The sequence below is a fragment of the Simochromis diagramma genome, unplaced genomic scaffold (genome assembly GCF_900408965.1).
Source record: "Simochromis diagramma unplaced genomic scaffold, fSimDia1.1 OVJJ01000553.1, whole genome shotgun sequence".
NCBI classification, from domain to species: domain Eukaryota; kingdom Metazoa; phylum Chordata; class Actinopteri; order Cichliformes; family Cichlidae; genus Simochromis; species Simochromis diagramma.
In genome coordinates, this window is record NW_024387095.1 from 2,838,487 (window position 1) to 2,910,575 (window position 72,089).

Consider the following 72,089-nt stretch of genomic DNA (forward strand, 5'->3'; position numbering starts at 1 on the left):
TTTGATGCTCAATCATGTGTGATGCAAATTACCTTTTCAACTTGTGGCCTGAGGGACTTTTGAAATTTATATGAAGTTGGAAGGAAAAAAAGTTTCCAAAGAATGCGCACGTGGCACTAATTCAATTTTCTGCTCTTAACATAGAAGGAGAGATCATTCGGAAGAAGAGCAAAAACATCAGCATGTAAACTATTTTTGGCAGTTAGACTCTAACGAAAAACAAATTCCCAAAGCACTTGGTGAAGGTACAAGATTTGCTTCCTGCTCAACATACAGCTTCCAGGCCACATTAAAATAGCTTGATAGAAACAACTTTTTACCCTCTGACATTTGCTTATTTTCAAATGTAAAAATACATTCTATAAAATAAGTTATACAAGACTTGTTAAAGTTTTCTTTCCTTTCTGTCAGGTTAATTCAGTACAATTTTTTTCTTTGACAGCACACACAACTGGAACACTATCTTTGCTGTCATGATGCTTCACAGCTACTTATGTAATTAGCAAATCCTTAAAGATAAGATTTTTTTAGGTCAGTAGACAAGTTTATTCCATGTAGACTTACTCCGCTTAGGTGCTCCTCAGGTACAAGCCTATTATCATCTTCCAGGGACTCACTTATTGTGTGTCGCTGCACAAAATAAGTTGTGCTTCTTTGGATTTAGGTACATTTATCTACTCAAGTTTCCTCTGGACTCATATGGACTTGAATTTCTTTATCTTTCTCTCAGATTTATTATAGGAGTTGTTGGTTTTAAAGGATAATTCTGAAAATATGATACCCAAGAAATTTGTATATCACCACACCAGTGTGCATGTTGTATAGCAGGTCTCATTAAGCCTCACTTCAGAAAGTAAAATGCTTTCAAGTGTCATGTTTTTGATCTGCAGTCATCTTCTAAGCTACGTTATTAGACTTTGTAGGGACCCTTTACAGTTACTGCTATTATACTAGTACTGTACTAGTACTGTATACTAGTGGTGTTAACAAGGGGTTGTTTTGGTGCTGATGAAGGTATCCAAAAGTAGTATGGGCATTTTTAGTAAGTAAATGAATCAAATGAGAAAATAACAGCATATTCTTGTAATTACAAACTGTGTTATTCCGACTACAACAGTATTTTGATTTTTTTTTCTATGGGTCAGTTCATCAGCACCAAATACAACCAAGGAGTGAGGACAAAAGCATGAGTGTGGTCAAACAGTTCGACTTAATGACCCTAATCATGTGACAATGTGATGGAAATTTGTGATGTGGGTCTGCAGTGTTGAAACTTAATTCTCCCAAAGATGGCCTCTTTAGACATTGAGGTTTCAATTTGGGATCTTAGATACAGTAAAAATGAAGAGTTGATCCATTTTACCTCCTGATTAATTTATTCATTCTCATTGAGTTACATTTAATCTCCTCCAAAAAGCAAAGTGTCAGCGTTGGTATGAGCTGACCTACTTCATCAGCTAGTCATTCAGTTTGTCTCCACAATGACACTGGTGAGAGTAAACCAACAACAGTAAAGGCACTGGTCATAAATTCCCAGCAAAAAATTAAACACTTAAAAGCTTTCTGTAAAGCTTAGAGGGGATGGTCATCGGTCACTATAAGCAATTGCTATCACATTGCATGCAAGTCATGTAAGCCATTAGGTAATTACTGGTGCATCTTTAGGTAATATATTTCAATTTTAAAGTATTTAGTCACCACTGGTTATTCTGCTTATTATTATTCGAATCGAAACAGGTTTCCCCCTGTAGTCATGCATACGATTTCCTGAAGACTTATTACATTAAAATATTCAAATATACTGATTCACATATACTGTATCTATTAGAGCTTTCCAAAACAAAGGCCTCAGTCAGTCACGTTACAATCTTTTATTCCATTTATTGCGTTTAATGCGTATAAACATACATATTTTTTCCTGACATTAGTAATAGAAGAAAATTGTGCTGTCTGGGGGGAAAACGTGGTCAAGGGGCAAACAAATGCTCCTTCGTTGGCATTCAAAAAGTCTGCTGATTATGTCACGCTAATACAAATACGAAGCAAAAACCTCAGTGCACCTTAAAAGTTTGTCAGTAAGAAAAATGCCATCTGCCAATACTTACACCAACGATTGCTGCGAGTAAGAGCGAAAACGACAAGGTTACATAGACATGACAATTGTGAATGGTAGCAGAAATAATCAGATTCATAACATCACTACAAGACATAATAATCCAACTACTGCAGTCCCATATTAAACATAACTACTTCTGGTTCTTGTAAATAATAATAAAAAATTCATTAAAGCTTATGGATGTTATACACATTCCATTACAAAAAATAATTGAATAAACAGACAGAAAAAAACACCACCCTATTCTACAGTCAGTATTTTGCAAACCCCAAAGCACAGCAGACAATAGGAACAGCATTAATTAGACTATTTAATTTCATACTCTCATCCCCATATGGGTATAGCAGCTGCTGCTGCTATCCAGCCAGTGCACTTTTATTGATTATAGCACTGATACATATCTGTATTCCCCAGAAACCGAAGGCAATTACTCTGTGTAAACCACATCCAGCTGTATGCCTTTCACTTGTAAATGGTTCAGTCCAACATGCAGTCAAGCTGTAGGGCCCATGTCTGATATTTCCCCAAAGATTCCTGTTGTATTTTTTCTCTATTCCACACTTAGAAAACATCCCTGAGGAAAAAACCTGGTGGAAACCGATAGGGAACATATGAATATGGATTACCAACATGATAAAATATGGAAGAAAAGCACAACATAATTTACTATTTTCATATTCAGCATATTAATAACTGTATGCCCTGGAGTGTGGAAGGAAAAAAGCTTATTGGTATTAGAATGAGACAAAATGCATGTGCTGAGTTCTGCTTTGTACTGTGTGATTGTCAAGGAGACGATGTTACAGAGCACCACGACCCATCTATTTATCTGTGGTCTAAAGGAGTAAGTTCAAGTCATTTGCACATCAAACACCTGAATAATATATTCAGTTTTCAGTGAGGACATTCCCTTCTCCAGGTCAGGGATGTCTAGGATTGATTATAGTTCAATTTAGATTTCCACTACAGCAACATAAACAACTTCTCAACCCTTCGCATGCTGATGCTTACTCGAGACCGCTTTTCGTCACTTTAACACACCGGCTACCACGTTAGCATCAGTGTTCATCATATACCAGAACACAGCATGTACTAATTCACATCCCCCACCTGTAACCTTGTACACAGTGTGATGCCATCTAATAAGTGTGAAAAGCCAGCATGAATGAGGTCACAATTTTTCCCTGTCTAAGGTTGAAAATCTGCAGCTTGTCTCTGAACCTTTAAACTATGATATTAGAACTCGTGATCTTCTTAAAAAACTGATGATGGGTGTTAAACTGGGGACCTGAGTTCAACATATGTGGATATTTAAAGACGCAGGAGGGGATCTAAGGAAAGATGTGCCCTTCTTATTAGTCTGGAGGGTCATGTCGGTCTGTCAGTGGACAGTGCAGACTCAAAACCTTGTACAGGTACTGTATATCTAAGAAGCCCAGTAACCTTGGACTGAAAAGTAAAAAAAAACCCAGAGTGAAATGAATGTCACAAATATTTTTTAGACATTTGTAGGCAGAGGAAGCTTTTGAAAGTGATGATGATCTCATTTGTGAAGATAAACTTCAAACTGTGTGTCAATCATGAATGCTTATTCCTGCATTTGTGTGTGGATTGGAGCGTGCATTTTTGAGTAATCAAAACTATGCACAAACCATCGTGCTTATTTGTAAAGCACCGTTTATGATTGGGGATCATATCGTACACACTTGCGACCTTTCTGATACTATTTTCACTCCATCAACCATGAATCACAGTTCTCTAACCTTAGCTTTCTCTTATCTTGAGCATAATGTAGCAATGCTGGGCTTACTCCAGTAAGCAGTTAGTTTTAACCTTTTTTTAAATAGGGTAGTACAAATGAAATAACACAAAGGGCATCACGTAAATACAACAGATTTAGTCTTTTATGCTAGCTTTCATTTGTTGTCCATGGCAAAATCTCAGTGAAAATATTTCAGAAAAGACGTAGGCACAATCCTCTTGAAGGTTTTCAATGTGCTATCTGATGGTTTATTAAATTAAAAAATATTTTCATATATCGAATTAATCAAAGCATTTGATATTTTAAATGAACTCCTGCAGTGTGAACATCCTGTTACATTATTGATCTCTCTCTATGAACCTTTACAGCTAGCTCTGGCTGACCCTGCTAAGCCTCCAATTGACACTGCTCTGGAAACTGGTTTAATTATTCAGTCTTCTTTTGACCCCAGTCTGAAAATCAGAGCCAAGGGGATTGATTAAGTACATGTTAGATACACAGACTGGCCTTAGGGGTGTTTATGCTGGACTATTAGCATGGATTGGCCAGGAAGGTTCAGGAATCAAAGGAAACACATAACCTGTGTTTATATTTTGGTAGATAAAAAGCTCTGAGTGAGTGGATCTGTGTCTCTAGGGTGTTCTCATTTGCACCAACCTGACTGATGGTCATGACTCGGGTTTAGTTCCTATTTAACCGTCAGCAATTAGAAGTACAGTTTAACAAGGCTACTTGCATTGATTGGGAAATATATGATGAACATGTAGCAAATAGGTTCAGTTAATAAGAGCAGAGGAGAGCGAGAGGACAAAACAAAATGAGGAAGAGGTTAAAATAATCAATGCTCCGAAGAGTCACAGCCCCCAGGTTCATATGCTCTCATGGGTCTCAATGCTCCTTCACATGTGCCCACATGTGTGAAACTTTGTGATAAACCAGTCACACTGCGCCACCATGTGGCACAAGTGAGAAATATCACTATCCATCAAATTCTTGTTACCTGTCTAGCCTATAAGTAATGAGTTTTTGTTGTTTATTGTTCAATATTTTCTGTAGCTAAAAGGCAGCAAACAAAGTGAAAAAAAAACCAAAATATAAACTTAGTATACCTCACACAGATTCCACATGATAATACACAAAGGGTCATTTTATCTGTTTGATTTTTCCTAAATATAATAATATAGCTGAAGTGTTCTCATAGTAAGGGGGATGTTAAGGGGATGTGTTGCTTTTGCTTGACGTCCTCCTAGTTGTTTTCTACTATACAGCAGAAAGCAATTTGAAAATGGATGACAGGACGTAAATCATCTTTTCAGATGCTCCTGACATGGGGGCAAAGCCATATAATTGTATACACCACAGAGAGAGTACACTCTTCATATTTCCTTTCCAGTTGTCTTCAAAATATTATAGTCTTTTTTTTCCCTAGTACATTTTGAAATACAATAACTGTTTCAAAAGGAGTAGTTTTCTTGTTTGGTGTTTGTGTTACCTTAAATTTCCACTGTGTTACTAATTAAAAAAAACTCTTTGTCACATTTTGCCAGTTCTTATTTACTCTAAAAATATTTGTGTTCTCCTTTAGGAGCTGCTGCCGCTGTTGTTATGGGCCACATGTCTCTGGAGTGGTCTGTGTGGGGAGAAGTGGTCCTAGGGGGTTTCTCGTTCCTCATCACTGGGGCAGTATTCCTGATGGATCTAACTGACAACATCTGGATCAGCTACACATGCTCCCTTTCAAAATAGTTTATATGGCTCTAACCACTATCTGCATATAGGATTACATTACGTATTTATGTCAGCAGCCAAATATGTTTACCAACTCGCAATGTTCTGTGCAAAGCGTTCCTTCTAAGCCTTTATGGGTCTATAATGAATGGAGGCATTTTTGATAGCCAAAAAAGGCCTAACTGTGTTTATTATTTGTCAGAGTGGAGCTGATAAAATAACTACTATATTACTACTTTATAGAACTACCTATATTGTAAGATGTATGTTTTTCCCCAGTTTTAAGGTAGCTGGGATGCTAAAGCTCCAGCACTGCACGATGGTACATGGACATGAACAAAACGCTCACTGCTATTGTCTTCAACAGCAAGCACCTGCAGCTCCCCAACACGTCTCAGGTGCTACAATATATGCACATAGATTAAGGTCAGGATTTGACTTTTGTTTTAATATTCCAAGTTTAGTATGTTTGTTTTGCTCTCATTTATTTGACTATATATGTTATAAAATTGTAGTAAAAGACAGATTTATTTATACATTATCAAAAGCTAACTGAGAAAATCAGTTTTATTATTTAGAGGTCGCCTCCATCTCACTCTATCCTCATCATTCTCCTCTCTCACACCAGCTCTCTGCAATTCCTCCTTCACTGCATCCATGAATCTTCTCTGCGGTCTTCCTTTTTCCCTGCTGCACTGCAGCTTCATATTTACCATCCTAAATGGATGTCATGCCATAAAAATATTCGATCTTATCCAGCTTACCACAACATAATATTACTTTAGAACTCCAAAGGTGCAACAGCTGCGTTCTGAGAACACATTTTCTGTACTTTATGTTCCCCTGAACTGCATCAAAGAAGGCAAATTTAATAAGAAACCTGTAGTAAAAAAATTAACTCTGGTGTCCTCTAGTGCCGATTGCTGAGTGGAGGCAGCTGTGTCCTGCTTCACAGAAACAAAGGACACACCCACTCAAAGCAAAGTAGGTTTGCAAATGGCAGATATATTACGTTTTAATGCTTGAAATTATACTAATGCTCACCAAATGTTATTACTTTTGTTATTAACACTGATCAGTGAGCATGCATAATTATGCATCATTTTTCCACTAATATTCTAAAGTGTTTCTTTTAACCCCTTCTGTGTTTTTCCTAAAAGACTTAGGGGCTCTTTACATCAACTTTATGACAGTCCTCCAAGTAAACTTTGCAAAGGCATTATTACTTTTTTAGAAATCAATCTTGTTTCTCTCTCCAAGTGACATATGCAAGTTTTTTACCTTTATTAGTTTGTTAGTGATCTGCTTTTTTTGAAAGCACCTGCCCAGTAAAAAGGCTGGATACTGCCTACCACTGTGCTTTACGTTTTATTACTGGCTGTGCATGTTACTGTTCTCTGTATGCTGCTGCTAAATGGCCACCTCTGTATATTCACAGACTTTCCCATTTGTTGGTTTTTATCTATAAATCTCCTTGTGTTGATTCCCTCTCATCTGTGTGATTATATGCGTAAAAGCCACCACTAATATAGCCTTAACTCTCACAAAGTGATACGAACGATTGTCCTGAGAATCAGAACAGAAGGAACTGAAATTTTCATGGTTACTATGGGGGACATTGAAAAAAACTTTTTATTTTGTGAAATACATTTTTCACTTTTTTGTTTCAAATCACAATTTTGCAGTCCACGCGCAGACAGTTGACTACTTAAGTCACCCCCAGAGGAGGCCATACCTCCTGTTAACTGTCGTTTACATACAATAATCTATGAAATCTATTTAAAACTGAGATCTGCATTTCTTTGTTTGACAAGAATATTGTGAAGTATTAAATTATGAAACTGAAAAACACTCGAACTATATTCTAGCATAATTCTGTTAGCATTTAATTGATTAGTCATCACTTGGCTATTATTTAACAAAACCAGTGGTTTTTGAAACTGTATGTATGTTAAGTTAGCTTCACTTTAAATGACAAACTGAGGAATATAAAGAAAGGAAAAGCTAAAATGCCTAGCAGTAAAGAAAAAATAAATATTTGCATAAAATATCCCCAGATCAAAAATAATACTTGAAGGGCATCCAGTGAAGGCCTCATCCTCAGTGCAAACAATTCTCACATCCTTGTTCAGTTCCTTGTCTTTGCTTCCCATTTTATTTTTATTTTTTACTATTCTCCTGTTTGCAGTCAGGGGTTTACACTGCGCTCCACCAGCATGCCACAGATCACCTCCAACTAACCTGTCTGCTCTTAACTGTGATGAGTCGCTGTGATACAAGAAGACTGAGAATTTGTATAACTGTCACCACTAGCAATCTCTGTACATCAATACTGGTCTATTAAGTAATGGCTGTGGTTCAGTCTGTCGTCAGTAGGAGTAAACTAATCGATTCATCACACAAGATGGCTTAAACAGTGAAAGTGCAGTGGATTGAAAAGGCCACTGGAGAGCAGCAGAACCCTTTGTGGCAGAATATGGCAATTCAATCACAGACTACTCTTCACTTTTACCATTAAAGCAGCACTTTGAATTAATCAGATTTTAGAAATGACTGGATTGAGCAATTGAAAATGTATTTCTTGTATAAAAAGCCTACATGGAAAATAGAAAATATTGTTGTGAAGACAACAAACGGTGTGTAAATTAAAATAAAGACATATGAATATGTTTACAGTGTAATGAGCAAATACACAGATAAGCTAATAAATAAAATAAACCAATTTGTCAGGTGAATATTTCTTAAATAGAGACTTTGTAAGAAAAGAATTTACAACTTTCCAGTTAAAGCAACTTTTCCCGCTAATTAATAATGAATGAAAAACACTTATTTGCCTAGCTATTAATTTTCCTTTTCAATGCATGCACATTATTGTGTGGGATTTCTTGGAATAATGAAGTGACAGTGAAAGATCTGCTTCATAGCCTCGCTAACATGAGCTCCCTGATGCATAATGCACAGTGACTATTCCTGGACTTTCTAGAAAGTACTTTTCTGCACTGCTAAGGAGCCAACTCCTGGTTTTTGTTTGCACCATCTCAGTTCCTTAGTACCTCCGAGCTGGCTGTTAATCAAAAAGAAAGAAAGTATATTTCTAGCAGTGTGCTGTTGCCAGGTAACAGGTCCAATTGCTTTGGAGACTTTAAAGCCTCTTTCAAAAAATCTGCTTCCACTACTGCTGTTTGTTTGTGTGTGTTATTACTGCTTGCTTATTAAATATGTGCATACTTGCACATGTGTTATTTTCAGGAACCACATTCAAAGAACTAGAACTTTATTTGTTCCGTTTTCTTCATCATCCTTGTTTAAAAAGAGACCTCGTTAAAGTCAGCTGTCCTCTGCTGGGTTTCTCGGCAGGCAGTGTACAAACTAATTTTTGCCTTTATTCATAAACCCCATAGAGAAGTCAGGATCATGGAAAATATGGAAATGACCATTCACAAGTGGTCAGATGATTTATGTATGCTCACGTCTGACCTACAATTCATAATTATGTCAGTAAACTAATCAAGGTTCCAAGATGGATAACAGAGCAGTGATTACTTGGAATGAGCTGGCATATTATACGTGTCACACACTCTAATTTATAACATCTTGACAATGGCATGTCCCATGGTTTTGCTCGTCATTGTAATTAGGAGCCTTATTCTGTGTATGTATGGTAAAGTGGCTTTCACATTTGCCACTCAAAATAAGGGCTGGAAAATTAATACCTAATTGTTATTTTCCCAATATTATTAGGTTTACTTAAGCTTGTTTTATGTCGTCATTAAAGTCAGCTTACCAAGAGCCAGTGATCTAAATGATTAGAGAAAGGGCTTTTTTCTATGTAAATGACATTGAGGCACTGGTATGAGTGTGGCCCTCGCTAAATTTCGGTTTCTGTGTGTCTCGAATGTTTCTTATATATAATCCTCTGTCTAACTCACCAGCTGGTCAAACATGTCTGTAGGAGAGGTGACGGGAGAATCATGCAAAGGAAGGGATAAAAACATAGGATGTAAGTGAGTTTATGTGGATGTTACAACTAAAAATCGAATATTTGGGTCTGATGGCTGTTTTCAGAACTCATATTCCACATCTAAGGGAAAACTGGAACCTTTAACTGGAAACAACAAACATCTGAGACTGTAACGCAATGATGACGATTTTTGTGTTTGTTTGTTTTGTTTTGTTGCATTTTGGAGCTCTTATAATTACAGTTTTCTCTTTGCATTTATCTAGCTTTATTTGTGTTGTAACGGTCCACTGACGCTGACCTTTTTTAAAATTTAAATTAAAAAACATCAGATGAATATACAAATATCTACCATTGCTTGATTGTAATGGTAGAGGAAATGTTAATGTGACAGTGTGTGGTCGGCGGTGTCTCTGGGTAAGCCATGTGATAGACTGACGATCTGTCCCATCTTCACCCTTCATCACCTGGGTGGGTGAATGGATGGATGGATACTGGCACTGATCTCTTTAACAATAGTTATTTAGTTATTTATTATGTCTCAGTAGGCTGAGACGTGCCATTAAGTCACAATGAACAATACCAGACTCTGAAATTGAAGAAGCTGAAGAAAATTCAGCCATAACTAATTTTTGTACTCAATTTGTGCAGTTGTGCATTTCCTGCTATGATGGGTCAAAATGTCTTCTGGTGGAGTTACAGTCTGAAACAAATAAAAAACACACATACACAAAACCACTGCCACTGCTGTACTGTTTTTTTTGTATTTGATTAACTTGCAGATTATTTTCACAGTTAATCTGTCTAGAATGCAGTGTATACGCTCTAATGACAGATGTGTTAAAAACTCATATTAAATCACCATCAATCTGTAGGAGAATGATTGGAAGGGAAAAAAGCAAAGACAAGTGCCTGAAACAACTCATTATCTGAAGCACACTACAATACATGTAAACGTCACTGGAGGCAATGAGATGCACGGGCATGCATGGCTTCCAGTGGCGGAGTCAGTTTTGGTGACGTGTACTTCTATACACGTCATACTGAGTGTGCAATTTTTGAGATGACCGATCTAAACCCAATTGAGCATGCATTTGATAAAAGGTCAAACTAAAGGCAGAATGACCAACACACAACAACGACAGAAGACAGCTGCAAAAAATAGCATCATAAAGGAAACCCATTCACTGCTGCGCTCAACAGGTAATTTGAGAGCCTTCATCATTAGAATTAAAAACAAAACAAACAGCTCATTTGCTGACCCCTGCTGAAGGCTGTCACAATAAGAGAAAATGTAGTTTTAACCCTTGTTTTCTCTATATTTTTTTGAAGCTCAGCAGTTATACTTTTATTGGCACAACAAAAGTAAAAAAAAAAATTGAAACCTACACTCTGCACCAGAGCCAGAGTCCTACAGGCTCCTGGCAGCCATCAGCATTGCTTTTTCTTTCTGGAGAATTCAGAAAGAAAGTGCAGAGAATATTCTGCTCTCCATCCCACGCACAACTGTTACATGGCCAACATTTTTGGGCATTCAGCTGTAAAATCTGGAACTATTACAGCAGCTCACATTTTTCAAAAACTGGTGGCTTTATTTTACTTATCTGTTGACTACTGAGCCACACATAGAGCAAAAGGGCATTCTAAAAGGTCAACTTCCTTTTCTTTCAGCTTACAGATATATGAGTGGTGATTATTAATGACAGCCATTTGCATTTCCTAAAACTGTGAGTCAGCACTAACTCTACAGGTATGGTGCCTATCAATAATAAGAAGAATTGCCCAACTTTCATTTCTCTTTTTTTACTTAAACATTCAAAGAAAAAAAAAAAGATGTACTAGATCTGGTGCATCTTGGAGGCAATCTCTGCACGTGAGCAATGCTTGATAATGTTATTTTCTACTCAAACTGTTGAAATAGAAAAAGTCACTGCGCTAGATGAAGCAGACTACTCCAATGTGCTGGCAGAGAATACACTGGTTACATCACAACCACACTAACTGTAACAAAGAGGAAGAGGATATATCTTGTTATTGCACATATCTACTCTTACCAACTGGCTACTAAGAGACGTGTTATACAAGAAACCTTCTAGTCTTCTCTGCTTTGATCAGCAGTTCACAAACACTGCACATGGACACTCTTGTGTTCCTCAATACTGCTTCAAGCATGTCTTTGACACTTTGTCGCTCTCCGTACCAGATAATGTGAGGGCATAATGCCCTGGCTAACACAGTAAGAGCTAGTTTGGAACTCCATCCTTGCAATATCATGCAACAGGTGTGTGGGTTAACACAAATGATACTGTATGATGATAATGTATTTAAAAAAAACTTTTCCATTGGAGTGTTTGAAATGGATAAAAGTAATATAATGAAGTGTAGACACTAACCATTGTTGGTCACCAATCCACATAATCTGTTTCACAAATAGGTCATGATAGCAAAGTTACACCCTAACTGTATTAATATAGGCCACAACTATTCAGCTTTTGTTCTGCCTCAACACTGTAACATTAATGACATGATTAAACTGTGGCACGTGGCATGGTGGCCTACATTGTCATTGTCTCTGGCCAATAAATATGATGACATCAGATAGTTTCTATGACCCTTTATGAAGCCATTTGGAAAAACCGTAGTGAACCACTCCTTTGTCACACTCATATGCTGATGACGATATCTGGTCATCAGGTAATTTCTGTTGAAGATTTCTGGGTATTAGCTACAATAAACAGCTCCCAGAAAATGTGCATTACAGAAACCCTTTTGTAACCATAACCATTAAATGCTATGACACTGTTTTCTTACCAAATAATTAGGCCAAAGTGTGGAATTCAATTTTATTAGACATATACACAGAAAGGCCTCTTCAGACCCACTTCTTCTGCTTGGCTTTTGACACAGTTTAAGTTGTTAATTAATTAATTTATTTTTTTTATGCTTTTTTTTGTGTTGTGATTTTAATTCTATTGATTTTAATATAATATACTCATTTTTGATCCTATGTCGCAAACATTGGTCAGTGGTTTCTGTTTTTTAGTCATTTATGAATGACATTGGATATACATTGCTAATGAGATAACTCTTGATTAAATAATACCAAGGTTTATATGTTCACCATTTGGAGAGAGAGCTCGGGAAATTCCAGATGATGTGTGTAACGAAACAAAAATACAACATGAGTGAAGGGCAGAAAGATGAGCAAAGAACCAATAAAATAAAATGGGATCATTGAAAAGACATTGAAAAGAGAGTGACTAACAGCATCTCTATATTTAGATGCGGGGACAATAATTTTGTATTGTACAGGTTTAGTAGGGGTAACATAAAATCCCTGAACGAATCTATAAACCTCCCCCTTATGTGTGTTTTTTTTTTTTTACTGCGTATGACAGAATAATGAAGATGTAGGGCATAAACACCACAAATAGATGAAAGGGATATGACACCAGAATTAGAATCCAGTAAATCTTCCACATAGTGCTCTGTCTCATAGTGGAGCCTTAACAGTCCAGAGATGACAACAATAATATACTTTTTCAGGTCACAGCCTTTCTTTATGAAACTGCTATTGGTACTTTTCCCCCTTACAAAACTACAGTATAACTAGAAAAACAAAGAGCAACATCATGACTATTCTTGTAAAATGATAAAACATCTCTGGTATTGTAGATGAAAAATAATCAAGCTCCAACAAAGCAGAAACTGATTCAACATTATTGTAACCTTAAAATTTATACATGTTCATACAGGGTGAGGAAATTTCCAGGGTTAATAATAGCACTCCACAATTTAGCCTGACTTCTGAACTTAAAGCCCTTCAGAGAAGAATAATGAACAACTGAGTGAATCGTGCTTTGAATCAGCTTCTACTCTTCAGTCCAGAGAGAGCAAAAGTTGCTTCAATGATGCATAAAGCCAGGTCCTAACTATTTGGACAATAAGAGTTTTTGTAGCTAGCCTTGTGCATCCTTAGAGTGGATTTTAAATTAAACAATCAAGATGTAACTGAAGTGCAGTTTAATGTATTGCATTAATTCATTTGACATTACACAGTTTTTTTGTTTAATATATTCCTAAAAGTATTCAAAGATTCTACCATTATCTTAAATATAAGACTTGCTTTTAATACATGAAATAAAATAATTTGCAGTCAATGCCTTCAGTAACTGAAGATGGCGCTCTGCTGGGTTGAGACCAGGTGACCGAGTTGGTCATTAAATAATATATCATCATATTTTGTGCCTTATGCTTTTGCAGTTTCTCAAAGCTATTGTCCATTTGCACTGTGAAGTGCCTGGCAATCAGTTTTGTAGCATTTGGCTCAATCTGAGTGTAGCTGTGTACATTTCATAGTTCATCGTCTGTGAAGGTTCTCAGTCATCCAGGTCATCGTAGTCAAAGGAGCTTGCAAAGAAAAGCGTCTGGACTTCTTTAAGTTACTTGAAGACGTTTCATCTCTCATCCGAGAAGCTTCTTCAGTTCTAAGGTCAAATGGTGGAGAGTCCCAGATATAAACCTAGTGGGAGTACCCCCCCACAGAGGGACAAAAGGACCCCCTGATGATCCTCTAATCGCCTGAGCCAAGGTGTGAAACTGGGTGTGGGTCCCAATCAGCCAGAGTTTCGGGTGAGTTCATTGTGAAACCTGGCCCCACCTTATCATGCGAATTCCTGAGATCAGATGGCCCAGGATGTGAGTGGGCGTTAAGGCGTCTGGGAAGGGATCTCAAAACTGGATTATAGATGGCAGACAGTTGGTGTCGTAAACCACCGCCTCTGTTCAAAGATGGTCGCTCACAGTGGACATAGATGGCTTCTTTCACTCCTCTTTCAAACCATCTGTCCTCTCTGTCCAAAATGTGAACATTGGCATCCTTGAAAGAGTGTCCTTTATCCTTAAGATGCAGATGGACTGCTGAGTCTTGTCCTGTGGAGGTGGCTCTTCTATGTTGTGCCATGCGCTTGTGAAGTGGCTGTTTGGTCTCTCCAATGTAGAGGTCTGGGCATTCCTCGCTGCACTGTACAGCATACACCACATTGTTAAGTCTGTGTTTTGGCGTTTTGTCTTTCGCGTGAACCAGTTTTTGTCTGAGCGTGTTGCTGGGTCTGAAATGCACCGGGATGTCATGCTTGGAGAAAACCCTCCTGAGTTTTTCTGATACACCGGCTACATAGGGGATGACAATGTTGTTGCGTCTGTCCTTCTTATCCTCCCTCGCTGGTGTCTGATCTTCTTTTCTGTGCCTCTTTGCTGACTTTAGGAACGCCCATTTAGGATAGCCGCACGTTTTGAGTGCTTCCTTTACATGTGTGTGTTCCTTCTTTTTTCCTTCAGGCTTAGAGGGAACATGTTCTGCCCGGTGGTGTAGGGTCCTAATTACTCCAAGTTTGTGTTCCAGCGGGTGATGGGAGTCAAAGAGGAGGTACTGGTCCGTGTGTGTGGGCTTCCAGTAAACTTCGATGTTGAGGTTGCCATTCTCTTCAATGTGCACAGCGCAGTCCAGGAAAGGCAAACAGTTGTCCTTTGTGTCTTCCCTGGTGAACTTGATGTTTTTATCCACAGCGTTAATGTGCGCAGTGAAGGATTCCACTTCTTGTGTCTTGATTTTGACCCAGGTGTCGTCTACATATCTGTACCAGTGGCTGGGTACTCTTCCTTTGAAAGAGCCAAGAGCCTTCCTTTCCACTTCCTCCATGTAGAGGTTGGCTACAATAGGTGACACGGGGGAGCCCATGGCACAGCCATCTTTTTGTCTGTAAAAGCCTTCGTTGTATTTGAAATATGTTGTGGTGAGGCAGAGGTCTAACAGTGTGCAGATCTGATCGGGTGTGAAGTTGGTCCTGTCTTCCAAGGAGCTGTCTTCTTGTAGTCGTTTTCTGACAGTTTCCACTGCCTCTGTGCTGGGTATGCAAGTGAAGAGAGAGACTACATCAAAGGACACCATGGTTTCATCTGGATCCAGGGTAAGTTTCTGGACCTTGTCAGTGAAGTCGGTGGAGTTCTTGATGTGGTGTGGGGTGTATTGTGAGGTTGGACGGAGGGACTTTGGCACTGGAGAGGGTGGCTGAGACTTTCATCCTGATTTGCTCTACTTCTGTCTGTGATAATTTATTAATCCGTATGGCAGATTCTGTGGCTGTGATGAGGTCCACTATGGGCAACTGTTGTGGAGAAATGGCAAAATTAAGTCCTTTGGCTAATACTCTCTTTTCAGGTTCAGTGAGATTCCTGTCTGAAAAGTTCTTAACCCATTTCTCCTGACTGTCTTCAGGTGTGTTTTCTTCTTTGGGTTGTGTTGGTTCAGAATGAGGAGTGTGTGTTTTTGAAAGCAAGTTGTGAAATTTCCTGCGTTGTCTTTCTTTTCCTTTAGAGTGTTGGGCCCTCTGAGCCTTGTCCACAAACTTGTAAGCCTCTTCTAAGATTGGAGAGGGTAGAAGGGTTTCCAATTCCTGCAGAGTCTGGCGGATCTTGATCTGGAGGGCATCTATAGTGAAATGGTCCCTCCGTGCAACCTCACAATACAGGAAAAGAAGGCCATCGCTTCCCTGAGCAAAGATCACAACATCACTGTTTTACCAGCTGATAAGGGAAGATGCACTGTGGTCCTAAACACTACAGATTACCATACAAAGATCACTTCTCTCCTCAGTGACAACAATACCTACGAAGCCTTAAAGCGAGACCCCACAAGCAGCTACAAAAAGAAAGTTATAGTTTGCCTTCAAGACTTTGAAAAGGACAAAATCATTGACCGCCTTACATATCACCGCCTTTACCCAGGGGATGCCATACCCTGCATTTACGGACTTCCTAAAGTCCACAAGGAAGCTGTCCCACTCAGACCCATAGTCAGTAGCATAAACTCAGCCACTTATAACATTGCAAAGCACCTTGCTACCATCCTTGCTCCTCTCGTGGGGAACACCCCACACCACATCAAGAACTCCACCGACTTCACTGACAAGGTCCAGAAACTTACCCTGGATCCAGATGAAACCATGGTGTCCTTTGATGTAGTCTCTCTCTTCACTTGCATACCCAGCACAGAGGCAGTGGAAACTGTCAGAAAACGACTACAAGAAGACAGCTCCTTGGAGGACAGGACCAACTTCACACCCGATCAGATCTGCACACTGTTAGACCTCTGCCTCACCACAACATATTTCAAATACAACGAAGGCTTTTACAGACAAAAAGATGGCTGTGCCATGGGCTCCCCCGTGTCACCTATTGGATAAAAACATCAAGTTCACCAGGGAAGACACAAAGGACAACTGTTTGCCTTTCCTGGACTGCGCTGTGCACATTGAAGAGAATGGCAACCTCAACATCGAAGTTTACTGGAAGCCCACACACACGGACCAGTACCTCCTCTTTGACTCCCATCACCCGCTGGAACACAAACTTGGAGTAATTAGGACCCTACACCACCGGGCAGAACATGTTCCCTCTAAGCCTGAAGGAAAAAAGAAGGAACACACACATGTAAAGGAAGCACTCAAAACGTGCGGCTATCCTAAATAGGCGTTCTTAAAGTCAGCAAAGAGGCACAGAAAAGAAGATCAGACACCAGCGAGGGAGGATAAGAAGGACAGACGCAACAACATTGTCATCCCCTATGTAGCCGGTGTATCAGAGAAACTCAGGAGAGTTTTCTCCAAGCATGACATCCCGGTGCATTTCAGACCCAGCAACACGCTCAGACAAAAACTGGTTCACCCGAAAGACAAAACGCCAAAACACAGACTTAACAATGTGGTGTATGCTGTACAGTGCAGCGAGGAATGCCCAGACCTCTACATTGGAGAGACCAAACAGCCACTTCACAAGCTGTTATGGCATGCATAGGTTCTTTCTCTTCAGCACCCTCTGCTGGTCATAATGGGAATTCTCACCTGCTTTTATTTTGGTGGGGTTTTTCTGTGTTCCTGTGGGTAGAGGAAACAGGAAGCTGGTCGCTTGTTAGCCTGCAGGATAGGTTGTTGCTCTTTAAAACGTTTCTGCCTTGGAGAGTTATTGCTTGTGAGTATTAATGTACAACATGATTACAAGTTTATTTGGTGCATTTCTATTACAGAGATTTGTTTAGAAACCAGTTGTTTCATCTGCTATGTTTATCTTTGAGGAAGCTAAACTCGCTAAGTTGTATTGTGATCAATACTGAGTCGCTGTTGATTACACCTACTATATAACATTATAGTTCATATCCTAGAAGTGTGTGTAAAGAGGAAAAGACATCTTGTGACATTTACTTTGTGTTTGTTTTTAGTTTTACGGGAAGAAAAGGATGTCAATCATTGAACTACTGACGAAGTAAAAAGCCTTGAACTTACTTCCGCCTCCAATGTTCATTGAAACCGTTAGCTGTCTGTCAAGTTGGGCAAAGGGACACACAATAAGGACAGAACACAAGCGCATGGCACAACATAGAAGAGCCACCTCCACAGGACAAGACTCAGCTGTCCATCTGCATCTTAAGGATAAAGGACACTCTTTCGAGGATGCCAATGTTCACATTTTGGACAGAGAGGACAGATGGTTTGAAAGAGGAGTGAAAGAAGCCATCTATGTCCACTGTGAGCGACCATCTTTGAACAGAGGCGGTGGTTTGCGACACCAACTGTCTGCCATCTATAATCCAGTTTTGAGATCCCTTCCCAGACGCCTTAACGCCCACTCACATCCTGGGCCATCTGATCTCAGGAATTCGCATGATAAGGTGGGGCCAGGTTTCACAATGAACTCACCCGAAACTCTGGCTGATTGGGACCCACACCCAGTTTCACACCTTGGCTCAGGCGATTAGAGGATCATCAGGGGGTCCTTTTGTCCCTCTGTGGGGGGATACTCCCACTAGGTTTATATCTGGGACTCTCCACCATTTGACCTTAGAACTGAAGAAGCTTCTCGGATGAGAGGTGAAACGTCTTCAAGTAACTTAAAGAAGTCCAGACGCTTTTCTTTGCAAGCTCCTTTGACTTCATAGTTCATCCTGCTACTTTTATCAGCAGGAACATCATCAGTAAACACTTGCAGCCCAGTTCCACTGGCAGCCATGCATAACCATGCCAAAAAATACCAACTAGGGGTGAGAATTGAGAACTGATTCTTGTAGAAAACAGGTCCCCATTCCGTTCCTTGGAATTCTTCGTCTGCTTGCCTATTGAACCCACTTATTGGTTACATTTGCTTTTATGGTACAATCAGTGAATTTCAGTTGTTGTGTGTCAGAAGAGGAAAGTAGGGGGACACTCTACAGTGTGGATATAGACACTTTTATTTTTATTCCACAAAAGGATGAGAATGTGTTCTTCAAGTGCAAACTGCACTGGAAATGCTAAATTCTTATCAGTTCCTAACACTATCACCCACAATGTTACATAATGTCTATCAGCTGTTCTTTCCTGTCTCCGTACTTTTCTCTTCCCCTCATTCAAGTTACAAGTTACAATTTAATCTTGGCTTCATTTGTCCAAAGAACTGTTTGGGTTTTTTCTCTGAGGACTGCTCAGGCTATTTTGTGGGGGGGACAGCTTGGATCTTCCAGATGTTGGAAAAGTGGTTTCACATCCAAATATTTAGTAATTTCATGCAATTGCTTGAACTGATGATCTTGAATCTGCATCTGAAAATGTCTATATTAGATCTTCACCGAGTTCCTTGGACTTTTTCATTGTTCTGAGTATCGATCAATCCAATGGGGGATGTCAAATCAATTCCTTTTTTATACTGGCAAAGAGAAACTACCATCTGTAATCAATCATGATTACTAACATGAAGTTAATAGGTCTTGTCCTTGTCAAATTAAGGGACCTTGTAGACTCCTCAGCAGCACTTATGAAAAGACAATCATCATTAACTATCTTTCCACCCTAGCAAAAGAACAGTTCAAAGAAATCACTAAAAGCCTAAAAATTATAATGACATTGTTGCCCATGATGAGCATATGTAAACTTCTGACCACCCGTATAATGACAGCCTGGCAAAAGGTGAACACTCTTAGCACTCTAAACAAATATCAAAAGAGCTCAAAAAAGATTCAAAAACAAAAAAGATCCAAACAAGTAGTGCAAATTGAGAATAAAATTCAAATTTAGAAGTGTAATTTTTTGTTAACCTGCATTAACTCTGCACCCTGGCACTGTTTTTTTTTCTCTTGAGCCATGTTCCCCCTTTCCATCATGCCATGAGGCTTAAACCAAATTAAGCACATGCATTAAAACAGCACTTTTTAGATAGACAGAAAAATGCAGAATGCTACTAAAACAGCAGGCCCAGCATGCACTTGGTAATTACCTGTTTTTGTGTGCCCTTTCCCTCTCGCAGTACATGCTGGGTCTTTGGTGCTCAGCGTTTTTCTCTCTTAGCCTCTGGTGCCACAACTGGGAATCACAGAATTTATACACTACTCAGGTGGCCCCACACAAGAAAGGAGTGCAAGGTAGTGATGCACCAGCAATGTCAGATATAGCTGCAGACTTGAGGATTAGAAATGAAATGTAAGTACTATAAAAAGACATAAATGCATATTGGAAACCCATGAATTGGCATACACCTATACAACACTACTCATCCAGATAATTGGACATAAGCTCAAGAATGTAATTGCAAGGATTGCTCTCCTTGAAACAGAGTTCTGTTAGCCAACATCAAGAAAGCTGAAGGTTTAGACTAAGATATCCCAACAAATAATAATGATCATATAAGAAATACTTTAGTTCTTTTGTTCTGTTCAGCCTTCAAATCTCAATCACTGACATCTGAGTTGTGTAAAATGTCAGACAGAGCTGGGGGTGTGTGCGTGTCAGGAAACGTGAAACACACATCACTTGATGAGGTAAAGATTTTTGCTTCCAGGAGAGGATTTCCGATGAGTCACCCAGAGATACAGTAAGAGACAAAGGCGACTGGGAAACCTGTGATGTAAACAGCATCATGAAAGTCGCACCTGGCCAACTATGTGTGTGGGTGAACATTCTTTATACACCCTCTCTATGTGGCCAGCCTTCTTCTAAATGAAAAGGTCTTTGAATTGCTCAAATTATTCTCTGCTCTGTGTAATGTGTGTAATTGCTAGATGACATTAGCACACAGAGGGAAAAAATGGACTGTGTAAACCATTGTTGTGTGTGAGCACAATTTCCTGTTTTGGGCGCATAGACAAAGATGTGTGCTTTTTGCACTCCCTTTTATCACAATACATAATTGGTGACTCACAAGGTAAATTTGTCCTGTTCATCAAGTTCAAGTTGAAAAGGAGACTTAACCCTTTAGAGCCGGTCGGAACGGGCACGCTCTGTTTTGCGTAACTATTTTTAAATCCCGGTAGCTCTGCAACCATATAAGCTAGCGCAATAATTTTTTTTTTGCATATGAAACCGGAGGAGTTGTACTTACATCTTATGCCATCAGCTTGTTCTAGGTCACAGTTTCCTTCCACATATAGCTTTGCAAAAACTGCATAAAAAGCACTTGCAGCAACAAGTAGTGTTTTAGTGCTCTTGCTTTTTAGAAATTCCTCAGTCAAAACATGGTATTTCGTCTTTAGATAACACGTAGCGAGCTAACTTCCTGCTGACTTCAACTTTTGCTAGACTTTGTAAATCCTCTTTCTCATGCATGTCTGAATGTTAACCTTTATTGCAAAGCAGCCACGTTAATCATTTTGCTGAACATGAAGGAATTTTGACTATTTTTAACTCTCAATGATCCAAGAGTTGTTTGAGTTTGGGAACTGAAGAAAGGTTCGGACCTAGGGCAAAGCATAGGGAACTTTTTTTTATTAGCTATCCAAACACATGTACCCCTATAAACCCTGTAAAAGTCAGTTTTAACTTGTATTTCTGTAGGTTAGCGTTCAGAGACTATCGGCTTGTGTTACACGCTCTTTTATGGCTGCCACCATGTTGTTTTTTTGGAGCCAGGAGTTACAATATTTGGACAAGACTGCTAAGTTAACAGCTGAGGCTAGCTAGCTTTATTAGCCTAAAGTCTTAAAATGCCACAGTTTCACTCACCGAAACTGAATCTCACATGTCCCTAATAAATCACACAGCAAGGCATATTATGTTATCTGCCAAATGACTCCATGAAAAACTATCTAAAAAAGCAAAAACACCATTAAAAAATCTAGTTCTGGCAGCCAGCTATCAGATAGAGCTTTGTGCATCAGTACACCTGTACACCTCAAAGCAGCCACACTCCCAGCATGATTATGCACTACTTCTACAACAATTTTAAACATCCTTTGTACACCTTAATTCTTAATATGTAGTGTACGAGAGTCACTTTGCTCTGAAGCGAAAAAGCAGTTTCAGTTGGAATTAATCTTCTTTAACTGATGCCAACACAGCAAGAAAGTGAGCAGTTTAACTTCACTCTCTTGGAGGGGGTTAGTGCATCAGTATGCTTCACACAAAGTACTTGTCAAATTGCAAAACGTTGCCTGAAACCTCCAGTGCAAAATGTTTTTAACTGGCTTGTAGATTTACTTTCGCAAAAGAATAGTGGTGTAAATTACTCAAGCTGCTAAATCTTTTTACACTTTACCACTGTAACACCGTTTACCCATGTGTGAGTGCACATCCAAAGCTGGAGAAAACGAGACGGGAGGAAACTCAGAGCATGTGCACGTAGGCAGTGCTGTTTAACTGCTTTGTGTGTGTGTGTGTGTGTGTGTGCGTCCATGTGCATATGCGTGCATGTGTGTGATTTTATATAACACTTAGTTGCCTATTCAGCAGCAAGAATTATTGGTTCTCAGCCAGACTGCCTCCTTCACACTCTCAGTTCCTTGCAGATCTTATCTTTCTCTTCACGTTGCAGTAAGACAAATAATTTTCACTTTCACTCCCATCTATGTGCCCTAAGCTTGTCATGTGCCGTTTTCCATATGCTTTTGGCTTACAAACAAATGAAAGTGCAATCCCACTTCTTCCACACATTGTCTTTATGTTTTATCCAAAATTGCACATACGCATAGATAAATAAAAGCTACTGCAAGATAACTGGGCTTTCGTTGACTACCAAATCATGTTATCATCATTGTTCCAGTTTTCCTGAGTGTACACTAGGTTTTGGGTTACGTAATCTTTATTTATTTATTTTAGTTCGTTCGGATGCACAGCATCTAGTGATTCAGAGGACGGACATTAAAGTGATTGTCTTTTACGCTGATCATGTAAATCAGCATCAAAATGCTTTATTAATCACAGAGGCTTAGTCAAGTATTAAACGCTAGATTAAAATGGTTGAATTTCATATGCAGTTTCCTGGCAAGAAAAAGTGAGAGAAAACTGTAAGAAAATTACAAAAAAAAAAATTAAATGATTGAATGATAATTCTGTTATCGCCCTAATGTCCTAAAATATCTCACAATCAAACCAATTTCAACAGTTCTTAGAGTGTTAATTTCAAACAAATAGTTTTAGTTTCCTCTTGAGAATTTTGGGTAGTCAACCTTAGGCATCAGTAGCCACCCACAGCTGTATTCCTGCGTTACATTTACGTTCCCATCTTTTCAAACGCAACCTCACTGACATCACCGAACAGCACCTCTCCTCTCCACAGATGTGTTCTGGGCTGTCCTTGGAGATTTCCCCATGAAAACAAAGCTCTCCTCCCCTACGACTCTCTCTCTGTTTCCAGCCCCACTCTCTGCCTCCATCCATCTCAGCTGCTCTCTCCCCCCCACCTCACAATTTCACACCAATGAGCATGCCGCATGTAGCTCCCACTCACTGGCATCAGAAACACTAGATATCTTCAGTGCTGAGCAGTACAGTTTCACACAAATACACAACAGCATTGGCTAGACGGAGGCTGCGTTCAGCCAAAAGGCACGTTGGGGATAGGCAGTGATAAAAAAGAGGGGGAGAAAGAGTCCAGCTGCTCTCTCACACCGGACTCAAGGTAAAGGATCCATATTAATTTATTGGGTGACAGAGTGTTATGTAATTCTGTTGTAGACACCGAGCTCCAGGCATTATATAGGTCTTTGTTATTCTTGATGGTTCACAGCACGGATTATTATGTGTAGCTTTGAATGGAGGCTTACTAGTAAATCAGGGAAAACACTGTTGACTAAGTGATATGACGTCTTTGGGGCTAATATTGGAAACACTAATGAAACTATTATGGGAGAGTAATTGAAGTTTTGAACATCAGTGTCATGCAGCTAATTTTAAGGAGTGTTTGTGTACACTGCCAGTCTAAATGTCTTCCTAAGTGTTTTCTTATTTTCACATGCTTTCAATTCCGTTTCCTGTAAGCACTCCTGAAAATCAGTTCACACCCTCCCACTTTCCCTCCCTTGATTCTGGTAGCTCTGAGGGCTTTTCAGTCCAGTAAATGTCACTCAGCACTGCTATCAATAACGGAGAAGGGTTTTGAAGTCTACACAAGTGGCATCTGAGGGTGAGGTTGCATCCCGAACCTTCCTAAACTCCTTTTAATCAGCCATTGATTTTATTAACAAAGGGTCAATTCCCCCTAAAATATGGAATGACTTTTTTTTTTTTTTTATTTCTATCACTTTCCTCTGTGAACCTTTAGCCATTTTTACTTGTACTTGACAAGGAAACCCTATTTTCTGAGAGTCATACTGATAATCTTTTTTAATAGTAGGATCTCTACATTGGAAGGGAGGCTTCACATCCTGTCAGTGGTGGTTCTAGACTCTGGATGGGCAAAGTAAAAAAAAAAAAAAAAAAAAGAACATTAACCCCCAGTAGAAATGCATTTAGTCATTTCAATCAAAAAATGTGCAAAATGTCACTGAAAAATTGCAAACACATGCAGTTTGTTGGGAATGGGGCAAACAATTTAACGTTATTTTAACGAGATTAACGCTGACAGCACTAGTAAAGTTTCGATTAGTCAGTTTTAACGATGCTACCGTGAGTGTTTTTTGGGCAGTAGTAATAGTAGTAAAGGTACACTGTGTAAAATCTCACCAAAAGATGTCAGTGTATTGCAAATTGCAGTCAACTGAATTCTGTTATCTTATTGCTCCTAACTAAAGTGCATTATCCTTGTGGCCGGTGTAGGACAATCAACTCTGCCTCCAGTTTTTCTGTAGTGGGTGTAGGCCACTATGTTTGCAATGTATCAGTATGTTTGCAGTGTCAATATGTTGGGTGGGGAAGGAGATTCTGTTACCCTTAGTTAGTGAAACTTTGTTGTTAATGTTCTTGAAGGAACACTTAACTAATAATTTACATACTACGTGAAAATGTAATGAAACTGTTTATCAGAGGGAAAAACTGATTTTTAGCACACTGGCTAAAATTAGCTAACACGTTAGCTTATAACCAGTTGCTGTTGTTGTTCTGTTTTGTTTTGTGTTTTTTGTCCTTGTCAGCTGTTCAGTGACAGGTGGGTCACATGTCTAATCTGCTGACAATACCTAATTTTGACAGTAATAATAAATGAGTACGTTTATGCATGTTTTTATGTGTTAGAGTCCTGAATTCAGTTCAGGATATGAAGTTTCAGATGAGAAGGAAGAGGATAATGCTTTATGTAGATCCTCTGGCTTCACGTTTTTGCTTCTTTGTTTCATCATTTGAGAAGAGGTTCCAATTCATCATAGGTATGAGCCTTCATATCCTGAGTCAGAAAGTGCAGGCATGAATTAAAATTTGCCTTCATGCCACACAAATGCCTATAAGAACTACTGTCCAGTCTGTTGTTATTTGGATACAATGTGATTAGACAGAGTTCCAGTGCCCATCACTGTATTGCAGTCACTGTATTCAAGATGGGCGGGGCAACATGTTGGCTTCCACAAATGCCTGCTCTTAGGTATTTTTAATGGATTATTTTCAAGTGTATGAGGATGAAGAAGTTTTTTGGGAAGATGTTATTACACACTAATCAATGTATTCGTATTTGTACAACACTGTTGTGTCGATAGAGCATATGCCAGAATTGTGTCCCTGTGCACCAGTGATTTAAGGTGAGCATTATGCAATGTACCCAGTTCAATTCCAGTGAGGGACTTCTGTCACGTTTCATTCTCTTTGCTCTCTGTCCTCATGTTCTGTGCCTGTCCCAGCTGCCAGTTGTCACAAAAAAAGAAGGAAAAAAAGGCCTAATCCCTTGGCATTACATTTCCCATAAAAGATTATTTGACTTAACACATTAGTTTTATGTTATTGTATGATTGTCTGACATTGCCTCTACAAATAAAGTACAATCACCATAATGCATTTTGCAGAACATGTTAACAGTTCTGTTGTACTGTAATCTTTTTTTTATAAGATTGAAGAAAATCACATATTTTTTAAAATTAGCATTGTCACCACAAGTGCACCACTGTAGCGCAGCAATGGAAGTCAGCGTATTCTTGTTACATTTGTATGAAACACAGTTTTAAATCCTGCTGAAATGAAATGCTTTTAGTAGACACAATATGAGGCCTAGGAGTGAATCAGAATTTCTGCAATTCAAAATAAGTCTCTGTAACAAACTGATTACAAAAATGACTGAAGGGGGGCTGAGAAAAAGAGACACGCTTACAGCCTGTAGTAGTGAGCAGTTAACCGAACAAAGCGTTTTGACACTTAGGCCAATGAACCCAGGTAAAGCAAGACAAAACACAAAACACTAGACTAGCCTACTGTGAGAAAAAAGACACAGGGGAAAAAAAACAGAAGAAAAAAAAAAACTCATTCAGTCTAGTCACATCTCATCATTTTCAGATTTAGCCCACAGGAGATGACAAGCTCTAATTTTATCACTAAGCAAAATGTTCTCTACAAGCTAATGCAAGTCATTGCCGTGCCCTTATCAAACATGCATGTGCTTTTAATAGTTCTGTGCAGCCAGTGACAAGCAGATTTACTTGAGTGTAATCTGACATAGCTCTGAGATAAATACTTGGCCAACGACTGGGCAGCCTTGTTCGCCCTCCCTTTACACCCGAGGTGAGTGACAGTGGTAAGGGCTCCCGGTGGTCACTTGAGAACTGTGGGAGGTGAAAGCAAAGATGTGTAACACATTATTAAAGCACAGAATGTAAGGATTTCAAGAGGCATACCCAGGTTATCAGAGTCAGTGTGAATACCTAAAATTTCAAGATCAGCAATGCTTTGACAGAAAACTAATCATCAGCTGTTGCTGGGGTCGACTTTGGTATAAAAAAGCATGAAAGTGTCTGTGTGTCTGTATGTGTGTAATATTGTATATGTAATGCAAAATATTTATTAGCTGTACTTATAAAGCAAAACATTGCCAAAGAAAAGTATCACCAAACTCTGCAGTTGGTTTATTAATGTAGCTGATTAAGTTTATTGTTAATCATAAGGTTGATTTACCATGAGCTTAATCAACTTAACGAACCCATAATAAGCACTTAGGTGGACAAAACCATTAGTGCCGCTTTAACTATTCGCATTATCCCTGATAGCCAATGTACACCAGTCAAAATGCTTTTGCTACAGTAGCATCAAAATCTGAATGAATTATCCCTCAGAGCAGCAAACTGCTTCAATGAACTGCACTGTTCTAATTCTGGGCTAAGGAAATTATAATACTCCTCAATCAGAATCAGAATACTTTATTAATCCTGAAGGAAATTAGGGTTACAGCAGGCAGCATGCTAATGGCGCATTTTACATTGTACTTCTAGAGGTCTTTAGAAGTTGATCATATTGATGCACAAAAGTGGTGACGAGTGTACATGAGTAATTTTGAAATTAGGAGACACCAAAGAGGGTTCCTGTGATGAGTCCCCCAAAATATCAATCTATCATACTATATATCTAATATGTTTGAGCAAGGATGGTAGGACACCCACACCAATAATTGTCTTTTTAATTATTTTCAGTGTTTTCATATTACATTACATTCACTTCTTTCTTTGTAACTTTCAAGAATCTTCATCTTTCTTCTTGGAACTTTATTTTTTAAGGGGAATAGAAAAATAAGAATTTGACTGTTCAATGTAAATCACTGTCTTTATTTCCAACGTGCATAATACAATGAATCATCTAAATTTCTAATATTGGTCCAAAAGAACAGCTCTGTTTCTCCTCGGTCCAAACTAAGTCTTTCTACAAGTTGGTCTTGCAGCTCCTGCAGCCATCTTTGAACCACATTCAGACATCTTTTTTGAAGCCTTTATCTAACTCAGTGATGACAGTCCATAACATTAATTTCAGCTGCCAACATAAAACATTAAAAGTGCATGTAGAGTCCTATAAAAATAAAAAATAAACAAAGAAATAAAGAATGGCATGCCATTGAAGTGCTTATAACTGAAATCAGCAACCTCACTGTTCTAATGTCTTTGTTGTATAGGTTAAGTAAGAATTGGACTCCAAAAGACATAAGGCTATACAATGATAGTAAAACCTTTTTAGTCAGCCCTTTCCTCAGCTGATAATGTAATGAAGACATAGCAGTGAGCAGTACCCACAGGTGTCAAGGTTGGAGATTCAGAAGACAGAGAGATCTTTTCTGGAGAACTGCTTCTCCAGTTAACTGTAAAAGAGCTTATGAGAATCCAGGTTGGTGGTGTTCTGGTCCATCACTCAGCCACATTTGGAAAAATATCAAGGCTTTGTGCATTCTCGCCACAAAATTAGGAACTATCAAGTAAAGTTCTAAACAAGCTTGTTCCATTTTGCAAACAAGTTCTGTAAAGGAAGGTATTTAAATATAGTATATTTCAGCAGCAAAAAGCAAAAGTATGTTTGCAAAAGGGGTGCCAAAACTCTCTAAGCCTCTAATTTGCAATACACCACACATCAGATTTGAAAATCTGAAAATAGACCTTTAAAGGTCAGTGCATGCAAGATGGCCCAAAAATTCTCACATAACTAGCACTTTTCAGGAAAACTGGGTTAACATTCCCCCAGACAAGAAGAACTCTTGGCTGTTACAAAAACTGTTTACAAGCTGTGATACTTGCTGGGGGTGAGGGGGACGGTTACTAAGTACAGACCATGCAGTGTGCCCAAACATTTGCTTCAAGCAATTTTCCTTCTTTGCTACTTTGAAACTGTAAAAGATGGAAATAAAAGAGCAGTGCTGCTCAGGTCAGCCTTTACATATACACTCACAGCCAATGAACTTTCGACCAAACTGTGGGTGACCAAAATTGTGCGTGTCATTATATATTCGCTTGACATGAAAAGCGTAGTAGCACTCATAGAACAAATGGGTCTTTTTTTTCAGGATCCTAAACTAACTGCAATAACAGATAATGTTCTGTGCCCTTAAATGGTCAGTGCTGTACATTTGTATTCTGTCTGAGATTAAGTTATAATCCGCTGGAGCTTGTGAAGTGAACACAGATTATGTTTCTACACAATAAACTAAAAAAGAGAAGCCTGCAGCAGGGAAGTGACAATAATCTGACCGTACATGAATGTACTTTTTTGAGTAAAAGGAAGATGAAAATAGTAACAGGGTGTTATGTACTGAAAAGCCCCTGGGCAGTTCTTACCCCAGGTTGAGTCATGAGGTGAGTAATGAGCTCAGGTGTTCTCATGGCAGGCCTCGGCGGACTGAGGAACTGTGGCGTTATGGAACATGATTAACTACATGAAAATTTTAGAAAACTAATCATCAGCTGCTGCTGGGGTCGACTTTGGTATAAAAAAGCATGAAAGTGTCTGTGTGTCTGTATGTGTGTAATATTGTATATGTAATGCAAAATATTTAATAGCTGTACTTATAAAGCAAAACATTGCCAAAGAAAAGTATCACCAAACTGCAGTTGGTTTATTAATGTATCTGATTAAGTTAATTGTTAATCATAAGGTTGATTTACCATGAGCTTAATCAACTTAATGAACCCATAATAAGCACCTAGGTCAGGGGTCGGCAACCTGAGAGGAGTTTTAGAACTCATTATTGCTTTTAGAATGTTGCTTCTGAGATGGAAGATGTAAAAGTCCAAAATGGAAGAAAAGAATAATAATAATAACAATAATATGACATTTTTTAAGGCACAAAAGAGGGCAGATAATTTTAGTTTTAAAGCTATTTGACTAACCAAGAAAAAATAATAGGATTTCTTTCTTTTTTTTGCTGATTTTGCAACAACATCAAGGTTCGCTACATATCAACACAACTGTACATGCAACTTTAGCTTATGGGTGTGACTATATATAGACCCATTCATTTTTATGGCAATGTCTAAGTTATCAGTCCTAAATAGAATAAGTTATAATAAAATGATGAATCCAATAGAAAGAAAAAGAATCAGAAAAATGGACCCAAAACAATTAAACCATCCATCCATCCATCCATCCATTCGCTTCCGCTTATCCTTTTCAGGGTCGCGGGGGGCGCTGGAGCCTATCCCAGCTGTCATAGGGCGAGAGGCAGGGTACACCCTGGACAGGTCGCCAGTCTGTCGCAGGGCCAACACACAGGGACAGACAACCATTCGCACTCACATTCACTCGCACATTCACACCTAGATTTCATAAATGTATGTTTGGCCCATTGGATTGCTTACATCTGTCCCTGTTTTGTATTTTCTCATGCTTTTTCTTAGTACCGTTTCTACTGCAGAGCATTTTCTGTGCTGCTCTTTTAGTGCTGTCCACACAGCTACCCAGTTACTTGCTGTAGTATTTTAATATTTTTTTTCTTCCATCCTTCACAATTCATTCATTCATTAATTTACCATTGTACAACCTCTCTACGTTCCCTCTACATTTCGAGTTGCTGTTATGCATAAAAGCATGCCACAGTACAATACAATGCAATTACAGTGGGAAACACTGCCTTAAATCCAACAGACTTTACTGTAAACAGCATTCACCAAAGTTATCGGAAAATGGAATGGAACAAAATTCACATGTGAACAAAAAAACAAATTAAATAACTGAAAATAAATTGGCCATTTCTAATGCTTGGTTGAAAACTTTTGCTGGCAAGTCTTAAGCTCATGAATGTCACCAGATGCTGGGTTTCCTCCTTTTTAATACTCGGCCAGGCCTTCACCGCGGCTGCTGTTTGTTTGTGGTCTTCATGTGTGAAGTTTAGTCTTCAAGAAGTAAAATGCATGCTCAGTTGGATTAAGATCATGTGACTAAATTGGGCATTCAATAATATTCCACTTCTTTGCACTTTACATTTTCCATCGGTTGCTTCTGTCCTTTATCACATTATCAATAAACACTAGTGTCACAGTGCACGTCCAAGCCATCACACTGCCTCCACCGTGTTTTACAGATGACGTGATATGCTTTAGACCATGAGCTGTTCCACGCCTTCTCCATACTTTCCATCATTCTGGTAGAGGTTGATCTTGGTTTCATCTTTCCAAACAATGGTTTCCCAGAACTGTGCTGTTTGATTTTTTTTTTTTTTTTTTTTTTAGATATTTTTAGCAAAGTCCAATCCAGCCTTTCTATTCTTGAGGCTTATGAGACTATCCTTGATGAGATCGCTCCATTTAAATCAGTGCGATCAACAGCTTACTCAGACCCGTGGATAAACGACTCAACTCGATCAGCTAGGCGACAGTGCAGGAAGGCCTAACGAAAATGGAAAAAAGACAAGTTACAAGTCTCTTTCCTGCTGCTGAGAGAGATCCTATCTAGATATCAAGTCATCGTAAAAGCCGAAAAATCTAAGTTTCTCGCAAGCAATATTTGGGACCAACTCTAATAACCCCCGAACTCTTTTCTCAGTTATTGAATCGGTCTTGAATACCTCCCCCGCTTTCCATATAGATAGCTCCATTGAAACTTGCGATAGATTCTTGCAGTTTTTTATTAATAAGATAGAAAGGCTTCGATCTACATCTATCCCATCGCTGTATAATGTCTCATTAACATATACCCCCTCAACTGCTTTTGACCAGATTGAGGCTGTATGTCTTAACCAGGTAGAAGAGCTTTGCAATAGCATAAAGACATCATCCTGCCCCTCAGATGGAGTCCCAACCCATTTTCTAAAAAAGATTATTAAGGTAATCGGTCCTGAAATTTTAATTATTTTTAATAGCAGTCTCAGCTCTGGAGTAGTACCAACTGGATACAAGCACGCTGTAGTGCAGCCAGTACTTAAAAAAAACGAATCTTGATTCTTCTGTTCTTGCTAATTTTAGACCTGTCTCCAAGCTACCGTTTCTGTCAAAAATGCTAGAAAGGATTGTATTTGAGCAGCTACAATCCTTTCTAAACAGTCATAATATTTTTGAGAAATTCCAGTCGGGCTTCAAAACCCACCACAGCACAGAAACTGCCCTCTTAAAAATACTTAATGATATTTTATTAATCACTGACTCAGGAGACCCAGCCGTGCTCCTTCTCCTAGACTTAACTGCAGCCTTTGATACTGTTGACCACAGCATTCTGATCTCCCGTTTGGAGCAATGTGGTATCAAAGGTATCCCCTTGGAATGGTTTAGGTCGTACCTCTCCAAGAGGACTTTTTCCATGAGCCTTGATGATTTTATTTCTTCCCCAGCTCCTTTTACTTGTGGTGTCCCGCAGGGATCCGTATTAGGCCCAATTCTTTTTTCAATCTATATGTTACCCCTAGGCCTAATCTTTAGGAAACATAACATCTGCTTTCACTCATATGCCGATGACACCCAGATTTATCTTCGGTTTAATAGAAACACCTCTACGCCCATGGAATCGTTAGTCAAATGTCTCGACGAAGTTAAAACCTGGATGGCCTCAAACTTTCTTACCTTCAACGAGGAAAAAACAGAGGTAATTATTTTTGGACCAAGCTGTAATTTCAATGCCCCAGATTTGGACTTATGTAACCTAACATGTGCTGTTAAAACCCATGTAAAAAACCTGGGGGTTCTCTTGGATAGCAAACTTACATTTGAGAAACAAATTAATTCAGTTGTCCAGCGGTCCTTTTTTAAATTAAGGCTCCTATCCAAAGTGAGATCTTTTCTATCCTTTAGAAACTTGGAACGAGCAATTCATGCGTTTGTTTTATCTCAACTGGATTACTGCAATTCACTGTATGTGGGTGTCAGTCAGTCCAGCTTGGCCCGGCTCCAACTTGTACAGAATGCTGCAGCTCGCCTTTTGACTCGTGTGAAGAAACACCAACATATTACTCCGGTGCTTGCTTCCCTTCATTGGCTTCCAGTGCGTTTTAGAATTAAATTCAAAATCTTACTTTTAACTTTTAAAGTGCTAAATGGCCAGGCACCGGACTATTTGTCTGACCTTGTGCAGCTGTATACGCCCTCTAGAGCCCTTCGATCAAGTGATCACCTACTCTTTTCTTTACATAAGTCTAGGATGGTTCATAGAGGAGATCGGACATTTGCAGTTGTGGCACCGAAAATGTGGAACGATCTACCTCTCCACATTAGAAAGGCCCGAACTGTTACTCTTTTTAAATCGCATCTTAAAACATATTTTTTTACTCTGGCTTTCGAAACAGTAGGAGAGTTACCAATTCTTTTATCCTAATCTGTTTTTAATTTTTATCAGTTGTTGTTGTTAATGTCACTGTTTAATTGTTATGTTGTACAGCACTTTGGTAAACGCCCTGTTGTTATTAAATTTGCTTTATAAATGAATAAAATGAAATAAAATGAAATGAGTGACTTGCACCTTGCAGTGAACTCTCTGTATTTACTTTCATGCCATCTTTTCTTTATGGTAGGCTTGGTAGATACTCCTTCAGAGTGTTGTTCACTTCTGTGATCATTCCCTCAAACGGTGTTCAAACCGGTGCTTAAAGAATGGAGAACACAAAATTGGTCCAAAAACCTCTCATGTTCAGCTGTTTTTTTGTAAAAAGATAACAATGTTAGCCTTTTCTGCAGCTGTGGGGCAAATATGGTATCACTCTTGGCTGGAAGCAGTGCTTAAACAATGGAAAAAACACAAACTTTATCCAAAAACCTCTCATGTTTAACTGTTTTCCACTTTTTCTTTGGTCATTTTAGCCTTTTTGGCCAGGGTGAAGGGAGTATCTGCCATCAAACAAGAAGACAGCTGCATGTAGCTATGATGATGTTTGCTAGTTCACCTTACATGCATTAATGTAATAACGTGGTTAGCCTACTCAACGTAAATTGCACCCGAACAACATTAAGCTACTCACGCAGAGAAGAACGGCTGCTGCTACATCATCATCCGTCATCATTTCTGCTACACTGGCAGGGCTAGGGGCCAGGACTCTCCTCTTCGTGTTTTTGGGGGATGTTGCCAACTCCGGGTCCGATAACAGGCAACCCACCCGCAGTAGATGTGCTCGGTGTGAGGTCTCGCAGCAAGCTATCAAATACGGCGCATTTCTCAGCTTTTAAAAAAAACGCTATGCGTCGCCAGGTGTTTCATCGGATTCGAGGTGTTACCTCCTTTGACAGTATCACAGTATCAGCTTAAAGCACTTGTTGCAGGCTGCTGAGTTTGCATATTTTGCTGTGAAGTACAGCCAGACTTTTGACCGCTTCGCCTTGGGCATTTTTAATCTGTAGCTCTGCTCTAAAAAAACGTACGTACCTGGACCCGCCTACTATCCTCGGAAACGTAAAATGATTGGCTAGAAGTGTATCACAGCTCAGGAAAAAAAAGCACCGAAATAAAGCACCGAAATGTGCGCTGCTTTTTGGTCTGGTTACTACCGTTTATGTCAGAACCGGTGCCATCATGGCACCGGACACCGGTACCCATCCCTATTCACCACTGTTGTCTTCTGTGGACATCCAGGTCTTTTTGCGTTGCCGAGTTCACCAGTGCTTTCATTCTTTCACAGGATGTACCAAATTGTAGATTTGGCCACTCCTACTATTGTAGCAATTTATCTCAATTTTTGTAGCCTAAGGGTGGCTTTTTTCACCTGTATGGGGACCTCCTTTGACTGAATGTTGTCTGTCCATAGCAAAATATACACCACACCTCAAATCAACTCCAGGCCAAATATGTTTCTGTAACCAGGTAAAAAAACTAAACTTTTTTCAGTGTCCAAACATATATAGACTTAACTCTATATCAGAAAACAGTCCTTATTTTCTCTTTAACACTTTGATTATCACCTATTCATTTTTTTGTTGAACTGGCTTTCAATTCTGACAACAGAAAGAATCTAGTCTGCAGACATTTCTGGAACAGAATGGCAGCTAACAGTTCTTCAGGGCAATGCATGTTGTGAATTGGCCTGTCCTGAGACCAGTAATAAAACGGAAATCGGCCATGATTTCTCTTTCTGTTGTTGCTAAAGGTGGCAACACATCAGATGGTCTGACACATACTTCTGTGGGCAGTCGGTTTTCCACTGGCCAAGTGTACACAAATGCACACAGGCGAAGGCACAAGTGCAAGACCACAGCTGTGCTCCTGTGACTCAAGTATCAAATCTGACAAGTTTGCAGCAGAGAGGGAACGGACATGGATGGACTTGCCAAAGCTGAACTGCCGAGCAGTCACCCTTATAACTTGTCATCTGAGTCACAGTGCATCTTAATTAGCCCGAAAACAGCAAAAACAGGCTTATGTAATGAATGGAGAGTAGAGCTAGACAAACAATCGCACTTTGATTGTGACATTTGGCAGCAGACTAGCCAAGATTTGAGAGTTTTCTAGTACTTTGGGGATTTGAATGACAAAAGAAAATACTTTCTTTTGTTGTTTCTTCACTAATAATTTAAGCATAATATTAGCACTCCAGTAGCATTTCTCCTTCTATCTATGTACTAAATGTATGTACATAAAAAGATTCTGTGTGATTTTTCTTGCCATACTTGGTCCAGAAGAACTTGCTGAATCGTTAAAGAGTATTTTTGACTTGTTCTCTAAAGAGCGAGAGGTCCGCACATCAAGGGGACACAGTGCCACAGAAGCAAATCAGCCAGGATGCATAAGTGGTTCTGCAGAGATAACATAAGCAACTGTATACTTTCCTTAATGTGTGTGAAAAAGAGTGAGTGTAAAGCTGACAGTGAGTGAGTCGAGTAATTAAGCAGCTCATAGATCCATTAATTAAAAGATGTGTGAATGCCAGTTCCTGTGTGGATGTGAAGTACTCAAATGATATTGTGATGTGGTGATACTGAGACAAAGAGCTAAGATTTTTTTTATGAGTGAAAAAATAATAGCATAAGTAACATTGCATAATATATTGTTTATGTAATATAAATATCATATAAAATAGGCATATAATAATAACTATATATTTTTCAAATGCTTTTCTTTATGATGATTATTAAGGACAGTATTACAGACACTGCAAAATCATTGTTTTTAAAGGATGGCTCTATTATGAACATGACTATACACAACAGACTGAGCCGAGGAGCAAAAAGTGTCCATATTATATAATTTACAAAAATAGAACTACAGCAGCTGGTTATTTTGGCACATGAACCACTCAGGAACAACCTTAACAAGTCTCATGTCCTAAGTAATCAGTGTTAGAGTTCCCCTCATACTAAGGTTTATTGAGGTTTTTGAGAGTGAGAGAGAAACCGAGACCATTTTACTGACATCTAACATGGTCTGGGGTTTAAAAGGTTTTATATAATACTAACAAATAGTGGGAAGGCTGAGTCACCCTGCTAAAAGTGAAACAGTTCCTCATTATTTCAATCAGTGTTATGTGTGACCTAGACAGTGACATATTCAGAGTTGTTTCTTTAATTTAATGGCAAGATAGACAGCTCTTACTGGAACTGGAATGACCTGTCACACAATGTGAGCTCTACAAAGCATTGGGAGTTAATGTTGTTACACATTTTACGTTAGCTTATATGATTGTCTTATTTTTTCTTTTAAGGCTCTTATTTAAAAGAGTTTATTTAAAGTGTTTTTGAATGAATATATTTTTGAAAATATATTTTCAAAATGAGACATATTTTCAAAATAATTACTTATTTTAATCCTCTTAGCTCTTATTATGAGCTTTGATTTTTTTTTTTTAAATTAGACTAAACATTTGATATTCAGGGTAGAGTTTTAGGCATTGATAACCTGTCCATGATGGTAGACATGGAGACCACACTATAGCGGCAACCTTTGGTCCTTCTTTGCCGCTTCTGCAGAACGTAAAGTTTCTGACTCGTGCTCTTGTTAAGTCTCTTGGATGCCTTCCGGTAGCAAAAAAACGAGGCGAAGGAAAAAAGGGGCAAAACATTTATTTTCCTTACAAATCGAAAGGTACAAAACAAATGCCTCTGGTGGGAGCTCCGTTTATATTCCCTTTGTGTTACAACAAAAAATAACATTAAAACGGCGACGGTCAGAAAACTGTTGCTCCACGTCCTGCTTGCTTACCTAACCTTTTACCCACACCCCTCCGCATGCGGGCCAAATACACACCCCCTTTACGACATCCACCAACACTTTACAACAACAACAGACTAACAAAGCAGGATTAATTTATGGAGCACAGCATATTACATTATAACCTAAAATGATCAAGATTATAATAAAACTTAAAGATCATGACAAATACTTAAATATGGCATGATGTAACTGAGTAAAATATTGGCCTGGACTTGGCTCCAACACACACTTTCAGATAAATTCAACACCCTAGTTGGATAAGCAGTCGAGTATGGATGGATGCATGGGTTGTTAGATGGATGTCTGGCTTTGGAGAGGTGACACAGTATTGTAGGATTTCTAGAGTTTTTATTTTCAATTTTTAGAGTACTTCTAAAAGTAGAAGTAGAAGCAGAATAGCAGTAGTGACAATCAAGAAGAGACAAACCTATGGTGGAAAACAATAACTTTACAATAATGGGAAACATATAAATGTTGGAATAAAGTGTGAGTGTCTTTTAGCAAAACAGAGTGCCGAAACAGTATGACGTATGCTGTGAGATGGGCTCGGAAGCAGGAAGAAAATGTAAGAGCAATGTATAAAACTTTAACTTGACAGGCTGCTATTTTTACTGGCACTCAACAGGAACAAGAGCAGGGATGTGACCTGTGCATAAGATTATCTTCTCTTAACTTGAGAGATGACCTGACACGCATGCCCTCTGCTTTTAATGTCAACGCAGCGTCACTGCCGACATATTCACCAGGGCCCTGTACATGTACCCTAAGCGGTCATGCAGTGTATAGAATAGTACGACATTAATTTTTTAATCAATACGGTCCCTCTCCTTAGCACCAAATAAATGCATTTTACCAGTATACACCAGCATGCTGACTAGTAGAAAATCTTTGGATGAATATGCTATATGTACATCAATCTAATCCCTTTTTACAGGATTTGTTTAAAAGCTGATACTACACACATACAGTATATAGAACTGCAGAGTGTTTCTTGTCAGCATGCAAAAATGAGGACATGGAGAGACGTCTTAAAACCTGCATTGCACCAAGTTAGGTAACATCAAAGAATATTCATATACATACACACACACAGACGCAGCTTCCATGATCTACATTTTAACATCTTAATCCACCAACCCCACCAGGGAACTCAGACACTGGAAGTCTAGCGGATGCTTCCTGTACTTTTAGATTCACGAGGCGTACTTGTGTGTATCCGAGGCATTCGAGCGCTGTTGCTGTTTTTAGCCTCCTTCCTCCAGGAGCCAGCCTTGCTGCATGGCTGAATAGAACATGCACTGCTTCCCCCTGACTACACGGATTTGTCAGGGGTTTTTATAAATAGCTCAGCGGTAGCAGCAGCACGTGTCTGCATCATACTGCAGATGAAGAATGTACCTCACAACAGCCACGGACATGCAGATTTGTCTAAACAAAGAAGAAGAGGCAGGGAGAAAAGACAAAGTAGCAGGAGGAGGGCATCTGTTGCCATGATACTGACAATTTTGTCACTCACCAAACAAGCTTATCAATATATAAATGTCTCTCCTTATCAATTTCACTTGATGGCCTCTGCCTGCTAAAGAATGGCACTGGCACACAAACAAAATCTAACTATAATGCATAGTTTCTAATGGATGAAAGCTGCTGCCTAACGTGCCAGTATTTCAAATTTAAATGCTCGAGTATTATTGCCAAACATGAATTCATGACCAGATGCGTTTCAATTGAAATCACTAATTGCGATCTAAAGGCAATATGTTCAATATATTATGCAATCTGCATGAAATAACCTTTCATTTTCACTGCTCATAAAGGGGATGATTAAATGACTGTACTATTTTGCAGGAAGTGCAGTTTAAAAGCATAGCTTGGTTTCTACAAATTATGTTAAGTAAAGTAGCAAATAAGTAATGTAGACACTCCCCATTTGTGCTCTAACCTTGGCAGATCTGGTTTCTTGTGCACCACTAAAATGGAATGAATCCCAATCAATTCTCTAACTAGTCTTCATTCTCTGGGAGAGCATTTTAAGTGAGATTTGTTGTGAGTCTTGCAGCTTTGCGTCATTGTTTATGTCTGCTAAGTGCACCCTTCTCAGTTTTCTCACTCTTATACTGCTTTTGTAAAATTCACTCACAGACTATTATTAATTAATTACTACTATTATTAATTGACACCTAAGGATGTTCACTCATTTCCTTTTTTTTAATCACCTGTTTGAGTGAACAACACTTTTGTGATTTACTAGTAGGCCATGCTATTACATTTGAAAAGTTCATCACTGCAAACACGGCTCTGTTGACTCCAGTGCTAATTTTTTCTCTGTTGGCTAGAATGTCTCTTACTTTACAGCACTTGTAGCAAGTGGATTTGGGGTTTACTTGCAGCATTTATTGAAATTTATTGAAGAAGCAGCTGATTACGTTAGATATTTATTGCCACAAACTGCTTGGCAAATATAATATTTGTAGAAGAGGAGCTTATAAACACTATTGTTTTATTATTCATGTAGGAAAGCCTGTGCATTACCTTTTGCTGTTTCCACACACCTAAATGCCTGTGCACGCCCTCTGCCACTAATAGAATTAAATAAAATGTGAAAAACATTTGATTTTAATCTCATAGAAACAGCCTGAATATAAGTATGGTTATTCTTTTAAGCCAAGAAAATATGAGACAAAGCTAAGCTTTTTAATAATGTAAGTCAAAATTAAAATGGAATAGAAATGACTATGTTGCTGAATATGAATAAGTATTCCCAAATTGAATTTAATAACAGACAGTACTAAATAGAAATACATTATGCTTTCATTTCAGTTTGGAACTGAAAACGGGTTTGAATCAAACATATACACAAGTAAATGGATTTGGTGATTATGTTACTTCAGTGATAAAAAAAAAAAAAAGTTAGCACCTTCTGCAATGTATAGATCTATGTTTCCGTGTTCCACAGCTGATTTAAAGCTACTTGACACATGTACATTTCCATCCAGGTGATGGAATTTACCAATCCTATTACCTTTGAACACTTAACCTCATATATTTCGATTGGTTGCTTATATACACATCAACTCTTATGAAATCTTCACCTATATGGCAGATCCAAATCAAAATCCTACAAGTGAAGAACTGCAAGGCCAAAACACATGTAAGAGAGCTTAAAGGGAAGTATGTTTAAGTATCTGAAACTATGCTTCTTTAACTTAATGGGACCAAATGCTCGTACTGCATCAGAGGAATCGGCAGCAATCTGGTGGATGTTAATAGGTTTAAAGCTTTGCATCATCTTGTGGGGGAAATTGTGTGTAAAAGCTGCTTAACAGCCACTAAATTTGACAATTTTGATTTAAAAAATGACATTACAAATTTGTCATGTAATATTTTAAAGTTCAATCTTTCTGGTGTTATTGCTATATTTGTTTTATTCTAACATCAGTCTTTTTTTATAATGTTCCTAACTACTGACGCACAATTCAGCCCTCACTAGTGATCTTTAGTTAACTACAAGTCTATACATAGTCTATCATGTTTAAAATATCCCTGCCTATTATTTTAGCTTTCCTCTCTGAAAATGAATTTTCAATAATACCTTGTGTTAAGTGCACCTTGAGATTATGACTCATATAGATGACACATAAGCTGCCTTTCTAGTTGAGTGGATTTGTTTTATATATAACATCAGATATATAACTTGGGCGTTTCTGGGGCAAGCTGCATCACATCTGCAGTGCATCTGAAACAACCCACCTACAGTCTTTATTTAGATTTACGTTTGATGAATAGAAAAGGTTTTTGACAGAGCATTAACTCTTAACTGAAACCCAAACAAATCTGTCAGTGCACAATCTTCTAGGTTTCATTGATTGTTTTGTAACCTCATGTTCTCCTCTGTGAACATAGATTTATTTCACTGGCTTACCTCTTCCACTTAATGGCAGAGTGCTGAACAAATTTCATTAAATAGCAATACCACAAACCTTCTGCATTAGTGCAGCCCAAACATAAGTGAACGTACACTCTCTTACATGCATGCAACCCCTCAAAACACCCAGGAGTGGATAGATGGAGAACAAAAAGTGATATTTTAAAGAGCTTTGGAATTCATGTGGTGGACGAAACCCATTATGTCCAACAAATGGATTTCGGTCAGCTAATAAACAGTACATTTCATGCAATGTTCCCACTTCAAGGTCCAAACATCAAAACAATCCAGTGCTCCAACTCCTCTGCTGCACTGATATCATCGAAGAAAAAGGGACACTAAACTGGGATAATTATCCAAAATAATGGCTTTTTATGATGGATGGACAACTACAATGGAAAGAAGGATGGAGACACAAGGTGCTTGAGTCATTCTAAAGCTCAACAGTGTCTAATAAAGTAGCCCACTGTTTACAAACCAGGACTATCACCAAAGCCAAGCAAACATCCTGTAGATGTAACACTGCAACAAAGTGAGTGGACAAGTCAAATCTTTACCCAGATACGTGCTACTGTCAGCAGCTGTTTACCGTAGATCAGCTGAAAGACTGGAAACAAACAAAGAGTGACTTTATTTGGCTTTTATTACAGATAAAACAAAAGTCATGCAGTCATCTGGTAAAATGTCGAAGACACTAGGGACAATGATACTTTTCCGCACCTCTTTATCTTTGGATTCAAGGTTTTTCAGTCACAAAGGTGCCACAGTTGACTAGAATCAAGAACCTAGTCACTGAGTCTGTATTTGCAAACAATAAGTCCATTTGTGTGTTCCATGCTCAAATGTATGTGTGGAAGTGGAAGTGTTTACCAACGACAACAACTCTGTCACCAAGAAAAAAAAGCCACATAAAGTCACCAATGTTTCTCCAAAACTCCTCTTGGTATTCACATCGGGACAAAAACTGTGTGCTGGGAGCTTCGTAGCATGAGCTTCCACGGCAGAGCAGCTTCTCTAGGTGTAATGTGTAGGTAGCTCAGTACTTTTGCTCATGTAATGTATAACAACTGATAGATAACTAGTTTAGCTTTTTTCCAGTTAGCAAACTAAGTATTTTATGAAAATTAAAATCTGAAATTTAATGAATGATCTACAATATCAAGACATGGTGAAAGCCAAATTACACAAATATATAATATATAATAAATATAGCATAGAATTATTAGTTAGGGTACGTCTTTTCCTCAGTGATGACAGACATCACTGGATTTAAATACACAGTGATACACCAGTAGCATTTTACAGTTAAAATTACGTAAGGAAGTAAGTAGTACTAATGACAACACTGAGACTTAATAACAGTTTATTGAGACTATCCGTATAGACTTACTTTTAAAAAACAGCATCTTTATAACCATGCCCCATCTGGAGTGACCCATCTGTCCCAGAGGCAGAACAGTGACAAATTGTACATGGCAGCAGCAGTGTACAAATGAAACAGGACAGACTGTGATGAGAGATGGAGATATGGTTTGTTTCAGTGTGGTCCATGAGAGATGCTGTTTTTTTCTTTTGTTGGGGGTTGGGTGTGGGCGATGGGGGTGGGGTGAGTGTTAATACACAGTGGGGCTTTTAAAGACTCCCCACATGTTGAATGGTCATCTAAATACTATAAACATGATACATTTATAGAGAAATCACAAATAAGCCTAGCTATTGGGTGGGTGTTCTATCACTGTGATTGGTTTAATGGTAATAAATAAGATGATGAGCAGAATAGCGGCAAAAATACATTTTTTATTTGTTTTATTATCTATAGTGCAGGTAAAATGATCAGAAAAATTGAAAAAAAAATCTTTACCTTTCACACTCTGTGAAAATCATTTTAAACTTTGCATCACGTGCATTATACAGCCACACCAAAACACCTTCTCAGGAAGGGAAGTTGGGTATCAGTGATGTTTGAAGCTCCATTCTGAATGAGGCAGAGCCATACGGAATCGGCTCTTTGCATATGGAGTTGCACCTGTTGTCCATGTTTAGTCCTGTCTTTTGGATTCAGTTGGCCTGCATCTTGTTTCTTTATGATCAGCTTATTCAGCAGGCCATCCATCTACATTTGAGAACTTATAAATACATCATCTGAAGGAACAGCCCAATTACGCAAAGACAAAACATATGATTAGCCACCTTGGCAACAGCAACTATGTAAGAGCAAGGTTCTTGATAGCAGAGGTGTTTCTGGTATATTATAAATAGCATGGCACAGGGAAAAGCAAGAAGGGGTTGGGGTCCAGTGGAGAAGGTTGGAGGTGTGTTGTGGTTAAAGTGCTGTGAATGATTTTGGAGCACAGGTTCAGTCCTGATGCAGGTAGTGTTACATAAAGTGGCGACTCTTGCAAAGTACCAAGACAATATGGAAAATGATGCAAAAGTCCGTTTTCAGGATTTAAAAAAAATTGTTGAAAACCATTAAATACTGTGTTCTTTTTCAGCAAGATTTGCACCATGAAGACCAGACTAGGCTGCCTGTCCCACAAATCTGACTCCTACAATGACTTCTCAGAATTCCTGCCTCCAGCCCACGAAACCACAGCCAGGTGTCTGAAGTGAGTTTGCCAGAAAACAAGCCTTCCTGTGCTGGTTTTATAAGACTACAAATTATTTTTGTGCTTGACCTGTTGTTGTGTGAAATAATTAGAATTATCAGACCTTTCAAGGAAAAGTTGCCTTTAAGACTTCCTTTAATTTGAGGTGATATGAATGTAATTTATTGCTTTCCATTTGAGCAGTATGTCGGCAAAAGTATTATACATTCTGAGAATGACACAAGTATTATTTTTATTATTATAGTTATTATTATTAATGCAAGTCCTAAGTCATAACATATTTGCAAGAATCACCCTTGGCATTTACTAGAGGAGATAACTTCAGCGGTGCATGTCCCGCTGTAATGACTGTATGCATGTTACTGCTGCACTAAACCATTCTGTTTGTTTGTCTGCCCAACCTAAGTTGGCAAACAAATGCACTTTAGGCTTCGAAACTGTCTGATTCTTATCTATATCAGATATTATGATATCACCATATTGCCTAGCACCCACCTATCAACTGGCTGAAATTTATAGCATGTATAGCATTTTATAACATTGTCTTTGGTCAGTTTAATTTCACCACAATGACATGTAATATATCAAAATAATATAATAATATGATATAATGTTAAATATAACCATTTTTGGTATTTCCAAATTGTGTTTACGGCCTCGAAATTACATTATATCATATGACATATTATGAAGTCAAGCTTACTGTACTTTGGGGTTACATCAAAACTTTAATGTTGGATCAGTAACCTTCTAAATGTATGTTAGGCGATGGCATTTCAAGCCGTGTGAATTGATCTAGCCAACCTTCCAGTCTTTTTTTAAAGCATTTCCAAGAAATTTCTTTGTCAGGTGCATGTTACTCATATGTACAGGTTCACCATAATGCATGTAAATACAGATTCATGGTGGAAATGAAAAAGTTCTCTTTTATAGATCTGCTTACAAAGTATTTCATTGAATTTAATCTTGCATGCCACTTTTTATGATTTTTATTCTTTTGACAATGAAACACACAGTCCCTTAATCATATATAGATTACTTACTTACATGTTGCTGCATATAAATGGACATTGAGTTCCATATTTATCTTCATATACATACATATATATATATATATATATATATATATATATATATATATACCCCATTTTTTAAAAATCTTTTCTCAATGTCATTAACTGTATGAGCCAAAAGCACAGACAGAGCAAACTGTACAGCATAATTGTCTGTTTAACATAGACCTTTTTGCACTTAGGCTAGTAGTAATCAAGTAAATATTATTTTGGCCAGTTGGAAAAAAGGTACACTGTCAGATGTTCTAACACATCCTCACTAAAGTAACTTGTGGCATTGTTTTAAAATATTTCAGACTGCTATGCACATGCTGTGGAAGACAATCATTTAATTGTAGCTCTGTTGTCTCCTCCAATCTTTAAAAGTAACCTGTTATTTGAAATATTTTATGGCCTTGAGAATAAGAATTAGTATGAGGAGGAATTAATCATGCATTAAACTCAGCTCCCATTCAAGAATTTATATAAAACACTGCAGGGGACTCAAAATGCATTAAAGCATAGTTGTTGATTAGCATGTAACTGAGGCACTTATTTTTGTCTTTCTCTCCATCAGACTATCAACCGATGAAGTTGTTCGATGGTCTGAATCATTCGATAGCCTCCTCACTCATAAGTGTAAGTGAACACTTTCTATTTTCTGAGGGAACAGTTCATACTGCGCAGAACACTCATAGCCAGCCCCAAGAAAATGAAAGCCACCTTATACAAAGTAAACAAGCCCCTTCCAGTTTCTTTAATACTTTCCTTTTTTCACTCAGGAAAAACAAATTTTACTGTTCTCCTCTCAAGCCCATGTTATGCAAGTGTGTCATTTCTTTGTTGTTAAGAGTCCGTGCCGCATAATGAGTCACATCCTCGTCTTTGACCTTCCCCTTGGACCAAAAAGACAGCAGCACGCACTCACAACTCACATGTCTGTCTGCACAAATGGGTCATGGATTTATTTTCTGCTGACAAGCCATGTGACGTAGCGTCTTTGACAGAAAACTCTAAACTAAAAGAGTAAAGGGCACATTCATTTGGTGAGAGTCGGATCAACTCAAATCAAATTCAAACATTTTCCTCCTACAATTAGGATGCTCGTGTCTTGCTGAACCTCAAAGGTCAAATCAATTTTTTTTTTACTGATATAGAAATCAATCGTCGTTTGTAGGAAGTGAACGTTTAATCTAGGCTGACTGAGGTCCTATCCACGTTTCCTGGAACAACTCAAAATCTTGGGTCAGTCAACTAGTACTGGATGAGTTTAATGATACCTTCGGGACTGTTGACCCCAAGTAACATTTGATGAGCTGACAGCTTTGTCTTCCTTATTGTACGTATGCATACATGTACATAGATCAAGCACACAATTTACAACATATGCTTCCCTAAAAATGGTAATAAAAACACTGTATACCTGTCCAGTTATATGACCAATGATTGTGGCAATAATGTGTCAGTATCTGTAGCAAGGTGAGAGAAATACTATAGAAAAAAATTTTTTGATAAAGAAACACATGAGGTTATAACTAGCTATTTGTTTGTCTTTTTTTGCCAATTAATTTGCCAAATATTGTCTCAAATAATTAAAATCATTGTTTTGTTATACATGAATATAACCAAACATGAGGGAGCTTGAACTGCTGGATATTGGGTGAATGATGAATGTCTAAAACCATAACATGATTATCCCAGTAGTTCGATTACAGGAAAGGCTGAGGGTGCCCATCATTGTATCATTTCACTTTTTTAAAGTTCACCCAGGACCATCTTTATTTTTAGTGTCCTTGCTAACTAAATGTCAATCCACAGTTACCCTCTTTTTTTGTTTTTTAATTGAAATGCTAGGTGAATGCTTTAGCGGGGTGTCTGTGAATTCTGTTCTTAGTACAATTATACGAAATTCATTCATCTTTACATACGGTACAATTTAGGGCTTTTCCAGGTGAAAGATACCAGGGTTTATGAGCAGTTACAAACCTGGCAGATTAAAAAACACATATTTCCCTCTGTTGTTTCCTCATCATTTCATCAGCAAAGACAATAAAGAACAAGACTTTAAAACACACCATAATTCTCATACATACACCAAAACTGAAGTGCTATCCAAATCAATGTATCCTTGTTGCATGGTGTTACTTGCACTTTTAAGATTGCTGTCAGTTAATAGACACTGAAATATTAACAAGTCAGTAATATGCGTGTAGTTATTAGCGTGTTTTGGACAAGATTTTTGCAAAAATTAATAAGCATTGGAGTCCAAAGGGTGGGTGGCAACAGCTGCATCCCAGTTTTGTTCAGTGATGAACTCCATAACACTAGGCTAACAAATGGTAGTCTTGAAAAGTCATACTCACTTGAACAGCTTCATTAAAATTGAGGTTATGACATAACACATCAGTTTGACACACAACAAAATAATGTTTCCCAGGCAAAACTAGAGGATTTCCCTAGACACGGGGAGCGTGATGCACCTGTGCATCCTGTTTCCACTGACCAAGCATTAGAACAGCACACTACAAAATGTAGATACAAACACACACATATTTGGATTACATAAGTGATGTTAAATCAATAGGAACAGAGTGCTGGATGTTCCTGTAATAAGGTATTAACCTTAATTTGCTTTAAAAAGAATACTGTGTTTCATCTGGATGCATTCAACCTGTGAGCACTGTTAGCTATATGTGACTTGTTAGAACAAAATAACAAGCAGTACCTTTTTTTATGCATAACAGATTAGGAGAAAAAATACCGAGAGGAAAAAAACGTTAATGTTTCTGTACCAGAAATGTCTAAAAGGGTTAGGACAGGAGAAATATGTAACTTATGGTCCAGAACTTTCTTAAGGATTTAGCAAATTGATGGAGGTTTCGAAATGGGCTGTAAATGTCTGAAATGGTGGGATCTGGGGAGAGGTTTTAAAGCAAAAGGATGACAGTGACTGTTTTAAAGAAATCTGGCATGCACACAGAAGATAGAGACAGGCTGATAATGGACAGGAGGTGGAGGTGATAAGTAGAACCTCATTAAAAGATTTGCAACGAATATCAATTGGGCATGAAGAAGTGCACATATGCAAACTATATCTGGCAGATCTGTCATGGAAATAGGATAAAACTCAGACAATGGGGTGGGCTGAGACACTTGGACAGATTGGAAGGTTCCTGGCTTGAACTGTGATCTGATACCATTGACCTTACCAGCAAAAAAAAAAAAAAAAAAAAAAAAAATCACAGTCATGGTAGGAAAACCAGATTGAGCAGGGGTAAGAAGTCTGGTGATGGTGTCTAACAGGAACCTAGAATTGTGCCTATGTGCTTGTTAGTGCTTATATATCCATAGAAGTGGATTGCTCGTGTATCTTTAACGTACAACAGGTTTATTTTTGTTTCATTTATCTACAAACAACCTTCAAATAACACAAATCTGCAAAACGAACTAAACGTAACAGTTCATGTGCAAAAACCTGACATCATCCTATACTTTATTTAGAGACAAATATGGCAAAACGTCCATTAAGTTGATATCCAACAGTGATTTAGTGTTACTGGAAATGTTTAGCTCCAGTTCTCGCACTCATTTGTGATGAACGAGGTCCCAAATGATACAGAAAACATATTCATATTCTTCTGTCAGTCATCCTCAAATAAATGAAGTGTGATACTTTTTGTCTCATTTGGTTTAATTGAGTTCTCCTTTTTTTTGGAAAATAAAAATGTAAGATTTTTTTTCTCATGCTTTTGTTGGTAAGAAGAACAAAAAATTGTAATGTGTTTACATTTCTAGTGACATTCTGATGGCAGCAGACTCTGGAGAGTACACTGTTCTGGTTATGTTGGATCTCAGCTCTGCTTTTGATACTGTTGATCACAGCATCATGATAAATAGGCTGAAGGACTTGTTTGGGATTACTGGCGTTGTTTTAAAATGGTTTATGTCGTATCTATCTGAGAGATCCTTTACTGTCTGTATAAATCATGTGCTGTCGGAAACATCAGTTCTGTCTTCTGGGGTACCTCAAGGATCTGTTTTAGGTCCTATTCTCTTTTTGCTGTATATCCTCCCTCTAGGCCACATTATCAGACGTTACAATAATATTTCTTATCATCTCTATGCTGATGACATTCAGTTGTACTGTTCTTTCAAAGCTTCTGAGTTGTATAAATTGTCTTGTTTAAATAATTGTCTGTCAGAAATCAAACAATGGTTAAATGACAATTTCCTTCAGTTAAATGCAGATAAAACAGAAACTTTGATTATTGCACCTGATCACATGCTCTCAGAAATTAGGCAGCATATCAGTTTTTTAGACCCTTCATTTCAGTCGAGTCTCAGAAACTTAGGTGTTATATTTGACAGTTCAATGTCTCTTGAGAAACACTCTAAACAACTTGTCCGGAACTGTTTTTATCATCTAAGAAACATTTCTAAACTCAGGCTACTGGTGTCAAAGGCAGAACTTGAGATGATTATTCATGCTTTTATCTCTTCTCGTTTGGATTATTGTAACGGTCTTTTTACGTGTCTTAACAAATCAGCTCTGGATCGCCTTCAGTCTGTACAGAATGCAGCGGCAAGACTTTTAACTGGTACAAACAAGAGGTCACACATTACTCCAGTTTTGGCTTCTCTTCATTGGTTGCCTGTAAATTTTAGGGTTCATTTTAAAATTTTAGTTGTAACTTTTAGAGCTCTGCATGGTGAAGCTCCCCAGTATATCTCTGACCTGCTGAAACCTCATGCTTCATCCCGAGCACTTAGGTCTTCAGGTCAGAGGCTACTGGTGGTCCCACGTACTAGATTTAAAACACGTGGGGATCGGGCTTTTCAGGCACTGGCACCTAGGCTGTGGAACTCTCTGCCGTTGTCTTTACGCTGTCTAGACTCTACTGACTCCTTTAAAAAGCAGCTGAAGACATTTTTATACAAACGGGCTTTTAATTAATTTTAACTTGTATGTCTGATCTTATTGTAAAGCACTTTGTGATTTTTATCTGTGAAATGTGCTATATAAATAAATTTTACTTACTTACTTACTTACTTACTTACTTACTTACTTTACAAATTTTTAAGCACCACAGTAAGCGTATATGCTGTTGGAGGCCAATCAAAACAGTATTGCTGCATAAAACATGCTTTGCACCGTGTTAAGAGGTAAACAGCAGAAAGGGTGGAAATGACATGTCAGCATGACACAGGCACATAGAAAAACATGCCCCACTTCTCATAACGTCAACAGGGAGCACATTAATTACTCACTTATCTTGGCTGACAAAAATGTGTTCTCTTTGTTGGAATATTTTGTTCTGATTTATTTATGCTGTAACTATAATACAATTTCCTGCTTATCATCATCATTCATTTTACACATGTTTGTATGGGATATTGTATTTGTTTTAAATGTTATATACCTATGTGGTATGTGACTTTTGTTGCCATGATGCCAGGTCTCTCTTGGAAATGAGATTTTTAATCTCAATGAGACTTTTACCTGGATAAATAAAGGATTAATAATAAATACACCAAAAGATAATAAAGGGTAAAATGAGCTGCTGTACAGAAACGTGAGTCTTATGTGTTTTTATATTTTACATTCTTTAACTTTTTGATTCTTTTTTTTTTTTTTGTTCTCAGATGGGCTGGCAGCTTTCCGGACATTTCTTAAGTCAGAATTCAGTGATGAGAATATTGAGTTTTGGATGGCCTGTGAAGACTACAAAAAAATCAAGAGCTCAGCTAAGCTGGTGTCAAAAGCAAACAAGATATTTAAGGAGTTTGTTGAGGTTCAGGCACCAAGAGAGGTGAGTTAATGCAGTTTTCTACAGACTTGACTATTAATTTTAAACCCATGATTCACTACTTTAAACCCATGATAAACCCAGTCAAAAGAAATTAAAAGATTCTTATCATGGTAACAGGATAGTGATGTATGACAAGGAAGGATAGCAGCAAGACTGAAAGGGAAGATTTACAAGATGGTAGTGAGACCTGCTATGATGGTTTGGCAGTGTCACTGACAAAAAGACAGAAGCTGGCACTAAAGGTGGCAGCGCTGAGGATCCTAAGATGTCCACTGGGACTGACCAAGATGGGACTGACCACTCAGGTTGAGTGGTTTGTAGACAAAGTTTGTAGGCAAAGAGAGATAAGACCAAGATTGGTTGCACATATACTGGAGAGTATGGATAGTGCATATTTTGGGAAAAGGATGTTGCATATGGAGCTGCCAGGCAGGACGAAAAGAAGAAGACCTCAGAGAAGGTTCATGCATGTAGTTAAGGGGGACATTTTATTATTTATTATGACAAATTAACAAACTGACTATTACATTAATGAAAGTAAATGACTCTTATCTTCAAAATTATTCTTTCCTCTCTTTGTCCTGGCAGATTAACATTGACTACCGTACCAGGGAGAAGACTAAGCAGAGCCTGGCGGATCCCACCCCAACCAGCCTCAATGAAGTCCAAGGTAAAATCTACAGCCTCATGGAGAAAGACTCCTACCCACGGTTTCTCAGGTCCAAGATGTACCAGGATATAGTCAACAGGGCACAAGCGCGAGGACAACGAAGGTCTGTTTGACAAACAGTGGCAATAAAACTGGACCTTTACTGTAGATCATTTATCCTTTGAAATCTCTTAATACTGTGAATCTGCAAGGATGGGGGTGACCTGCTTGACTGTTTCCTTTATCAACACCAGCTCCATGCATGCAATCCCTCTAGATAAAACGTGTCTCTGTGGACTGCAATATACAATACAATGAGTGTGGATGATTATAAGCTAATGGTTTGCTGAGCAATCTGTCTGAAATATCAAAATAAAAGTACAGTATCATGCAATAATGATAGTTATCACAATATTTGCTATGTTTTGTTAGTTCTTTAGCTATGTAAGTTATTTATTTTTATATCAGTCATGCACTATGTGATTATAGGCTATAGACTCAAATAAAAGACTCAAATAGAGACTGGTAAGTGGTGGTTTGAATTGATATATGCATTTCTGTAGTAAAGAAACTTTACAGTCAATAAAGAAATCAAATGAGTTGTTCAAATAGTCCTAAAAGCAAAAGAAAACCTTTATGGTAATCTCCACGTGCACCTCTGGATTGTTACTGCTTGATCACGACATGGAAGTACAGTTGTGACCAACTGTGAACCTGTGATTTCACAATGGTCCTTAGACTTGAGAGACCAGACACCAAACTTCATATCACAGCAAGTAGTTGGATTATGACCAAGAACATATCTGTGTGTGTGTGTTTGTGTGTGTGTGTGTGTGTGTGTGTGTGTGTGTGTGTGTGTGTGTGTGTGTGTCTGATTACTATGGTTGTGCACTGTGAATTTTCAACATCCTAACAGTGAACATTCTGCAACCTGAATCTGAAGCTTTTTGGCCTTGCCAACGTTATTTTTTCTCACCAGCTGCCTACTTCCCAAATTTGACTTGTCCGGTCCAAGTAGTCATGATGTGACCACTTGGACTGATCTGCAAAAAGCAGAGGCGGGGAAGAGATGTGCGGATTCTAGCCAAACTAAAACTGAGTTATTATTCTTTTTATTTTTAAAACTGAATTTTCTTTCTTTCTTTCTTTCTTTCTTTCTTTGATCGCACCTTTGTTTACCTCCGTGATTGCAGTTGGTCAGAAATTTGTAGGAATTTTCATAGCAAAATAAATGATTTGTCTGGTTGTGGCCCGTTCACATTCTTTTACATATATTACAACCAGTAACTGTTCCTAACCTGAATGGTTATTACACATAGAAACCAGGTGTTGGTTTAAGCAACATATTTCAAGTACTCATTGGTTGAAATAAATTTATATAATAATTTAATAATTTAATAAATAAAGTTTTCCTGGATAATAAACAGCACAGGTTATATAAAAGTCACTGGGTGGCCTACATGTTGTATGTTCTTTTCCATCTTATGCATCTACTCCCAACCCTCTCTTTGTGGACTTTGCAGCCCTGCATCATCCTTCTTATTTGCTTTCATTATATTACTCTGCCAAGTAGAGGGTGCTATCACAATAAAACATGTGTCACAGCAAGCAGCACAAATGTTGTGCAGGGTGTCTTTTTCAATGGGAAGAGGGTCTCTCTGCTTTATTTTCTCTCTTTTCAAGAGTTCACTGGATTTATGAATATTTCTGATATATTTTATCACTGAGGAAACTATATTGTGGTAATTATCATTATTGCTTTATTGCTCAGCCCTGCCACTACTTGTCTTACCTCGTCTGTGAAATAGACACTGTTGTATGCAGGTAATTATACCTGCTGTGGTAGTTTGTGTGTTTACAATGAACAACTAAGTGAGTGACCACTTAATATCTGAAACTGTGCCAAAATAATCAATTGCACTTCGATGTTGTTATTGCATAATACTGTGTATCTTAAACTGCAGGTAATCTGTCAGCTCATTTCACTCAGCTCAACAGGCAGAGTTTAGCTTTCACTTCTGTTCTAAATGATAAAAATTGTTTAGGCAGTCAAAGATTCCCGAATGAGATTCCCTTCATCATTTCTGGTGATTTGGTCGGTTTAAAATATGTTACTGAACTGTAATGAGTTTTTTACGGATTATCGACTAGCAAAAAAGTTTGCAAGTAGAGTTAAAGAGTAATTTAAATTCCATTCTATAATGGATTGATACCTAATTAACCAAAACAAGCAGCATAAACAGCAGACGTTCCATCAAGGTTACAATGAAATACAACGTCCTGCTGATACTCTTCCACTGAATTCCATCCAATCTTTGCTGAAAATAGTTTTCTGCATGATGCAATACTCAGATTTACTGTTTATATATTCTTAAACATGTACAGTATGTTAAACAAATACTGCAGATAACTTTATTTATAATATGTCAGTGTGCTCCTTCAGCATTTGATGTGTTTCTGCATTAGATGTGCTCCTTAACCTATCAATCCTTTAAATGAATTAAATGCAAAACTTTCCTGAGCACTTAAAGAGTGGTAAATATTTTCTTTAGTGCATGTGTACCAGCCTGTTTGAAATGCCAGAAAACGGATAAAGACTAAAAAAAAGCATACTGCCATATATGGTATGTTACTGTGCTCCACATGAATGTAATCTCCCTCTTCTTCTTTTTGCATTAAAAAAGTTAATCTGCATTTATTGTTGCACTGTGTGACTTCATTCTCATTATACCAAAACGGTATTAGAGTTATGAAAATGCACTCATCCACTGATCAGACACACAGACAGACGGGTTGACCTCGTTTCCCAGCCATTTTATAACAGCAATGAAAGCAGACCAAAACATTTCTAATTAATGAGAAGCCACTTCTCCAGCTGCATGATTCACACCTCTGTTAAAATTAAATGTTTGAAGAACAGATTCAAAATTGCAAAATTGTTGGTTGTTCAATTTTGCTTTTTGTATTAGAAGACTTTGCATGCTAAATATTCAGTAAATACAATCTATTGAGCACATGTACTAATGACTTTTCAGTCTTTCTCACATAAATTCAAAGAAGTAAATGAGCTGAATGTAATTGAAAAAACAAGAGAAACGTACATTTCTTTATTTCTTTAAATTTAAATGATTAATTTTAAAAATGAAGCAATAGGACTCTTATGTATATGCCATAAACAAACCTACAAACATCCTGAACCACAAACAGCTACATGCAAACTTTATGTCATGATCAATTTTAATTCCACTTTTTATATTGAGTTTGAAATTCCCAGCCACATCAACAATTTCCATTTTGTTCTTTCTAGCAATAAACATCCTTGTCCAGAGAAGTGATACTTCAAAACATTTAGAATTATTCTATAATTATTTGATGTTTGATTTTTGATTATTTGATGATCACATTCAAGAATTACAGTTACCAGTTATTAAACTCAGAGTCGATCATTTTAATTCACAATAACTACTACTGCAATTCTAAACTAAAATTAAAATGCGTGCTGATAGGTTAGGTATGGAGAACTTTGCTCAGCATCTTCACCTTTCATCCTATGCTAAGTAAGATTTTTTAAGTTTTATCAGCAGTGATTCATATGATGACTGATGACTAGATGACTTAGGTTTTTTTTTCTTTTAAAAGTAAGCAAATAAGCAAAGAGCAGAAGCATCGTCAAACATTCATGATACTATTTTTACTTAGCTGAAACTACCACATATACCTTGTATTTGGGGCACTGGGGTGACGCAGTCGCCCGCTGCCCCATTACACATCCATTTACTTTACTGTTGTTGTCAATGTGTTAGTCACTCTGGGAATGAAGAGCAGTCTGAATGTGGGACAGTGCCCTGCTCGGTAGACACAACACAAGCCTATCTGGGCCAGCAGACTGCAAGCAGTCAATGCATATCTCACAACGGAAGTAACTGCAAGCAGAGCATCAACTCAACACATTATGACCAGTCTTGTCTGTGGTTATGAAAGTGTAAATTACAGTAATGTAATTGAACATAAGAGATAGAGTAAACTACGTGAAGGTGTTCCTGGAGCTTTCGAAGCGATCCATTATGAGCCCTGTCTTGGTGCTCTTGCAGCTGTAAAAGCATTGTACTTGTGTAAAAATTGAATATTTTGTCTAAAAGGCAAACATGCACTTTTTAGAAAAAAAATAATATCGGGGCGTGTGAGTCCCTGTGCAGAAACTAGATTTCTACAGTAAATGTACAGGACAATCATAAGGCTTTATATGCGTCTTGACCAGTTGTTGCTCTACAAAGATGATTTGGGTGGTTTGTAACAAACGGCAAATTGTGGCTCATTTTCTATAATCTTCTCCTATCTTTCCATCTATTCTTTCGCTTCAAAATATCTTTTCTGTTTCTCAATCAGTCTGTATTTCTCTAGTCTCTTAATCAATAGTAAGCACAATACCCATGGCGAAGCATTGCCCTGACTATGGATAATGGTGAGGATGAGAGAACATTTAATTACTCCTCCTGTTCAGCCCTGAGACAAACAACAGAAGCAGTGTCGGGAAAACAACAAAGCATATTGGATTGCCTGTTTTGCAACAACCTGAAAAAAAAAACCCATTTGTTTCTATTAGGTAACCTTCACTGGTAATGGGAGATGTACTATAAACGCAAAGATCCATTTTGTGCAGGAACACAAAAAATACAAATTACTGGAACACAGAATGTTTTAGCCATGTGTTTTGTTTTTATGGTACATTTACTATGCATTTCAGTCCTCATTCCATACATCAAAACAAGGAAAGACTGATGCACCCGACTTTACACAGACCCAACGATGTGTAGTAGAGATACAAGCTAACTTGGGGATTGGAGTTGTTACTGTGAAGGAATATATTATACATTAATTGTTAACAGTGTTGAGGCTAACATAATACAAACTAACTCCTTAGAGTACTTTTTAATAACACAATATGTTTATTGTTCATTTAAGCTATTAGTTGTTTAATCACTTTTTCAAATAAGCAAGCCATTAGGATTAAACATTTACAGCACTTCCCAATCCAATAGACTTCTTAGTCTGTGGCATTTTGTTCTTGCTCTCCTTGACGTCAGGTGAATGCTTGTGCTAAAAAAGGCACAGGAAAGGGCGCCTAATGATGATGAACTTATGTAACACACTTTATGTAACTGTTTGTAAATGCTGGATTTTGGAACATTAATGCATTATTTCACAGCAATACAGTGACATCATCAATATACATTTAATTTATCAAAGTGCCATACATTATTTCTTTTTGTAACATTTAGCAGTGACAAAAGCGTATCCACATGAGTGGTTGGAAGCTGTGACACCAGGAACTTGCAAACTTGCTGCCTTTAAAATTATTCAAAGATGGGTACGAAGTCTGTGACTATTCAAATTAAGCTGCCATTTTGACACACCAAAGCAATTTTGGGGCAATAAACTGTCTGTTTGTAACTGAGAGTGGTCAGGTTAGCAATTATAAGTAATCTGTTTAAGATAATAATGGCAAAAATCTACAAAAATCATAAACCTGTTACTATGTACATGCAGAGAAACTCACATTACACAGATATTCACATACTTACAGTCAGAGTGGTGTTAAACATAAGACCCAGGGGCCAAAATCGGCCCCGCAATGACTCCAGTCCAGCCCACTGAATGAGTGAAGGAGGGCATAGATTTTGGACTTTTGAACAATAGCGTTACTTTATCAAAAAAAGGAAAAAAAATGAATGGTGCTGTTGAAATTAAACCATTTCTTATAGAAAAGGTGAGTTATCCCATAGATTAAATGTAACAGGAAGAGGACTTTCACTGGTCCGGCCCACTTAAGAACAAAGTGGGCTGTATGTGGGCCATGATTTAAAATATGTTTGACACTTCTGGTCCAGCCAGACCCAGAATTGAAACTGAAATGTCTCCACAACCAGTGATGTAGCTGCTGCAGGATAGTGATTGATTGCCTCCTACCAAGTGAAACACTGAATTGCCTTCCAATCAAGAGTATTCACATGAACCTCTGGGTGACCAGTTCGTTGCTTATTTATTTGTGAATGAAAGCAAAAATATTTGAATGCAATCACTGAGCAACCCACAGTTTTTTTCTAGTCACACGGATGTTGATATTTTCATATTCATATTTTTGATCCAGTGTTAATGAGGCTGTCTTTAACGTCCAACTCTAAACACAAAGTAAGAAAAACGCTGATTTATTTTAAATTCACAGTGATACAGCATTATATTGGCTACAGCTATATATTGGCATGTTCTTTTGTAATTTGGAAATCAAATTGTAACATTTTTTTATATAAGCTAATGCATTTGTGTGTCAGCTCCTATTTTTAGTTACAACAAGCCTGTAGGAGCAATAATACCTGCTGCTCTCTGATATTGTCATTGCTGACTGTTTGTTATGATCTCCAAGGTAGCAGGTACATTCATACTGTGTGCATGTGATGTTGACAAGAGTCAAATATCAACGGTGTTGTTGTCTGGGCCTGATATTTCACAACCCAACTGTGGGGATACAGCGGGGGGAAAAACAAAGCCATCCAGCTTCAAGTTAATGATTAGCAGTGATTTCTCCAAGGCATGCTCTGCTGGTAAAGGACCACATACAAGTCTGTCATTTCACTGCAGGAGGTGCTTTTGTTGGGGGAGCATCATATGTTTATTCATTGCTGTGAAATCTGTTTCAGCTCAGCCAGATAACCCTGCTCAGCTCTCATTACAGTCTACATTTTCACAATATACACACACCACGCATATACATACAAACACACACTTGTAAAACGGAATGCATTCTGAAAGGGTTTATAATACCACTGGCCTCTATCATTAGCACAGTATTGAATCTAGAGGGGACTGTCTGTATCTCTACTGTGCTCTTCACTTTATTTTTAGACAACTCAAATTAGGTCTGAACAAATGATTTGGAGTGTGGTAGAGTTTACTCCCCAAAATATTTTTCTATTATGTAACAGGTAGACAAGAAACCAGCTCACAAATGAAACAGCACAGTAATATCACGTACAAACACAGTAATGGGGTGGTTTTAATATGGGAATGTATTTAATACATAATGAAAACGTAATGTGTTTATTATTAAATTGATTGATTGATTTTATTTTATTTTATTTATTTATTTATTTTTTCGAAGGCCTAGGCCCAGTCCTGTTCTTCCAAAGATGGATTCTGCCATTTTTGTGACATGTATTACTGACCTGTCAAAACATTTGGTAAATATATTCATGTTTCCAAAGGTTGAGTTTCCATTTTATGCCACCTGCAAGACAAAATGGCTTGGGACAAGCTAAAGATCATTATGGCTTCTTGATAGTGAATCCCTGTGCACTGGTTTTTCATCTTGCCCCATCATGAGCTGAAAATTTTAATTTCCCCTTAGTTTAATTAGTAGACAAACATCTGCCAGATTAATGACATTGCCATCAATGAGAATTCACTATGAATTACCAAATGTTAGCATGCACCAGCATAAAGTCAAGTGACACGTGGGCATTGGTGGGCATTACTTGTTTCACGCTGGTATTTTATCTTTGTGATTATAAGTGTGTCACAATGACTGACAGCTGTTAGTATAAGCAGTCGTTTTTAATCAGATCTGTAATGCCTGTAACTGTATACTGGTGCACCAGCCTTCTTCTATAGTTCCTAGTCACAAGTGATGAATTTTAAGAATGCTAATCATGTAAGCGGTGTAAACATGTAAATCACAATTAGAACTGAGGGAGAGAAAAAAGAAACTCTATAAATTAATGCATTTTATTCGAAAAACACACATCATCAGTTTTTACCAGCAATGAAAAACTGAATTTAACAGATTGTCACTTCAAATGTCAGGACATTTTGCACATTGTAGGCTTGTCTGACCTCTGTCTAAAATGCCCCTTGGGAGTAGTTACAGATCATAGTGTTGCTGAAGAAGGAGCACACTTCAGTAGTTATTGTTTAACAGTCACAGAGAGCATCTGGCTGGCCCTGCTGTAGGCTGCTTCTTTCCTCCCCAGAGAACGATCAGACAGATGAGCACCATGAGGCTCTTACATGCACAAAGCCAGATGACTCCCAGAGAGACCGAACATGACCACTACACAAATGTTGAATTGTCCAAGCACAAAATCCCCCAGCATTTTTGGTTCAATTAGTGAATGAAAAGCGTCTGTCTAGATAGAATACAATTTATTACAGAACTACAGTTGTCAGGTATCTTCACATGTAGTTTTCACACCTATACACTGTTTCACATCAGTGGGCATTACACCATAATGTGACGTAAAAAACATACAAACGTTGGCTTGTAATTCTTACAAATTAATAAAAAAGAATTCATAGTCTTTGCTCAACACTTTCTTGAAGCACCCTTAGCAGCAGTTGGAGCCTCAAGTCTTTTTGAGTGTGATGCTACAAGCTTGGCACACCTACTGGCCCACCTTTTTGGGGAGTTTCTCCCATTCTTCTTTTGCAGACCTCTCAAGCTTCATCAGATTTGGCAGGTATCGCTGTGGAGTTATTTTCAGATATCTCCAGAGATGTTCACTCGGGTTCAACTCAGGGCTATGGCCGGGCCCCTCAAGGACATTCACAAGCTGTATGCTTAGTCCTGTCGGAAGATGAACCTTTACACCAGTCTGAGATCGAGCGTGCTCGGGAGCAGGTTATTATCAAGGATGTTTCTATACATTGCTTCACTAAATGTTTCAATGACCCCAACTAGATTTTAATTTCCTAATGATGAAAAACATTCCCACAACATGATGCTGCCACCACCATGCTTTACTGTAGGGCTGGTATAGGCCAGGTGATGACCAGTACCTGGTTTCCTCCAGGCATGACACTCGACAGTCAGACCAAAGAGTTCAATCTTTGTATTATCAGACAAGAGAAATTTATTTTTAGTCGTCTGAGAGTCTAGGTCTGTTTTGGCAAACTCCAGATGTGCTGTCGTGTGCATTTTCAAATCAAATCAAATCAAATTAAATCACTTTTTTTTTTTATTGTCACATCACATGTGCAGGTACATTGGTACAGCACATGTGAGTGAAATTCTTGTGTGCGAGCTTCACAAGCAACAGAGTTGTGCAAAATACAATAATGTAAACAAGCAAAATACAAGAATGGCTACATCTGAAACTAATAAATATATGTACAATATATAATAGTATGTGCATTTCTGGATGTGTATACTAAATATTTTTCTACGTGTGTGTGTGTGTGTGTGTGTGTGTGTGTGTGTGTGTGTGTGTGTGTGTGTGTGTGTGTGTGTGTGTACACATATTTTCCAAATTAAATAGAGTAAACAATAAATAAAATATATAAAATAAAATATACAGAGTGAGACATGTGCAAAACAGTGGCATTACTGTACAGTATGGAGTGCATAATGTTAAAGTTCCAGTAGTGAAGCTGAGGTGTCTATGAAGTGTTCAGCAGTCTGATGGCCTGATGGAAAAAGCTGTCTCTCAGTCTGCTGGTACGGGACCGGATGCTGCAGAACCTCCTTCCTGATGGAAGTAGTCTGAACAGTTTATGGCTGGGGTGACTGGAGTCCTTGATGATCCTCCCCGCTTTCCTCAGGCACGGCTTCCTGTAGATGTCTTGGAGGGAGGGAAGCTCACCTCCGATTATCCGTTCAGAGCACCGCACTACTCGCTGGAGAGCTTTGCAGTTGTAGGCGGTGCTGTTGCCATACCAGGTGGTGATGCATCCAGTGAGGATGCTCTCAATGGCACAGTGATAGAAGGTCCTGAGGATGCGGGGGCTCATGCTGAATCTTTTCAGTCTCCTGAGAAAGAAGAGGCGCTGCTTCTTCACTGTTTTGTTTGTGTGTACTGACCACGTAAGATCCTCAGCCAGATGTACACCAAGGAACCGGAAGCTGCTCACTCTCTCCACAGCAGCGCCGTTGATGGTGATGGGGGTGTGTACTTCTCTGCACCTCCGGAAGTCCACTATCAACTCCTTTGTCTTTGCGACGTTGAGGGTGAGATGGTTGTCTTGACACCAGTGGGTCAGGGCGCTGACCTCCTCCCTGTAAGCCGTCTCATCACCGTTGGTGATAAGACCCACCACTGTAGTGTCGTCCGCAAACTTCACAATGATGTTGGAGTTGTTAGTGGCTGTGCAGTCGTAGGTGTAGAGTGAGTACAGGAGAGGGCTCAGTACACACCCCTGTGGAGCACCAGTGTTCAGTGTGACGGGGGATGAGGTGATGCTGCCCAGTCTGACCACTTGGCGTCTGTCAGACAGGAAGCTAAGGATCCAGCTGCAGAGGGAGCTGCTCAGTCCTAGATCCTGCAGTTTCCTGTACAGCTTCGAGGGAACGATGGTATTGAATGCTGAGCTGTAATCTACAAACAGCATTCTCACATACGTGTCTCTCTTCTCCAGGTGTGACAGGGCAGTGTGTAGTGTCAGGGCTATGGCATCATCAGTGGACCTGTTGTGGCGGTATGCGAACTGTAGAGGGTCCAGTGAGTCGGGTAGTGCAGAGCAGATGAAGTCCCTGACCAGTTTCTCGAAGCATTTGCTTACGATGGGGGTCAGGGCTACAGGTCGCCAGTCGTTCAATGAGGAGATGGTGGAGGATTTGGGTACAGGGACGATGGTGGCCATTTTGAAGCAGGCTGGGACTACAGACAGAGAGAGGGAAAGGTTGAAGATGTGCGTGAACACTCCAGCCAGCTGAGCCGCGCATGACCTGAGGACGCGGCCGGGAATCCCGTCCGGACCAGTAGCTTTGCGTGCGTTCACCTTCCTGAAGCACCTCCGCACATCCTCCTCAGACACAGTGTGCGCACTGACGTCATCCGCGGTGCGCACACTGTCCAGTCTCATGGTGTTCGCTGTGTCGAATCTAGCGTAGAATACATTTAGATCCTCACACAGAGAGGCCGTGGTCTGCGGTGTGCTGGTTTTCCCTCTAAAGTCTGTGATCGTGTTTAGTCCCTGCCACATACTCCGAGGGTTGTCAAACTGTTGCTCCACCCTGTCCCTGTACTCACGTTTGGCTGCTTTGATCGTCTTCCGGAGTTGGTAATACTGACCACTCTACAATACAGGCCTGAATGGTGCATTTTGTGCATTATTCAACACAGTACAAATATCTATAGCGGTGCTATTAATCCTTATAGGACTGATGGGATACTTTCAGTAATTTATGTACAACTTGTCAGCAATCTACATTATGTGTAGTGGGGTGTTTTCATAATGTTTCATTGCCTTTACTAAATAACGACTTCTATCAATCATTCTCTGTCATTCTCAGCTAAGGGTAAATGTATTGTTAAATATATAAATGATCATTTTTACAGTTTCTGAGCCAGGAAGCTGTGCAAACAGGTGAGGAAGTCTATGCATAGTGGAGCATATTAAAAAAAAGACAGCACAAAATCATTAAAAAAAAAAGGTTTGTTTGATTTGTTGACGTTTGTCTTATTTTATATCCCTGTAAAACACCTCTTAGGCAAACCTCTTATACTGGGCAGATTAACCAGCAAGAATTTCCCTGAAATTCATCTTTCTGTTTAAATATTTCCATTCATGGGCTTTTTGCTCTCCTATTCCGCTCTTTACTGAGTCACCACTCTGATGGACTTTCTGAAAAAAACAAACAAACAAACAAGCGGATGTAATGCCAGGAAACACTGGCAATGACTTGAGACTCGGATGTTTGGGAAGGGAGGGGGAGTTTCTAGCTGACCTTGTCTTCAACACAAACTGCCCATGAACACAAACAACCAGATAGGCAGGAAAACGTGGGGCTGTTATTTGAAAAATGATTGCTACGAATTCATCAGCTCCTCGGGTGTAAAGTCATTCTGGAGCAACACAATGATTCACTTTTGGCTATACACTGACATAAACATCTATGGCCAGGCAGTACACTGAAAGCTTACACGTCAGACAACCTGTTTAGTTAGTTTGAAGTGTCATCAGTTGTTCAATGTACTCTGCAGCTTAAGCGATTTACGATCAGCACCACATAGCAAAGCCAATTTAACCCTTGGTTAAGGCTTCATGTGGAAACAACAGTGCAATCCAAATTATTAGAATGAAAACCACCCATGGCAACCACTTTTATACATTTATGCTACGCTTTGTAGAGGATACAAGACATATATTACCTACCATGGTATCCATCAACTGCAACAGCAACTTTGCTTGGACAGCAATGACTCACAAACAATGTAGAGGACCTAGAATATCCAACAGAGTGTCCCAACCATAGCTAGCTGTAAGATGACAATGACATTACCACCAAAGTCACAAACTGCAGACCAGTGGTCCCCAAACAATATACTGGGAGGCAAGCCTAGCTGTGCTGAAGGATTTTTTTGTCATGTGTATTGGTACAATATTCAACTGCACAAAATAATAATGAATTAATTTTTACTATTATATCTGTATTTTTATGGGCTCTTTTGTCAATACAGAGTTAAATTTTACACCCTAAAATATTTTTTTCCTAAAAGTATTCACAGTTAATTACCAGATGGTGGGAATTATTACAGCGTGACACGTGAAAGGTCCCCATTGTTAGCAACTAGGAAAGAAACTGCAGGTGTCATGCAAGATCCAGATGCTGTACATGTGGTAAGTAACATCATCTAATAATAATAGCAAAAGTAGGTGAATTTCACAACATGTTACGTGCAGACACATGGACAAGAACACAGGTGTGTCTTTAACATTTTCAGCTGCCTTTTGTTCAAATTGAAAAATGAAACCTGAACACGTAATTATATCAAACGATGAAAAGTTTGGGTATGCCTCTCTGTGAACCTAATTAGAAGAATAAGAAGAATCTCTTTAGCTCCTTGACCTACTTTTTATGCTAATGGAAGCTTAGTGAAGAAAAGATGAAAAGATTTCTTATGAGAATTTCCATCAGGGTATAATTCACTATGAAATAACCAGATATTATTGCCTGCTGGTCGTGTTTTTAGTAGGTGAATTTGGACCACAGTGTCATTTTTCATTTTCTCCTTGGCAATGGTAATTGTGAAGGCAGCAATGCAGCAGCTCATGTAGATACGATGATCTCAATGCGGTCTTTTCATCGCAACAACAAAAACCTACGCAGAAGTGAACTGTGAGAGAGCATGCTGAGTCTAAGATGAGCTTTTGTCATCGACATATGAGGCTGAATGAAACCAAAAGATCTTCACTAGGCTTAAGATGGATAGCCTTTGATGTTAAATGACTTGCAATTTTAGGTTACAAGGGGTAAAAAGACCAGCAAGTAATATGGACAGGGCTGTTTGCAGAGGTAAAGTAAGGCCCTGCAACTTAAGTGTCCTAGATTAGCCCCAGGTACATTTCTGACCCAGACACGATTGAGCAAGCTAGAGGTGAGATATGACCTTTGATTTAAAACTCACTCATGAAGGTAAATGTCAGTTCTGGTTTATCAGGACTGCCCTGTGGTACATTTCCTGGGTGGTATTCAGTATTCTGATTTGACACAATAAATATGAATTGTATTTATTTCTAACACATGCATGCATGGAGACATTTTGTAATTGGAGCAAGTAGAATAATATATGTGCAGACAATATACACTTAATGCATCATTCTAATTTAATTAGTCCCAAAAGTAACATGTAGTATGCCTGCAGCCTCTCTCTTTGTCCCTTCTTGTGCTTTGGTGTGTGCCTGATGGCAGGAGTGGAGACAGGTGCACCACAACCTGAGCACAGTCTCGCCAGCTGCATCCACTTCCTCAATCAGTCCCACTTCCAGCAATCAGCTCTGCCACCACCACTGACTACAACAGACGCTGCTCATGCAATCATACTTGTTGGATTTATATTTTATTATTGTCATTTGTATTGGGAAATATCTAACCATATATACTTAGAGGTGTATAATCGATTGTGTAGTGATAGGATGTGTGATCCTTAGTGGTCAGCAAAGACTGTTCTGGCATCCACACCTACATCCTGGGAGTATGGGAGAGGTCGTACCTTCTTTTATTGTTTTATGGTAGGATAAACAAATCTATGTCTGTTTTAGTCTAAGTGCCTTTTGTTTAGATGAACTGCTGGACTTCCAGACCAGCAGGTTTAGGGAAGTCCTTTATGAGGTCACATCTTGACCCCCCCCCACCCACCCACACACACACATACACACACACACATACTTACACAACGCACAGGCAAGGTACTCTTTGTTTGTATGTATACGTCATATGTTAATGAACCTATGTATATTCATGTAACCTCAATAAAAGAGCAGTGTTACGAGGGAGCGGACAAGAGCAACTGGGGTCAAGCGAAGGACCGGCGTTTGTCCAGTTGGTCTTCCTCGTATACGAGAAACATAAAGAACTTTGCCTGCTTGTGTCTTGCTTGCTGTGTAGTAGAATCGTCTTGAACGTTCCAGCGAATAGGTTTATGCTACAAACCTATCAATACTCATGGCTTTCTTTTTCTGACTGGGGTAGACAAAGTTGGCTTTACTCCCATTTTTGTTCCCTGTGACCAGAGCTGCGTTAACCTCTACTCATAGACATTCTGGCTCATCAGCCTCAGCTCTTATGCTACAATCGCACTAGAGAAAACTGTAGTTGGAGTTTATGTCATGACTGGAATTATTATGACTTTGTGCAATTTCTGATCTTGTTGCCTTTCAAATCATTGGTTCCAAGATGGGAACCAGGTATCACAGTCATGTGCTGTCTTCAAAGCATCAAGACAGTAATAAAACAGCAATATGACAGTTAGTCTAAAGGCAGTCTGAATTGGGTCAAGTTGTCAATTACACGTAATCTGTTTGTGATACTGATTAAACTTCACATTTCTGTTGCCTTCTACATGCACAGAAAGTCAAATCCTGAGTACAGCCAGGATCTCATATATTTGAACCTGAAATTTAGAAAGTCGTTTACAAATAGAGATGTAGTTGCCGCAATTTAACATCAAAACCTCATAGGTGCTCAGCATCACTGATTTTTACAACCAGTTGAGTCAAGTCTTCTATTGCAAAGATGCACATTTCAGACGAGTTTCAGCACTCATCAGCACAGACTGACTCGAATGTATTGTAACATGTAGGCAATCAGTCTGCACCAAATCGCAACAGCAGTTGCCTCAAAGCTTACTATATTGTAAGGTAAAGACACTACAACAAGAATTAAACAGGAGTTATTTCAAACCCTTGTGACGGTCAGTCTGAGTCAGACAGAGATTGTTAGAAGATAGTTTGAGATTGAAAGTGGATCAGCATGCATCACTCTCAATCTCTGTGCAACTTCTTGCAACTGGGTGCTGAGTGCAAATTATTCAGTGCAGTTACTGGGCAAACACCATTTTTTTTCTAGTCACAAGGAGATTACTATCCTATTTTTACTCTGGTGTGAGTAACCTTTTAAAAAACATTATAACCACACATTAATTCACTATTCATTCATCCTTTTTACTTTGCCTTTGTTTGATAGCTGTAAAAAAAAAAACACCTCAGAAATTAATGATTAAATAAATTATTTTAATTAATAGGATTTTTTTCTGTTCAAACCTGAGAAATTGAATGTAATCAGTTGAATCCATAATCTTAACATTAAAATATATATAGCAAAGAAAACGTTACAATTCCTTAAGAAAGAGGCTATGCAATGTGGAAGGCATGGTACACACTGGGTAAGTTGACAATTTTGTAGTTTTTATTCAATCAAAGCTAAAAATATTTTTTTCTGCTATTTAAATTAAAATGATTAAATAAAAACCCCATACATGAACATAGCAGAGACAATGTGATACTATCATGTGGTATATCTAGTGGTTATACTTGGATCCTTCCAAGCTCACTTTCCCTCAGTCTGTCCTCCTGTGCTTCTCAGCCCAACATCAACCTAATCTCAGCCCCAGGTTCCAGTAGTAACTGTAGCCTTAGCTCCTGGTCACAGACCAAAAGGCTGCAACTAGACTGGTCTTTATACTGGTCTGTAGACTGGTCTTAATTTTGCTCATAGTATACATCAGAGTTTTAACGAAAAAAAACCAAAAACATTTTACCAACAAAAGGGGGCATACCCCTAGCCCAACTCAAGTCTAACCTATAATGAAACCAAAAACATCTCTTAATCCTGTCCCATTCAAGTCTCTGTGGGATGCATCTACTTGACATGTAGCTCCATTTCTCAGGGAGGTTCATATCAGATTTCGTGGAAGGTTAAAAATAGTTTCTAGTTACATGGTAAGTTACTAAATAGCTGTAACAACTATAAACTAGAAAATCCGGAACTCTTTCAAGAAATCCTATCCTAACAAACAAAAACCAGACTGTAATAAAAGTTTTAAAAATTCTCTTTATATTTTTCTCATTTTGATTGAGGACCGAGGCATGAATCTTGAAAATGTTTAATTCTTTGGTTGTCTCTTGTCATAACACAGCCAAATGATAAGTACTGTTCTGAATAAAGATTTTGTCTCCAAAGTAACGAGACTGTCTTATTTGTTGAGGCAGAGTGTGCTGTTGAGGAAAAGGAAACAAAGCAACATGTTTTGAAAAATTTCTGTTGCTATATTGTGCATCCACTGAATAGCTCTGCTCTGCTTGAAATGGAGATTGGACTTACTGTCAGCTATTTGCCTCTCACTGAATCCCAGGTGTAAATAATAGCACATCATTCTTATAGAATATGCATAAATAGCACATCATATCCATTTTGACTACTAACTTTTACACCATTTAAATGCCACATGAATAGATATAAGCTAGGCAGTTATACCTCAAGACTACATGCCATAAAATAGCACACAAAAAGTAAAAAAGAAACAAATGCTCAATACAATATCAAATGCAAGTCATTTGATATTGTACTGAGCATGATGAATGCATGTTATTCTTACACCATTACAATACACCTGGTAAATCATGATATCATAATATAGTAGCTGAAATCAATTCAAAGCCTACAGATGGCATAAACAGTGAAGAGAAGTGATAACCTCCTCTGAGATTGCTCTGAAGCAGAAATGTTCAGTCATTTACTCTGTGTTTTTATTAAGCTAAAGCCCCCCCAGATATATCAAATGACCTTTTGTGCGATCAAAGAACTCTCTTAAATCACTTGTAAACTAACACTCTTTCTAAGTCTGACTACTGGGTAAAGACACCCAGGGGCTTTCTGAGAAAAGTGTCTGTGCAGTCTCCATTCTGTGAGCATTATTGGGTTTTTTAAAAAAAAATTTTTATCTGACAGGAAGTCTGAGCTGTAGCAGTTTAACAACAGGAAAAAATGACCAGCACTTTATAAAGAATATGTGGTGCTGTTGTGAAACAAAGGAACGAAGCTCGAGGGCATTGCTAGCTGACAGATGATCCAAACTCATGGTTAAATTCAATTCACCAAAAGAGTTTCAGGGAAATCAGATGTTAACGCCTTCTCTCTCAGCTTTATCTCAGCATCACATCTGTGCTTTATTTATAACACTGGAAACTATTGTATGAAACATTAACATGTTCTGGTGAATATTATTCTCCTGACCTGAATTATAGCCATTAAAATGCCTCAGTTTTCTGCTGTAAAAAGCAACAGAAAACTGAGGCAAAAACATTGTAACTGCTCGGAGCACTTTCTTGCTTTTTTTGTCAGAAGCACATAGTAGTTAAATCCTTGTTTGGCTGGAACAGTTGTGTAATAGTCATCACAATTAGCAAGAAACCTTTCATAATAATTTTCAGTATCAAGTACTAGCATCACCCAGCTCCAAGGACAGTGACTACCCAACTTCCAAAAATGGCCTTTGGTCAGTCATAGTCATATTTCACACCGTCTCCTACATTGTCTCATTTCTGGCTTTGTCACCAGGATTGATAAGAGCTGTGCTGACATCACCGTGACTGTATGAGTAGGTGAGTGGGTAGCCGGGTTCCCCCAGGCTTCTCAGGCAAACCTTTGTTCTTTGATGGCACCAAATGGCGCAGTTAAATCCTCCCCAGCAAAATTAGTCCCCTCAGTATCAGCTGACTTAACCTAATCAGTGCTGCCTGGCCCTGGCACACTGTGAATGTTTTTGCTAAAATGTGTTTGTATCAAAGGCAGCGTGGTTTGCACTACTTCCTTTTTAGGGATATTCTTGGACTAAAATGTCTTATGGGTCATTTGTATTGTGCCAAACAGATAGTCCAGATAGTGCTTTTCCAGATATCAGGTTTCAACTGAAAGCACTGCCTTACTGTAAGAAAAGGAGCATCATTTAAAGTTAAGAAAATGCAGATTATTGTTGGCAGGCAATTTTCAATCGCTGAGCCACATTACGCCTTTGCATCTGAGGGTGATCATTCATGTAAGACCAAAAGGTCACTTAAAAAAAAAATACAAATTGATTTTGTATAAAGCTGCCAGCTGGGAAACCATGGGTCCTGACATTTATGTACAGGGTGGGCCATTTATATGAATACACTGTAATAAAATGGGAATGGTTGGTGATATTAAAGTCCTGTTTGTGGTACATTAGTATATGTGAGGGGGCAAACTCCTCAAGATGGGTGGTGACCATGGTGGCCATTTAGAAGTCGGCCATCTTGGATTACGTTACATTGAAACCAAGCACACCATTGTTTTTCTTGTGACATTACCAATAAGTTTGATGTGTCACATGGCCCTCTTCCTATTGAAAAAACAAAAGTTGTATCCAAGATGGCCGACTTCTAAATGGCCACCATGGTCACCACCCATCTTGAGGAGTTTGCCCCCTCACATATACTAATGTGCCACAAACAGGACTTTAATATCACCAGCCATTCCCATGTTATTACGGTGTATCCATATAAATGGCCCACCCTGTACATACTGTTTTGACATGTACCACCCGCCTAAAAGTTTTCAAAGACTAAACACACCCACATATGGCAACAGCACTCCCCAATGGCAGTGGCTGCCCCACGGCCGGGCAGTGTACGCTGCTCCACTGTTCAGGAGTACAACAAAGAGCCCAAGTCACTGAGTCAGCCAGCAGACTCCCCCCGGGACCTATCGCACAGGATGCAAAGGTTCAAACCCAGTGCCAGACATCACAGGACAACTGCACAGGTCCCATGTGTTTGCCCTGAACAGAGTGATCAGTGTATAGTCCTGCTGATGTTCAGTAGTTCATAGCTATGTATCACTGTACTGCTTTTGCTAATAACTACAGTTATTAACTCTTTCAAAAAATGTCACATGAATTAATAGTTGGTGTTGTTCAGAGAAGGAATTGTAGAATTATTAATTAGTTGTCAGGTTAACCTCATGTATGTCATGTCTTGATGCTGTACCTTAATTTATCAGTTCATTCTAAGCATGTAACAGCTTAATAGGTCTAATAAGATTCCAGGCTGATATGTGATTCCTTGTTAAACAGTAAAAAAAACACACAAAAAAAAAAACACTTGGAAGCTGAATATCCTTCTTTGTATAATGGTTTTTATTTGAAGTGGTTTAAAATACTGTTATGGTGAATCTAGCTGTTTCTTGGGAATTCACAAGTGACAATCACCACAGTGGGGTTTTTAATCCTAGGGGGAGGGATGTTACCAGCAGAGGCTATTGCATTTATCACACTGCCCTTGTGGGTACTCAGTTCCTTGAAACGCCCATGGCTGTAACCTTACATAAGTAGCACATTACAAAGTTCCAACTGTCAGGAGGAAACCCAGATTCTAATATTTGTTCTATTGGTTCTAGTTATAACACCAGTTATGTGCCTGTCCTTTTTTTTTTTTACTGTAATATGAATATGACAAACAAATCCCAGATAAGCAACTCCCAGCTTGCCATATGGGAAACGGTCTAGCTTCAGCTTTATTGTGTCCTGCAGTTGGCAGTACATCCACCCTGCTTTCAGGAAAATATAATTAAACAGAGTGAATATCACATTTCCTTCCCATAATGCCCAGGAATGAACACCTTTATCTGCCTCATAAAGAGTGCAAAGTGTGATTGTGTTTGCACCTAGAGGGCATTGAATCAGGGAAAAAAACAAAGGAGGTGTCGAGAATCAATTTGACAAAACAAAATTTTAAAAGGACAAATGCCAGTTGAACATTTTACTGTCAAATTAAACCCAGTGATGTGCAAAAGAGTTTCTGTGATGCTGGCAGTCACCTGTGCAGTGCCATGCTGCTTATTATTATTATTATTATTATTATTATTATTATTATTATTGCATTTAGCAACCTATTTTATTTCAAAGTCTGTTATATAGTGGACTCAGTGTTGGGGAGTAACGGAATACATGTACCGCCGTTATGTATTTAAAAAGGGGAGTGGAAAGGTACGAGTTGTCATCAAGCAAAAACGGGAGCTGGAAGCATGTAAATATAATAATAACCACTGCAGCCAAGAAGAGTGCCTGACGAGCCCAGTTGTAAGTAAGCTATTAAGACTCGACTGTAGACTGTGTTCGTGTTTTCCTCCGAAACAATAAGTTCCGTTGGAGCAGTCTTTCAACGCCTCTCTTTGTCTCTCGCAAGCAAAGTTGACCCAGACAACAAAGTAAAGCTATTTTTCGGCTATGAGCCCAACACGGAACCCGCCGTATTAGTCAGAGGTCCCTTTACTCCGGGTTCGGAGCCGCGGACCTTCAGTAACAGTAATAAATCACAGCAATAGTGCATTCAGCATGATAATATATTAAGTAATCCAAAGTATTCAGAATACGTTACTCTCATTGAGTAACGTAACGGAATACGTTACAGAATACATTTTGGGGCATGTATTCTGTAATCTGTAATGGAATACATTTTAAAAGTAACCTTCCCAACACTGAGTGGACCTGATGTTTAGTCTGATGGAGTTTACAACAGAGCTGTATATCAAGAATACATGAAGTGATCAGATTTGATTATTATTATTATTTATTTTTTAATCTTCTGCTTGTGAGAGATTTCTTGCTGGGATTCTGCTTTCACTGAACTTGGATATGTTTAGTGTGGGTATAGTGTGTTGTTTTTCTTTGCATTCTTTTTTCCTTTTTCTGTTCTGTTTTTTAGTCTTTGTGGAACAAACTCACATGAATGTCAGTGGCAATCTGCCCTAATGACTCTTTAGGCAAGAGCCACAGCTCGCAAGGATGTGATAAGACCTATGAGAGACCCACAAAAATAAAAAGCTTTTTTCATTTGACCTTGAAGCCTGTTGTATTATATGAACTGTCATGTTAAAATGTATGTTCCCTTGCCCAAGACTATTTTAAAGGCTGTCAATAAAAACTAATTTCACAAGCACCAGTCCTCTCTTAGC

General features: G+C 38.5%; 1 protein-coding gene across 2 annotated transcripts; it reads left to right on the top strand.

The window, feature by feature from the left end:
* Nucleotides 1-23,215: 23,215 nt before the first annotated feature.
* On the top strand, nucleotides 23,216-53,542 carry LOC120742928 (regulator of G-protein signaling 8-like). Of its 2 annotated transcripts, none has more exons than XM_040046459.1 (5): nucleotides 23,216-23,481; nucleotides 43,228-43,337; nucleotides 44,967-45,028; nucleotides 50,033-50,199; nucleotides 50,788-53,542. In XM_040046459.1, exons 2-5 carry the CDS (start codon nucleotides 43,237-43,239, stop codon nucleotides 50,980-50,982), a joined length of 525 nt encoding a protein of 174 aa, XP_039902393.1. In that variant the 5' UTR covers nucleotides 23,216-23,481; nucleotides 43,228-43,236; the 3' UTR covers nucleotides 50,983-53,542. The 2 variants fall into 2 exon arrangements, with proteins under 2 accessions (XP_039902393.1, XP_039902392.1); XM_040046458.1 differs by having other exon boundaries at nucleotides 23,228-23,481; nucleotides 43,224-43,337.
* The last annotated feature ends 18,547 nt before the right edge of the window (nucleotides 53,543-72,089 follow it).

Excerpts from the sequence above, each read along its gene's own strand:
- LOC120742928 (XM_040046459.1), top strand. The coding sequence starts at position 43,237 with ATGAAGACCAGACTAGGCTGCCTGTCCCACAAATCTGACTCCTACAAT. Across the intron at positions 43,338-44,966 it reads ACCACAGCCAGGTGTCTGAA|ACTATCAACCGATGAAGTTG; the intron begins GTGAGTTTGCCA and ends TCTCTCCATCAG. Across the intron at positions 45,029-50,032 it reads TAGCCTCCTCACTCATAAGT|ATGGGCTGGCAGCTTTCCGG; the intron begins GTAAGTGAACAC and ends TTTTGTTCTCAG.